At 38.5% G+C, this 53168-nt stretch overlaps 1 protein-coding gene across 1 annotated transcript; it reads left to right on the plus strand.

Annotated features, from left to right (window-relative positions):
* Window positions 1-5520: 5520 nt before the first annotated feature.
* DENND11 (DENN domain containing 11) lies at window positions 5521-52006 on the plus strand. The gene is made up of 9 exons (XM_074267721.1): window positions 5521-5860; window positions 30489-30588; window positions 36031-36189; window positions 40081-40234; window positions 42401-42539; window positions 43370-43501; window positions 45107-45257; window positions 45880-45948; window positions 47426-52006. Exons 1-9 carry the CDS (start codon window positions 5536-5538, stop codon window positions 47619-47621), a joined length of 1425 nt encoding a protein of 474 aa, XP_074123822.1. The 5' UTR covers window positions 5521-5535; the 3' UTR covers window positions 47622-52006.
* The last annotated feature ends 1162 nt before the right edge of the window (window positions 52007-53168 follow it).

Here is a 53168-nt window from a genome sequence, read left to right on the forward strand (position 1 = left end):
GGGCACTGTGCTAGTCTGGAGTAGTGGAAACATTAAGTCTCATAAAAGAGATGATTACTATTTTCAAGGACCTTATAACTTAAAATAGAAGGTAGCATGTACCAAATAAATGAGACAATAAGTAAATGATTGAATTAATTGATGTAAAGGAGAAAACTATTACTGTGGCTGCCATAGTTAATGCAATTTTCATGAAGTTATAGCTTATTTGAAGACTCTGAGAACCCACTACCATTTTTGTTCTCTCTACAAGCCCTCTTGTCAGGCTGTTGCCATGATATCAACTGTTATGACCGTTGGAATAAAGGATTTTCAGTTTTGACTCCTGGTTTTGGTGAATGTGAAACTTTTAAAGAAAAATTCATGACATGTTTTTATAATAATTTTGAAAATGATTTGTGCAGAAATAAATCAAAAGAATAGAATGTAAAATTGAGAAGCAACTAGTGGCTCAAGAATCACTGAAAAATCTGGGATTTAAAGACTGATTAGATAAAAATTTACAACAGAATTAAATTGTAATGAAGGGAATGGAATTTCTTATTTTTTCTTAAAGTTTTTTTTTAATTTTCAAAACATATTCATGGATAATTTTTCAACATTAACTCTTGCAAAACCTTGTGTTCCAATTGTCTCCCCTTTTCCCTACTGCCTCGCCTAGATGACAAGTAATCCAATATAGGTTAAACATGGTCAAAATATATATTAAATCCAATATACGCATACATATTTATACAATTATCTTGCTGCACAAGAAAAATCAGAAAAGATGAGAAAGTAAATAAAATGCAAGCAAATAACAACAAAAAGAATTTAAATGCTATGTTGTGATCCACATTCAGTTCTCACAGTCCTCTCTCTGGGTGTAGATGAGAGGACTCTCATAACATTCATAACAAGATCATTGGAACTGGCATCAATCATTTCATTGTTGAGAAGAGCCATGCCCATCAGAATTGACCATTGTATAATCTTGTTGTCATGTACAATGATCTCCTGGTTCTGCTCATTTCACTCAGCATCAGTTCATGTAAGTCTCTCCAGGACTTTCTGAAATCATCCTGTTGGTGTTTTCTTACAGAACAATAATATTCCATAACATAATATACCACAATTTTAAACATTTTGCACATGTGGCTCCTTTTTCCTCCTTTAAGATCTCTCTGGGATATAAGCCCAATAGCAGCAATGTTGGATCAAAGCCTATGCACATTTTGATAACTTTTTGGGCATAATTCCAGATTGCTCTCCAGAATGGTTGGATCAGTTCATAACTCCACCAACAATGTATTAGTGTCCTAGTTTTCCCTCATCCCTTCCAACATTTATCATTATCTTTTCCTGTCATTTTAGCCAATCTGAGAGGTGTGTAGTGATATCTTGCAGTTGTCTTAAACTCAATTTCTTATTATTATAGGAATTATTTGCTATAGGATTTCTTATAGGAATTCTCTGTAATTGAATGGAAAAATAAAATAAGATACAATGTGGTTTGTATATAATATCTGTACAACATACATCTTTTCCTTAAATTGTTTCTATTTGTAAAAGATTTATATTTGACCCTAATTAATTTTAAATGCTATTTAAGGGGGGGGAGGCAGCTAGTTGGTACAGTGAATAGAGAACCAGCCTTTAAGTCAGGAGGACCTGAGTTCAAATGTGACCTCAGACACTTAATACTACCTAGCTATGTGACCCTGAGCAAGTCACTTAACAACCTCAATTGGCTCAGGAAAAATAAAAAAAGAAAGAAAAAATGCTACTTAAGAAAGATACATTATTTTAAGTTTTTTCTTTTTTCAAAATTCACCTTTAAGCAAATGGGAAAGAAATCAAAATGGTGCTACTATACATTGTTAATTTCCATTTATGGATGTAGGGTCTGATCTTGTTCAGATTCAAAATTAGGAAAAATGTTTACATTTATAAAGCAATTTTTTTTTTATAAATCAAACTTATCATTTGGTAAATTATCTCTATTTTTTAAGAGACTGTCCTAGAAAATGGGGGTCTTTTGCTGTGTGTGATTTGAAATATTTTCATTTGTAAATAGATGCCTTTTATGTTCTGTAAACACTGATTAATTTTTAATATAATATTCTATTTTTTTTCAGAGTTGAATTTGACTGCCCACAAAATTTTCTTTTATTTGTGCAGATATTATCAAAAAATAAATTGTTTGTCATAGGCCAAAGGAAACAAAACACCTCTGGGCGTCCTTTTTCCAACTTCCATTCTAACTGATGAATCAGATTCCTTAGAACAAGACTTAGTATAGCTCTCCTCCAGGTTCTAGGGAGGGAGTATCCATAGAAAGTTGGGGGTATCTTCCTATTGGTAATCCCTTATAATATATAGCCAATCCAAACAAATTTCCATTTAGCCTATTCCAAAAAGGCAAGTTTTATTCTATATTTTGAACCTGTCACCTCTCTGTCAAGAGGTAGGCAGCTTAAATCACCATAAATTCTCTGGAGGTCATTTAGATCAGTGATCTTGTCCAAGACAATATAAATAATAGAAAAGTTGCCTACCTCCATCAGTAGATGAAGTTTTTTTCATCCTGAATCATATGTCTGGTTAAAAAAAAATTAGTGTTTGACAGATACTCATCTCACTAAGTATATATTATCTCCACTTTATGGATTAAGAAATCGAGGCTCACTGATCAAGTGGCTTTTCCAAGGCCATATAGCTAATAAGTAGTACAGTGTTCCTGTCGCTATTTCACAGAGCTTTTCAGTTTGGAAATCTTCATAGAAGTGATAGTTGAAGTCAGAAGAGTAAATAAGGTAAAAGTGTAGAATAGAAAGCAGCTCAGAAGACTGAGCCTGGGGCAGTTTCCAGTTGGGGTATAGGAAGACTATGGAAGCAGAGAATAATACAGAAAAGGGATGACCAAAGAGAAGATTGGGTTGTGGAATCTGATTAAGAAAAAAAAAAAAGATTGAATTTTAAGATAGGGGCTACAGCAAAAGAGACAAATGTTGCTGCCCCTTCAAGGAGAATGAGGCTGAGATTACACAGGATGTTTATGGGTATTTTTGAAGGGGACCACATCTGTGAGGGCAAAAGCATGAATGTGTGAGCTCTGTTTGGAGAGTTGCTGCTTTAAGCCCTACTCTGAGCTACTCTGAAATTTGAGAGAATGCCTAGAGGGAGAGATTTTAATGTGGATGATGGATCTTTCTGAGCACTTTTTCAAACAGCCAAAAATGCCCCTCAAACTGAGGTGCAGCTGGAAGCTAAGTGCTAGTGCCAGAGAAATGGGGATGGTAATTAAGAGAATCAATGAGCAACTAAATGCCCTGTTCTCTGCTGGGTTCCGTCGCTGGGGATTCAGAGACAAAAGTTAAAGGCTCCCTGACCTTAGGGAGATAAGATTCGTATCTGGGAGAAACCCTGCTATGAATCAGTCAAAAAATGTCTTAATCTTTATGTGTTGTGGATTCAAAAAGTGTAGATAAACTCACTTTCAAGAGATTTAATGGAAGAAACAACGAATACATATGTAAATATAAACAGAGTAAATACAAATAAATACAGGGCAATTAGGGGGTGGGCCCTAGCCCTTGGTGGCTAGAGGAAAGACTCCAAATAGAGATATAGTTACAAAAATAGATACATATTGATGGGGAGCTTGGAGAGCATTAGCTGCTGGAGGGATTAAGAAATATCCCATTTAGAAGGTGGTCCATCAGCTGAACGTAGAAGGAAACTAGGGAGTTCACTAAAGGGTGAAGTGGGATGTAAATGCATTACAAGCATTGGTTTCCTGCCAGTGCAAAGATGTGAAGAGCTGGTACAGAAAAACTGTGAGAAGGCCCCCTCAATTGCAGCTGGAGAGGGGACAGTAGCTAAACTTTCATGGGAGGAATCTCTGGGGTATAAGGACGGCTTGCTCAGACACACACTTCAGCTCCAGTTTCAGACAATTCTCAGCTCCATCCTCGTTTAGTTTTCCTTAAAGTTAGGGGATAGTTTGATCTTCCAAGATCTCTTCCAGGGCAAAATTTTATGGCACTATAACAAAACTGTTTCTTATATAGCATTTTCTTCTAAAGAGTGCCATCCTGCTTGTTTTTCAGTGGTTTTTCTCTGTTGCTCTCCCCCTCCTCAAGTCTCGGTTTATGAAAAGGGAATTCACAAGTAGGTGTTTACTGCCTGTTGACCTTGCACTGGACACAACCTTTGTAGCCTCAGTTTCCTAATCTGTAAAAGAGGGGCTTGGGATAGATATCCTCTAAAATATTTTCCAGCTCTAGATCCATGATTCTGGAATTGAATTAAATTAAATGAGTCAAAGTAATTTAAGGCTATAAAGTTTCAGGATCAGGATCAGGAGATCTTTGATGTCCAGTCTGTTGCTGTTCTTTCCAGGAAACCGCATATACCTACCTACACATAAGCATTGAATCTAAGAGTTGAATTTCCCTTATTTTGAGACATTGTCTCAACCCCACACTCCCCGCCCCTTGTTCTCCCTCCCGTGGCTAACAATGCTTTGACAGTATCTTATAATATGCAGGGTACAGATACATATATGCTGGATCAGCAGGGGTTCTCACACTCAGCCAGGCCGGCTGAGGACATTTACGCGGCCTGCCAGTTATGGCAAATGGCTGAGGGCGGAGACAGAGTGTGAGGCACTCCAAGAGTCTGAGGGACAGTGAACCGGCCCCCTATGTAAAAAGTTTGCGGACCCCTGAGTCACAAAGGACTGCTGTAGAGAGACAGTACGGCGCAGTGGATAGCACTGCCTCAAGGTCGGGAAGATCAACCTGCGACACCGGGCCGCTAAATCACTTTGGTGTCCCAGGACTGTGCTAGGACAGTTATTGGTCTTTGGTAGGACTTTCCTCACTCGGGGTTTTCTACACTTTCTAAACAACGAAAGTGAGATATTTCTATAGCTGCATAACTACCTATGTATAAATATGTATAAACACCATAAAAGCATATGCCATATAAGTACACACAGTGTAAACAGATATCTAACACAATATGCATACGGTATTATGTAAAGTATTCGGGTTTAAATGTATTTTATACTCAAATGTAATGCTAGATCCCGGACATGTGTGTTTTATATACTGCATCTATGATCCAATATGTGTATCACGTACACACTCGTGGTGTGTCACTGTGGGTATACTGCTCACCTACGGGGTGCGCGCACGATGCCCCCATCAGCATGTCAGTGATCCAGGCCCCACACGTGTGTGTATTTGGGTACACATGCACCAGCATCCCCAATCAGAGAAGCCAACGGGGAAATGCCCGAGCGCTTCCCTCCGGGGCTCCCTGGGAACGCGGCACCTGGCCCGAGGAGGGAAGCTGGCCAGTTGGGTGGGGAGCGCCAACTCAGGTGAGCACGGGCGGCTGGCTGGGGCGGAGGAGGAAGAAGGGGTGGAGGAGAGCGGAGGGCCAGAGCCCGAGGCCAGAGAGGGTCCCTCCCGCCGGGCCGGGCATCCCCGCTAGCCCGCCCCTGCCCCCGCCCCCTCCCCGCCCGCGGCTCCTCCTCGCTTCGCCATGGTGGAGCAGGGAGACGAGGCGCCGCTGCTGCGCTGGGCCGAGGGCCCGGCCGTATCCCCGCCGCAGGCCCCCGAGCTCCAGGCCGGCGGCCGGGGCTGGGGCGCAGGGGGCGGCGGCGGGGGGCTGGGAAGCGGGCCTGCATCCGGGGCCCGGCGAGCTGCGGAGCCCGGGAAGAAGAAGGAGGAGGAGGAAGAGGAGGAAGAAGAGGAGGCGGAGTTCGGTCCGGGGGAACTGCTGCGGCGGCAGTCCGGGCGCCTGCCTCTGGAGGAGGAGGAGGACCAAGTGGTGGCCGTGTTCGTGGTCACTTTCGATCCCCGCACGGGTAAGATCCCTGCCAGTGCCCACCTGGGCTGTCGGCCTGGCAGCTGCTCCCTACTGAATGGGGGGGGGGGCAGACTTCGCTGCGCGCGCAGCGCTCCTGCACACCTGCACCCCAGTCTGGTCGGGCCCCAGTGAGGGGCGGAGGGACCGAGCTCTGGTCACTGTCCCGGCTTTGGGGCCCTGCGGGCTGCGGAGTCTGCCCCCGCCTTTTCAGTTCTGAGTCCGGGCCAGGCAGCGGGCTCTTCCCGTTACCTGAAAAGGGAGCACGCCCACCTCCGGCGGGGCTGAGGGGGTGGGGAGGAAGCGGGGGTGCGGCTAGTTATCTCTTCAGGTGACTTCGCCCAGCTGGGGGTGGCCGGACCCGTTAGAAAGGCTGCTCCAGGCTCCTTCCCATTGACTTTACAAATTCCCATCCCCTGGATTCCTAGCAGGTCCTCAGTCCCGGTTCTGCCCACAGCCCTTCGGCACCTAGCGCGGTCATCTGCCTCCTTCACCTGGAGATGAGCGTAAACCGCAGGTTTTCTTCCCAGGCTAGAGGATCCCACCCTCCCCCACCTTTGAGAATTCCCCTAGCCACCTTCTTTTGAAAGGTGCTTTTAGGTAGCGCGGGTCCCTGTCCCAGTGGATGTGTTCAGTCTTCCCTTTGATCTCAGGATCTTGAAGCTAGAAGCGAAGCGGGGAAATTAAGCCAGAACCCTTTGTAAAGCCTCTTCTAGGCTATTGGAAGGGGAGGAGGGAAGAAAGAAGGGAGGAAGTTTTTTTTAAATGACTGTTTCTTTATGTATTTCACGGGAGTATTGATAGAGTGATTTCTCTAGGGCATTTCTAACATAACAAATCAAACAACTCTTATTCCTCCACCAACCCTCCCCACGTGCTCTCTAAATTGCGCTTATTTTTCTTGTGCACTACCACCCTTCCAGTTAGTCAGTAAACATTTGCTAAGAACCTACCGTGTGCCAGGCAGTTTGCGAAGCACCGGGGATACAAGAAGATGCGAAGACAGTCTTGCCCTCAAGGAGCTCACAGTTTAATGGGGGAGAGCACAAACTGTTTGCAGGGAAAAGAGGAAATAATTGAAGAGAGCCCTGGAATTGAGCCCTTGTGAAAGACTTCTTTGTAGAAGGTGGCATTTTAGTTGGAACTTAAAGGATGCCAGAGGTAATGGCATTTAATAGGGACTGGGAGATAAGGAGGAAGAGCATTCAAGAAGTGAAAGGGCCAGTCAGCCAGAGAAAATGTCTCGAGGCCAGAGATCGGATGTCTTGTTCATGAAATCGAAATGAGGCCAGTGTTATTGTTCCTACCGGAAAGGTAGGAAGGGACCAGGTGATAAAGGACACTGAAAGCCAAAGAAAATATGGTGTGATTCTGAAGGTAATAGTGAGCCCCTGCAGTTTGAGGAGGGGTGACACGGGGAGTCTGAGCTTTAGGGAAATCACTTTAGTGGCTAAATAGAAGATAGACTGAATGGTGGAGAGACTTGGAGCAGACAGACCTGCCAGCAGGCTGATAAGTCACAGGGAAGTGAGGAAGGTGTGCATCAGACTGATGGCAGAGTCAGAGCAGAGAAGGGCACGTTTGAGAAATGGTGCAAAGGTGAAATGGAGCATCCTTAGCCATCTGAGAGGAGAGAGAGAGTGAAGAGGTAGGGATGACACAGGGAGGATGATAGTGTTGCCCTTATAGTAACAGGGAAGTTAGGGAGAGAATGGCTTAGGGGAAGGATAATGAGTTCCTTTTGGGATGAGGGAGTTTAAGGTGGATACTGCACAGTCAGTTTAAGATATCTGAAAGGCTTTTGGAGATTAGAGGTCTTAGGTCTACAGAGAGTTTAGAGCAGATTTGAGGATCATCAGCATATGGTTATTAAATCAATTCATGGGAGCTTATGAGATCACTTATAGAAAAGAGAAGCACCCTCAGGACAGAAGCCTCTGGGATATTAGAGGCTATCCCAATTACAATCATTTACACAAGTTTGCTGTGTTGCCTTTTTTCTCCTTTCTCAGTCATTGCAGCATATCCATTCAGGTGACAAATTTTGTCATTTGTTTCAGTCTCTGCTATAGCACCATCTCCTTCCCCTCCACCCCCTATTCACATAGCTCCTACTTTTTGCTTCACCACTTTTCACTTCGAGTCTTCTTTGTTCAATTCTTCCTCCACAAGGCTACCAAAGTGACTTCAATAAAGTGTCTCCCTGTTATTTCAAGGAGCAAATATAAGCAATTTAGGGATTTAAAATCCTCCAGAATAGAAATTCCTCTAGTAATACGGTGCCCCATTAGGTCAAATTAGTTTAACTGTTATTCAAATGTGATAAACTTGTAGCTTTCCATTGGTTTTCTCGCATGCTGGAATGCCCTTCTTCCTCAACTCTGCCTATTAAAATCCTTCATTTCCCTTGAGGGTCAATTCAAACATTAATTTAAACTTGAAGTCTTTACTTGATGGCTCTCTTGGGACTGGACCAATCATGTATGGATGTGTGTTTTAGGGACCAAAGGGATCTGAGATTTCATGCAAAAAAAGTTCTCAAATGAAAAAAAAAACTTTTTCCAATTTAGGTTTTCTGCGATTTTTAGTCTTTAGTTATCTAGGCACTAAAAGATTGTCAGATCCCTCTCAGTTTCTAAAATACATGTCCATGTTATCTCTTCTAGCCAGATGACAATCTTTTTTTAAAAAGAATAGTCCTCTTCGATTTCAATAAACTTGGGATGGAAAGTGCCATCCACATCTAGAGAGAGAACTATGTGGATCAAAGCATAATTTCTCTCTCTTTTTTTTTTTTGTTATTGTTGTTTACTTAAAAAATTTTTTTTTCCTTTTGTTCTGATTTTTTTTCCCCATGTGTAGCAGGATGAATATGGAAGTATGTTTAGAAGAATTTCACGTTTAATCTATATCAGGTTGCTTGCCATCTTGGGGGTGTGGAGAGGAAGGAAAATTGGAACACAATAAAAACACAAGTTTCTGCAAAGGTGAATGTTGAAAACTATCTTTGCATGTATTTGAAAAAATAAAATGCTATTAAAGTTTTTAAAAATTTAAAAAGAAAAAAAATAGTCCTATTCACTGTTGTCCTTAATATATAGTATGGTACTTGATTGATGGGAGTATTTCCATAGGGTGAAACTGAAATTGTATGTTCTTATTCTGAAGACCTCAAACACTCAACTTCTATTCTCAAATTCTACCACTAGTAGAAAGGATTGGAAGTCTGGAGTTCAGATTCTTACAAAACTCTTTATTTGCTGTGTAAACCTTGAGCAAGTAACCTCTATTTTTTTCTTAGTAGAGATACAACTAACTTAAACTTGCTATTGGTGATTGTGAGGATCAAATGACATCATTCATGTACAGTGATTATCCTGGTGGATTATGTGTACTATTATGTGCAGGGACAGGATAAGCATATCTATTAGCCTTTGGGAAAGGAGGTAAAAGGTGAGATTTTTGTCTATCAGCCCTATCTAATCGGGGAGTGAACATTATGGATCTCCTGAGAGGATGGTACTCATGGTGGAGGAAGAACATTTCATTTAAGGACTAAGAGCTGGGAGTGGAGAGAGAGACTAGCAGGTGAATTCTTTAGAAATAAGTGTACCATCAATTGCAGATTAAAATGGATACATTTTTATTTTTTAAAAATTTATTATTATTATTATTTTTGCTGAGGCAACTGGAGTTGTGACTTGCCCAGAGTCACACAGCTAAGAAGTGTTAAGGGTCTGAGGCCATATTGAACTCAGGTCCTTCTGACTTCAGGGCTGGTGCTCTACTCACTGCACCACCTAGCTGCCCCAATACTTTTCAAAACAATAATATTGCTCATTTCCTCCACAAATAGCACTAAACTGTGAGCCCTAAATGAGCCCCCAAATCAGCTGTGTTTGATTAGAGTCTATGAGGAACTGGGAAGAAAAAGGGTGACCAACAGTGGTAAGAGAAAGGGTAAGAAACCTGTGGAATATTAAAGGTTTCCCCAAGAGGATTCCCCTCCAGAATTTCTTTTGGAAGGGGTACATTTGAATTTATTAAAGGTATATGAGTGGGTGAATTTATACAATAACTGTAGTATTTCATTTGTAGTGCTAAACACATTTTACAACCACTATGTATGTGTTTAGAGCACCTTTGATTTGTGGTGTAAGTGAAAATCACCCTGAACCAGTAACCCTTGGTGAACATAAAAGACCAGGAAGAATGTGGAGCCCATGCCCATGTATAATAGTTAATAAAAGTTGGGCTTGAGAGGACAGTGTTGGGGGGAGGTGGGGGAGTGAAAGTGTACTTGTGTATACAGAAAAGCTTCTAAGAGATTGGCACCTGTAATGATGAAATGATAATGTTCAATGATAGTGGGTATCAGGAATAAGAATAGAATGGTGGTATAGCAAATTTAATTTAAGTCCTCCCCTCTTTTTTTTTTTTTTAAATCAAAGCTGTTTTCTCTTATGGGCTAATATGGGAGGAAGGTGGTAGGTAAAAAAATTATCTGTATTTTGTTTGTTTGATTTTTTTTTTTCCTGAGGCTGGGGTTAAGTGACTTGCCCAAGGTCACACAGCTAGGAAGTGTTAAGTGTCTGAGACCAGATTTGAACTTGGGTCCTCCTGAATTTAGAGCTGGTGCTCTATCCACTGCTGCCCCATGTTTGTTTGATTTGATAGGAAATAGCTCTTCTATTCCTCCAGACTCTAATTATTATGGGCCATAGGGTTGTGTCCCCAATCCTTTAGACCAGAAATAAAAATGTGGGACTTGATGGAATAAATGTCTCTAAGAGATGATCATTTTTTTTTTACACTTTTAGTGATTCATCTTTTGAGAACACTTTTAATTAATAGTATTTTTTTCCAATCACATGTCAAGATAGCTTTCAACATTCTTTGTAAAATTTTGAGCTCCAAATTTTTCTCCCTCCCTCCTTTACCTCCCCTCTCTCCAAGTCAGCAAGTAATCTGATATAGATTAAACATAAACATTCATGTTAAATGTATTTCATTAGTCATGCTATGAAGGAAGACTCAACAAAAGGGAAAAAACCACACAAAAGAAGGAAAAAAAGTGAAAAAAGTGTGCTTTGCTCTTTGTTTGGATTCCATAGTTCTTTTTATGTGGATGGCATTTTCCATCATGAGTCCCTTGGAATTATCTTGGATTGCTGAGTCTGTCATAAGTGATCCTTGTACAGTTGCTGTTACTGTGTACAGTGTCTGAGAAAACATTTTCATGATGTTCCTTAGACCTAGGTTGACATTTCAACATTTTGATTTAAGCGGTCTACAGTCAGTGGGCACACCTGTATGTAGAATTTGCCTCAGGTGATACCACTGGCACAAAAATAAAAATGGATGTGGACAGCTGAGGTGTTCCTACCTCTCTTTGATAACTGAGATTCCTTTTTCATTTGAACAAACATCAGTTCACTATGAGGGAAAACCATATGGTCTGGGTCCTCAGGGAGAGGATACTCTGGGAGGCTGGAGAGAACATATGTACATAGCTAAGTGTGATGCAAATTAGAATAGAGATCGAGTTTAGTGGGGATAATCACAAAGGGATTCTTGGAAGTGGCTGTTGAGCCTAAAAGGAAGGAAAAGATGGTAGGAGGCAGAGAGATTATTCCAAGCCAAGAGATTGCTATATGCAAAGTCACAGGGGCAGAAGTAAGGGAAGTCTGGAGTATAGAGAGGAAAGGAATGCTGTGAAATAAGTGTAGAAAATTAGGAGGAAGCCAGAGTATAAAAGACTGGCTTGACTGCCTCAAAAAGTTATTTCATTCAACAGACATTTGAAAACCATGAAAGGTTTTTGATCTGAGGATACTTTTGAGTGATCTTGCCAGTGCATTTGAAAGATTGTTTTTAGCAATGTCAAAGAAGGAATATAGAGGAGGAGAAAGATGAGTCAATAGGAATAATGATAATTCACATTTACATAGGGTTTTTCTGGTGGTTGTTATTTTTTGTCATGTCTGCTTCTTTGTGACCCTAGTCTATGTTAAAATATATGTTAAACAATATGTTTCCACTCTCACAGCTGATCCCTTACCTAGTTGCTGAGAATCACATCCAGAATTGACTGTCCCCCTTGTTTTTGCTCTTATTTTTTAAAATTTTATTTGAAAAAAAAATTAAAGCTTTTTATTTTCAAAACATACACAGATAGTTTCCAATAGCCACTCTTGAAAAACCTTGCATTCCAAATTTTTTTCTCCCTCCCTTCCCCTCACATCCTCCCCTAGATGGAAAGTAATCCAGTATATGTTAAACATGTCTTGCTCCACCTTTTCAAACATGAAATCAACATTAATAGAGATAATGGAAATTGCCATCATATTTTGCCATGCTTCCATGCAAGGCTTATAATTTCTTTCTCAGACTTCTTGTTTCCTCTACCTAGGCAGGTGGTCTGGACCTTTGAAGACAATATTACTTTGGTTTCTGTCCCCATTTAGCTTCGCCCAAGTGCAAGAATGCACTTCATCATTCTGCTTACTTGGGTTTTTTTGGATATGAGTAACATACTACTCTCCTACTACCACTTACCCCTGAGTAAGGTACACATACCTCTAGAAACCTTCCATTGACGGGTCTTACTCCACAAGGTTTCAATGGGACCCAGGAAAGTCAGACTTTTCTTTTTTCCCCTATACAAGTATTAGAATTTTGATTACTTAAAAAATATTATCTATATTTGTGTATAGAGACATTTGAGATGATGGATTTTAATGAACCCAAAGACTCCAACTTCTGGGATAAGAACTCACTATTTGACAAAACCTCTTGAGAAATCTGGAAAATAGTATGGCAGAAACTAGGTGTAAACCAACTAGGTGTAGACTTTATTGAGATAAGGTCAAAATGAGTATGTGATTTAGGGGGAAAAAAAAGGATGATACCATAAGCAAATTAGGAATATTGGGTTCATACTCGAATGAGATCTACTGAATGAAAAAATCCTGTTCTCTTTCCTATATTATAGTTATGGTATTTAGCTTGGTATTGAGTCCATTCTCTCTCACTGCCTCCCTTTTTTAATGTCTGCTAGACCAGGTAAATATATTCCTACTAATTTCTAAGGGACATTTCATCCTTCCCCAGGAAAAATTCTGGTTTTTCAGTGTAGACCCATGTCCCAGAAATGCTATTCCCATTTTCAGACACCATTTTCTTAACCAGCAACTCTCTTTCTAGATTTAATTTTTTCTTTTGAATCCCTTACCTTTGATGAGCATAAGGATGAAAATACCATCCATGTCCTGAAGGTATTCAGGTCCTTGCCAAAAGCTTCATAATCTTTGGCAGTGCTTCCTCGGTGCTTTCTGATTTTGTAATTTGTGGCCCTGTGATCACCAGAATTGATCCAGTTTGACAAGTTTTGGTAGGTTCCTCGTCATGCCTTGGATACATGTCCCAGGAAGAAAGGCCTTTTTTGTTAGCCATCTCCAGTCATTCTGATCTATATCTGGCCACTGGACCCAGATGCTCTGGAAGAGGAAGTTAAGGCTGGTGGTTTTTCACAGACCTTCCTCACTTAAATGGAATTAATTTTCAAGTCATAGCATTCCCTCCCTGATGTCCTGGTGCTCTTTGAGAGTGAAGGACAGACACTCTCTAAATAACATGCCCTGTAGCAGGCAGTCAGCCATCATCATTATTTGTCTCTTCTTCTGATCCTTATGGGATCATCTTTCACTTGACAGCATCTCTGAATCTATAACATCATTCTTGGAGGTCAATAGTTGCTAGTATCAGAGCTAAAAGTTGAACTCAAGTCTGTCTCAGAGTTCAGCATTGTTTCTACTATACATATTCAGAGGCCCATGTGGTAGATAGAACTTTTGGCAAAGAGTAAAACCTCATTTGCTAAGATGAAAAGGAAGGAAGAAGAAGTGGGAGAAGAAAATTTTCAAGTGAGAGAGAAAAGTTGGATGTCTTCATTCTTCTGATTTTTGTGGTAGAAAACCAGATTTTCAGCTGATAAAGGCTGAGATACAATTAAAAGCTTGAGGAAAGAAGGACATTGTTAGGTTTTTTTCCCCCCTTTAAAAAATTCTGCACTTAACAGACATCATATAATATCATTTTCATCACAAGAATTAGAATTACATACAAATTACTTTTCTTTTCATATAATAATTTTATGTAATAAGTTCAGTAATTCTGCTTGCCTATGATTCCTTCTGTCAATCGGAAGAAAAGGAAGTTTTGTGTATACTTTGTCTACATAAAAGGATATAAGAATTCACTTGCCTAATCAGTCATTAAGGCTTTCTACAGGAGCTATTTCTAAGAAAGCTGCTTGAAATAAGGAAAATGATAGGTTCCTGGCCAGGGATGAAATGTACTCAACAAGGGTAGGGGACTACTTAATTGTCTGCCTACAGATTTAGAGGGGTTTTAAACTGAAAAGGAAGGGAGAAGTAAAGAGTTATATGTTTCTTCTAAGCTAGACATAATACAGAGTAGAAACTCTTAGGAAGAAGACCAATACTTCTGGCCCCAGAGGACTATACACTAAACATGTGGTGTGGTTAATAAGCAAGGTATACTAGAGATACTAACAGAACAAAAATATTAAGGACACCTGGTGAGCCAGGGTCATTGACTGTAATGTGACTTCAGAAGAGTATACCTTATTCAAAACTAACTGGTTAAGTAAAGGAGCAGAAAATAAGTGTACAACAGATTAACACTATAAATAAATATAGTTATTTGATAGCATAGGTTAATTTATATTATTAAAATGATATTTGTTATAAACGTAATATAACATATGTTATATGCCATATTAATAATATATACTAATATAAATAATATAAATTTAGCAACCAGAGAGGAAGCATAATGGGGGATATTTGGGTGAATATTAGTAACATCTGAAACAATAAATTTTGTCATCAGATTATGTTGCAAAAAGGGACATTATGCAGTAGAAAAGCACTTGATTTGGAGTCAGACATTCTGCCTTTAAATCTTGGTTCAGATACCTACAACTTGTGATGTTGTTGTTGAGCCACATCTGACTCTTCATGGCCCCACCTGGGGTATTCTTAGCAAAGGGACTGGAGTGCTTTGCCATTTCCTTTTCCAACTCATTTTACAGATGAGGAACTGAGGCAAAGAGGGTTGAATGACTTTCCCAGGTTCACACAGTTAGGAAGTGTCTCAGACCAGATTTGATCTCAGAAAGATGATAAGTATTCTATCTATTGTGCCATTTAGCCACCCAGATCTTACTGATTCAGTGCTTTGTCCACTCTAGAATCTAGAGCAAGATAAAAGTGACTGATGAGCTGAACTGCCACACATACATAAACAAGGAATACTTACTTGAAGTAGTAAGAGACCACTAGCTGTTCTTGAGAAGTTGATGAAAACAGTCCCAGTACTGAAAGTACTGGCAAATATCATTGCTGAACCACTGCCAGTGACCTGTGAGGCACAGGTGAGATGCTGCAGGATTAAATGGGAATAAATTTAAAATTAAAAAAAAAATAGAAGGTGTTAGAATCAACAAATTAAAGGCCAGAGAGCTTGACTGATTCCTGACAAAATTCTTGAATATTTTTAAAGGAATGATAAGTTGAACATTTAGAAAGTTAGGTTGTGTTCCCCAAAAGCCATAAACACTAAACTAATTTAATTTCCTTTGTTGACAGGGTTACTAGATACTAGGAAAGGAAACTATATATAGTTTGTCACTGATTTTAGTAGAGTATTTGATAAACTCATGTTCCTGACATTTTTGGGCAATATAGGGAGGTATAGTCTATGTCTGTTAGTTACAAAGAGATGCAAGTGCACATTGGGACACATTCTATGCATAACCAATACAAACATTTTGGTCTCAGGGTTCCTTTACATTCTTAATAACTATTGAAGCCCTCTGGGCAGGGAGAAGCAAACATTGTCCCTGGAGTCAAGAGGACCTGAGTTCAAATGTGGCCTCAGACACTTAGTAGCTGTGTGACTCTGGAAAACTCATTTAACCCCGGTTCCCTCAGTTTCCTCATCTGTAAAGTGTTCTGGAGAAGGAAATGGCAAATCCCTCCAGTATCTTTGCCAAGGAAACCCCAAATGGGATCACAGTTGGATGCGACTGAACAACAACTAGCAACAATATACTGATGTTTATCCTATTAGAAATTAAAACTGATGAATTTTAAAAATACTTATTTATTAATTGATTTCAAAAAGAACAGTAACAAGCCTGTCAACATAAATATCATATTTTAATGAAAAATAATTGTTTTTTAAAAACAAAACATTGTGAGAAGAGTGGCATTGATTTATATATTTTTGCAAATCTTTCATGTCTGACTTACCAGATAACAGCTAGATTCTCATCTCTGCTTTTACTTTCAATCTGTTATAGTATTTGGTTGAAGTATATGGGTTGTTTTGTTGTTTTTTGTTTTGTTTTGTTTTGTTTTTTGTTTTTATTCTTTTTCTCCCCCTGAGGCTGGGGTTAAGTGACTTGTCCAGGGTCACACAGCTAGGAAGTGTTAAGTGTCTGAGACCAGATTTGAACTCGGGTCCTCCTGAATTCAAGGCTGGTGCTCTATCCACTGCGCCACCTAGCTGTCCCAGTTGAAGTATATGAAGAAAATCTAGCCTATTTAGTTGGAGAAGTAACTTTAACAGAAAAATAACATCTTAGCCTTGGACTCTTGGAGCCTTCTGGGGGTCCTGACTTTGTACTGTGAGGACCCCTGTTTATCATTATCCAGAAGGGTCTGGGCTGGGTGGGAAGGCAGCTGGCTTTTCTCTACTGAAGGTCTTCCCTCAGGGGCTGTGTTGGAGGGAGTTGTTGGGGCAGGAGGTACAGTATCCCTTCCACATCAGGGGAGGGGAGATGTACGTGGGGTGGAGGTAGGAGTTTTTGGCCCTCCCCTTGTACCAGAGAAGATATGAATTTTTTCTTTTTTTATGGGGTGCTTACCTTGTAAAATTGGAGTTATGTATTTGGTCATAGTCTCTATCATCCACTGGCCTTTCTGTGTCATCTGCAGCTTATGAAGAACTCCCAATTTCCATCAGTTTCTTATCATGATCTGTTGAAAGCATGCTGGGGAAAGTCACTGTGTGGAAGGGATAACAGTCTGGTTTTCAGGATTAGAGGAGAGGGCCCAGTGAAAAGGCAGAAACTAGAAGGGGTTGGGAGAAAGTACATGGAATGAGCTGAGGCTGAGAAAGATTGCCTCACTTGGCCAAGGTTACCATTATTATAGTATTATATTGATAATTATCAATTATATTATATATTATATTAGTAGCTAGCATTTGGACAGTGCTTTAAAATTGACATGGCATTTACATGGAGTATCTCTTTTGATCCTTTACAACCCTGTGGGACACGTGTAGCTATGAGGGCAGATACCCATTGGATAGAACTCAGGACTTGGAGTCAAAAGACCTGAGTTTGAATCTTGTCTCAGATACTCAAGCTGTGTGACACTGTGCAAGCCTGTGAAATGGGTATATTAATAATAGTGCCTCTTTCCCAGGGTTGTTGTGAAGGTTACATGAGTTAATATTTATAAAGCCCTTTGTAGACTTTAAAGCTCTATATGATGCCAGCTGTTATCACTTTTATTGTTTGTTTAGTCATTTTCAATTGTGTCCAATCCTTCATGACCCTTTTGGGAGTTTTCTTGACAAGGATAAGAGATTTGCCATTTCCTTCTCCGGCTTGTTTTACTGATGAGGAAACTGAGGCAGACAGAGTGAAGTGGCTCGCGCAGGATCCCACATCTAGTATGTCTGAGGTCATGTTAGAACTCAGGTCTCCTGACTCAATCCCCTGAATTCCCAGCTATTATTATCACCTTCATTCTGTAGAAGAGGAAACTACGGAGAGATGAAGGAACTGAAACTTGAATCCTGTTCACATACCATACAACCCAGTGACTGACCTGTGGCACTCCGCCCTGTGACTCTGGGCATTTTCATGAGCTTACGATCCTCTTCCTCCTTTCAGCCTCTTTGCTTCCCGACCTCCCTGGATCTGAGCTAAAATTCTACCTTTTTAAGGAGCCTTTCCCAATCCTCAGTGGTAGTTCTACCTGCAAGTTGTCCTGTATACACAACCAGATCTGTTATAATTGTTTTAAAAACACTAATTTATTCCAACTGGATTGATATATTAGGGAATAATGTGAGTACAATGTAAAAATCAGGTTTACTTAGTTGATCCACTTATCCTGAAACAGAAAAGCACATCTAGCCGAACTGAGCACAAAATGCACACCCCTCAAACACCAACTACTCCTGGGGTTTACCATCTTATCCAGGGCTGGATAATATTTTAATTCACAAGCTGCAACCCATCCTAAGCCCACTTCTCCAACAAAACTTAAGATCTTTTTCAAGATGAATAACATATTTGTATTGTGTTTTTGAGTGTAATTGGAACAGTGGGTGGAGGAAGGTTGATCTGAACCCCAGAGTTTGAGGTCAAAGCTACTTATTTATGTATTAACTATTTAATAGCTATAAAATTGTTACTTTTTTTTTTTTTTTTGCTGAGGCAGTTGGGGTTAAGTGCCTTGCCCAGGATTACATAACTAGGAAGGGTTAAGTGTCTGAGGCTAATTTGAACTCAGGTCCTCCTGACTTCAGAGATGGTGCTCTGTCCACTGTGCCCCTAGCTACCCCTGAAATTACTTTTTAAATTTCCTCTACTTTTTATGTCACTGATGAGATTTTTCAGTGTTGGCTTCAATGCTGTATGAAGATGTATTCTGATGGAAGTGGAAATCTTCAACATAAAGAAGATCCAACTCACTTCCAGTTGATCAGTGATGGACAGAAATAACTACACCCAGAGAAGGAACACTGGGAAGTGAATGTAAACTGTTTGCACTACTGTCTGTCTACCCAGGTTACTTATACCTTCGGAAGCTAATACTTAATGTGCAACAAGAAAATGGTATTTACACACATATATTGTATCTAGGTTATATTGTAACACATGTAAAATGTATGGGATTGCCTGTCATTGGGGGGAGGGAATGGAGGGAGGGAGGGGATAATTTGGAAAAATGAATACAAGGGATAATGTTATTAAAAAAAATTACTCATGCATATATACTGTCAAAAAATTATAAATAAATAAAATTAAAAAAAAAAGAGAGAGATTTTTCAGTGTTGAGCCCCAGCCCCATTTTCCCCATAAGTCCTATGGTTTTTATTGCATAGTTTGGTAATTTTTAAGAGTACATATGTTTAGTTATACCAGAATTGTATCTTATGTGCATATAGTCATTTCCATGTTCTCGATTATATTATGATTTTCTTGAAAACCAATTCTGTTATTTTGCCTTTCCTTGGATGTCCTGGTACAGTCCTTAGCCCATAGTAAACTCTCAACAAATGCTTGTTTACTTGACCACGTCTCACAGCCAGTTATGTGTCAGGAAAACTCAGATTCTCTTGATTCCAACTTCAGCATTCAAGTCATTTCAGCAGGCTGGCTTTGCCTACAGTTGAGTGTACTTTCTCTCCTTACTACTTTCTGGAGCTGAAGGGGCTTGACAATAGAAGGAAGATCCATCTTTGGGGATAAATTGATATAAATATGTGTGTATTGATTAGGGGATTCTTCTACACTGGGTGAGAATCTCGTGCCTTGAGTAGAAAATTAGAACACTGGAGAAATAAAATCTAGATAGAAGCCCTTTAAGGTAGACTGAGAAATAGCATAGTGAAGCAAATAGAGCATTGAAGTTGGAAGGTGAAGGAACGGGGAACAAGCATTTAACTATTTTAACTCCTGCTACAGGCCAGAAACTGTGCTAAGCAGTTCACAAACATTATCTCAGTTGATTCTTAAAATCACACTGAAGTAGATGCTGTTATTCCCAATTTACAGTTGAGGAAACTGAGGCAAAGAGTTAAGTGGCTTTTCCAGGGTCACATAGCTAGTGTATAGTCTGAGGTAAAGTCTTTGTTCTCAGCTCTTCCTGACTCCGGGCCCAGTGTTCTGTCCGCTGTATCTCCTGGCTGGAGTCTGAAGGCCCAGATTCTAAAACATTTGAACAGATTCCCTCCTTGTCAGACCTAACTAATCTGTAAAGTGAATGGTTGGCCTTAATTTTAAGGTTCATTCTAAATGTAGGATCCCATGCTAAGTTTTACTACACAACCTGAAGTGCACAAATGACACTTAAGATTTTGATAATTTAGTAAGGTATTTCTCATTTATCTTTTTGAAAGATTATATGAAATCCATACACATTATAACTACTGTAGCATCATCTTTGTGGCCCTAAGGCATTTTATAAACAATAATTATCAATCCTTGGAGCATCTTCGCACAGTTAATGAAGTACATGCTTTTGCTCCTTTAAGTTGTTTGCTTCTCTAAACAAAAGAGATCCTGGGGCGTAGAGATCAAGAAATGGGGCTGTTATCTTTCTGTTGATCTGTGACATATCTTGGAACCGAGCCCAAGTCATCTGATTCATGGCAAAGAATAAATTCCAACCCCTGGTTGAAACATGATGAAGGCGAGTAAGACTGGAAGGCTCTTTGGGGTAATATTTATATTTTGGTATCTCCAGACTACCCTCTGGACTTCTACCAAGCCCCACTTTTCCATCCTGGACCTCACTCCCCTGGAATTCTGTCCCTGTGGTTTCCCCCTCTGATAGGAAGGTTCCTTCCAGGACTTTCATTTAAGGAGGAGGGTACTCAGACCTCTCATTCCTCTTCAGGCTGCACTCAGAATTCTCTCTCTCCCCCCAACTTTCTTCCCCACTTGTCTTTCAGTTTCTTTTTGCCTGGTTCCCCCATTTGAATGTAAGCTCCTTGAGAACAGCGTGTTTTGTTATTTCTGTTTGTTTTCCTAGCACTTAATACCTAAGAATATCTTCATAAATGCTTGTTGACCGACTACAGATACATATATACATGCATATACATACATATATGTATATGTATATATATATATATATATTTTTTTTTTTTTTTTTTTTTTTTTTTTTACTTAAGAACTGGGCAAACTTATGAGGGAGACAAGGAGAAAATTCCTTCTATCTAAAAAGGAATCGCTTCTGAGAGATTGTTTTTAACCTTGTCTTCTTTCTTCCTCTTTCCCCCCCTCCCATTGAGTTTGGCAGGGAAACTTCATTGTGGCCACTTTTCATTTTCCTATTAATCTCACATTGACCACATCTTTCCCAGGTTGCTGATGATTCACCTGCAGAACTTGTGGTTTCCTGGGGAAGTCAGTTTGTGGTCATTTGAACATGATTTCTATTTTAACCTTTAGGAACTCTGGAGAATTAAGTAAAATAACTGAGAATGAAATGATATTCCCACCTCCTTGAGAGCACTTAATCTGGTTGGATTTTGAACACTGGAAAAAGCTGGCAAAACCTTGCTTTCGTTAACACTTCCTTTGCCTTGTGTTGTACAGTTCATATTTTATGTTGTATTCTTTCAGTTTTAAAATCTTTCTCTGTGAATGGTATCTGGGGCAGAGGCCAACAAGAGCTTTCTCTCTTTCTCTCTTTCTTCCTTTCACAATCGGGATTAAGTGACTTGCCCAGGGTCACACAGGTAGAAAGTGTTAAGTATCTGAGACTGTATTTGAACTCAGGTCCCCCTGACTTCAAGGCTGGTGCTCTATCCACTGCACTAAGTAGCTGCCCCTAATCCATTCTCAATTGAACCACAAAAGTGATTGCCTAAAGCACAGATCTGATCTTATCATCCCCCTCCTTAAAACTTCTGAGAGCAAATGCAAAATGCTGTATTTAGCATTTAAAGCCCTTTACACACAGCGCCCCCCCTCCCTTTACCTTCCAGTCTTTTTTGTCTTATTCCCCAATAGGTATTCTCTGTACTCCACGAATTTTCTCTGGCAGTCTCTTATGCCTGGAAAGCTTAAGTCCCAACTAAAACCTTATCTTCTCTAGGAAGCCTTCTCCATCCCCTCTGTTGATTATTTCCTACTTATCCTAGTTCTATATAATTTGTTTGCATGTTGTCTCTCCCATTAGATCACAAGGTCCTCCAGGGCAGGGCTTTTTTCTTTGATTTTTTTTTTTTTTTTTTTTTTTTGTATCCCCAGTGCCTGGCAGATATTTAATAAATGTTGGTTGATTGATTTATTGATTCTCAATCTCCATTCATTCAGTAAATATTTATTAAGATAACTTTATTAGGTGCTGAAGAAACAGAACTAAAAGTGAAATAGGAGCTGACTTTCCTTTGGAGGGAGGGAAAGGACAACATGTACCCAGAAAAATAAATAAAATATATCTAAAATCTTAGTGCCATTCTAAGCTTGAGAGGGCACTAGAAATTTTGGGACACCCTGTCCGAAGTAGATACAAAGACATTTTTGAGGATGAGGGAAGTAATAATATTTGATAAGGGGGGAGGGATCAGGGCAGACTTCCAGCAGGATGTGGTTCTTGAGCTGAGCTTTGATGGAAGCTTGAGATTCAGTGAGGCAGAGGTGAATTGGCAGTGCTTCCATACTTGGAATAACAAGCATAGGGAACAGGCTCCTCTCTAGACTGAGTACCTCTTTACTTATTAACTATCTTTTTTTGGCCATCTGTAATGTCATTATTCCTGTGATAAAGTCCTTTGTGAGTGGTGCTTCAGCCAGTCCTCAGAACTGAACAGAGAAAATAAAAGCCAGACGATGTTAGGGAACTCAGACAGACATTTAAAATAGGGCCTTGTGGAATTAATCTAGGTTCGGAATTCGCAATAAACAGGTACAGACTCAAAGAGCTGAATAACAGAAGTTTGTTACTGCCCAGGACTTTGATTTAAATAAGATATAAGAAAAAGAGGAAACAGCATAAAAACAGTGTGCAAGTAACAGACATGATGTGCCAAGACAATACAAGAAACAGACAGTAGGCAACCTCCAACATATGTCTTCACTACTTCGAGGAACCTCTGGATTCCAACAGCTGGGAGAACCCCAGTCACAGCGATCCAGTCTCCAGTGGGAAATGGTGTTAGGCAGGTGGTACCAACTCCTAACTGAACCCTCAAAGTCCCTTTCCACTGAGGGGTTTTTATAGGCGGAGAACAAAGAAGGCATGTGCTGAATATTCCCGTTTGATATGTGACCTTGAGATAGAACACTTCCCCACAGACCAGGGATGTTCTCTCGCAAGAGGTCCATTAAGAGAATATTTGTTTTTATTCCTTTAGGAGTTCTGTCTTTACTCTAGGAACCGTCCAGATTCTCGGGGTAAACACAGGCGGACCATGAATGAATTCATTATCCAGCGCCAGGTAGATGGCCATTCCTCCCAATGCCCCCTGAGATTTATTAGATGGCAAGGGGTGCATTCCAAAGTTCTTAGCAAATAAATGTACCCAGAGGCACGCCGGAGACTTACTGGGATTCTCTACAGGCTTCAGCTTCACTGCCTTAAAGGTGAGGTTGGTGGGAGGCTCTGTGATCCAGACCCCCAGTGCTCCCCATCTTTGGAGCTTCCATGAGCCAGGAAAACATAACTTGGTTCTAATCTTCAAGGAACAAAGATACTGACTATGAAAAGACCACAGCCCCAAACATCACTTCAGGGGGAGAAAGAGCTTATGCAGCTCAAATGTGAGAGGCAGCTTTAGAATCTAAGAACTGGAAAGAAAAAGGGACTGAGGGAAGGGAAAGAAGCTTATTGCTTTTAAATTAACTCAGGTGTCAGTGTGAGAAATTGCCTATTCTGGCTTTGGCCCTTTTAATGGAATACAAAGGTGCAGAGCAACAGTCTCCTTGTCCCAGCTCCCGGTCCTTCATTTTTAGAGCCAGTTCAGGTCAGGAAAGACCAGTTAGTCATTTAGAAAACTGAAGAGCCAAGAATACGAGCAAGTGAGGTTTCTCTGCTTGTTCAGTCATTTAAATTTCAGTCATGCCTGATTTTCCATGACATGATTTGGGATTTTCTTGACAAAGATACTGGAGTGGTCTGCTACTTCCTTCTCCAGTGTGTGGAAGATGACTTCAGACCAGGTACTGTATCCATTTTATCACTTATCTGCCCATGGGTTTCCCTGGTATTGGGTACCAATATGTAATGAAGGTCATCTCTTCATCTTTAAAACAGGGATTTTAATACCTGAACTACATGTCCCCTGTGATTATAAGGAAATGTGTGGGCAGTTGTTATTCAAGAATCTGAATGTTCCAGAAATGAAAATGGGTTGTAGGACTTAAAGATGGCCATCTTCGACACTGCTTCATTTTATAGCAGTTGAAGATATAAATATCACTTTTCTGGGCCCCCACCTTTTTATACATTTTATACACGAGAAGGTGGAGGCCCAGAAAAGTGATATTTAAAGCGACTAGAATAATATGTAGCAAAACTGGGATTGGAACCCTAATTTATAAGCTGATACTGTGCCCTGTATTGGTTTCTGAATGGAGAACTCAGCTTATTCTCCTTTACCAGCTTCAACAAGTTTATTATTAAATAATAAATAAATAAATATAATTAAATAATACAATTAACAATGAATAAATAATTATTGTAGAGGTCATTGGGATTAAGTGACTTGCTCAGAGTCACACAGCTGGTGTCTGGGGCCTTGAGACTCCAGAGCGGACCCTCTATCTGCTGTGTCTCTCAGTTCATTACTGAGTTCTTTCTCTCTGACTTGGAGCAAGATCTCTCCTCGGAGTGTATCACTTTGTCATTATCTAATTGGGGTGTGTTACAGCCCTTCTGTCCCTTGAGCATAAGGGGGAGGACATTCCTCTGATCCATTTGGATCCTTACCTCAGTAAGGGGAAAGGCTCCCGACAGGAGCCCCTTGATGAGTGAAGCTTGGCTCCATACCCCTCGCTTTGCTTCTCCGCCACCTCCATCTCTGTGCCATTCAGAATGGGAACCGCTACCCAGTCTGGGGTCTGCCTCTGGAGATGGAGTTCCCTTGGTTTCTGCTGATAACGAGACGGGGGATATGAAAATAAATATGTTGACTCTAGTCACTTTTTGATTTGATCTTACACAGAACTATAAATCATTTTATTTAATCATTTTCAATCATGTCTGATTGTGGCTCCACTTTAAATGTTCTGGCAGAGATACTGGAGAGCTTTGCCATTTCTTTTTTCCAGCTCATTTTACAGATGAGAAAACTGAGGCAAATAGGGTGAAGTGACTTCATCTGTAAGTGTCTGGGGCCAAGATGAGTGAATCTACCTAACTCCAGGCCAGACATTTTATCCACTGTTCCATCTAGCCACCCTGACCATAAGTCTACCCTTAGTCTTTCCCGAGCTTCATTCCCACATCAATCAATAAACATTTATTAAGTACCTACTGTGTGCCAGCACTGGGGAAATAAAAAGAGGCAAAAGACAGTCTCTGCCCTCAAGAAACTTGCAATTTAAAAAGCTATGCATTTTTAATTTATGTACTAAAACAAGCATTTTCATAGCATAACATAATTTTTTTAAAAAGATGCTTGTATATGAAACTGCAACTCTGTTATGTGTAACTTGCTTCCTTTTAAATAAATAACATTTATCATGTGAATTGCTTTTTTTGTTTTTTTCCTTCCCTCCCCTCCCAATCTATAAATGGCTACCATTAGACACAAACGTGTATGTATATTAAACTATTCTTTACATAATTTATTTATCAGTTCTTTCTCTGCATAGGATAGTGTCTTCCTTTATATATCCATTATAGTTATTTTGAGTATTTGCAGTCAGAAAATTATTTACTCAAAGTTGTTCTTAAGCAATATTGCTATATATGATGCTCTCTTTATGTATCAAAGGAATTAATGAAAAAAATGTAAAGGAAGGAAGTTTAGCAGTACCCTATCTTATAAGGCAATAATTGTCAAAACTATCTGGCACTGACTAAGAAAACAGAAAAAGTAGATCAATGGAACAGAGTAGACATGCAATTTACAGCAGCAACTAAATATAGTTTGTATTTGACAAGTGTAATGATTTAAAATTTGGGGATAAGAATCATTATTTGGTTGGGAAAATTGAAGCAGTATGGCAGAAACTGAGCATAGACCATTAATATATTTTTAATTAAAATGTTTAACTTTTAATTTTAATAATTTAAATTTAATAATAATAAATGTTTAATTTTTAGTTATTTTAAACCTTAATTTATTTTTATTTAATTTTTAAATTGAAGCTTTTTATTTACAGAGCATGTGCATGGGTAATTTTTTCAACATTGATCCTGGCAAACCTTTTGTTCCAAATTTTCCCTCTTCCCCCCACCTCCTTCCCCAGCTGGCAGGTAGTCCAATACATGTTAGATATATTAAAATACATGTTAAATTCAATATATGTATATATATTTATACAGTTATCTTGCTGCACAAGAAAAATTAGATCAAGAAGGAAGAAAAAAACTGAGAAAGAAAACAAAATGCAAACAAACAACAACAGAGAGAGTGATATATACCTTTGACCCAACAGTGTTTCTACTGGGCTTATATCCCAAAGAGATCTTAAAGGAGGGAAAGGGACCCACATGTGCAATAATGTTTGTGGCAGTCTTCTTTGTGGTGGCCAGAAACTGGAAACTGAGTGGATGCTCATCAATTGGAGAATGGCTGAATAAATTGTGGTATATGAAGGTTATGTTCTGTAAGAAACAACCAGCAGGATGATTTCAGAAAGGCCTGGAGAGACTTACATGAACTGATGCTGAGTGAAATGAGCAGAACCAAGAGATCATTGTACACGGCAACAGCAAGATTATATGTAGGTCTGGTTTTTTCATCAAAAATAGATGGAATTCATTTATTTCGTTAAATGTCCATCTTCTTCCCTGGAAAACGATGCTCATTCTTGCTGGGTAAGTTATTCTTGGAAGATTATATGAAGATCAATTATGATGGACGTGACTTTCTTCAATATTGAGATGATTCAAACCAGTTCCACTTGTTCAGTGATGAAGAGAGTCATCTACACCCAGAGAGAAAACTGGGAACTGAGTGTGGATCACAACGTAGCATTCTCATTCTCTATTTTTATTTTAAATAAAATTTGTAATTTGTAATTTTTATTTTTAATAATTTTTTAAATTACACATTGCTTTATGAATCATGTTGGGAGAGTAAAATCAGAAAAAAAAAGGAAAAAAGAAGAGAACATAGCATGTGCTGATTTACATTCAGTCTCTTTAGTTCTCTTTCTGGATGCAGATGGCATTTTCTGTCCAGAGACTGTTGGGATTGCTTTGGATCACTGAACCACTGAGAAGAACCAAGTGTTTCCATCACATATTCTTGCTGTTATTGTGTACAGTATATTCCTGGTTTTTGCTTGTTTCTCTCAACATCAGTTCATGTAAATTTTCTAGACCTTTCTAAAATCAGCTTATCAGTATATTTTAAAAATAACTTACCCTCAGTATATCAGTATATCTAAAACTGAATGAATTATAGACGCTTTCCCTGTTGAGGTATCATTCTTATTCCACAATGTCTCAGATTCATATTCGTGGCAGTATCTGGGACTCCTTATGGAACATTTTATCTTTTTTTCATTTATCTAGCTATCTCTCTCCTCCTCTACTCTGTCCTTGCTCACTCCACCTGCACTGGCTCTGCCCCGACACCTTCTCTCCACACCTTCTTATCAAGGTTCTGTTCTTTTAGGATGCAGCATCATTCTGTGCATAGAGTCTTTCCTGATCATCTCTATTCCCACCCCTGTCTAGCTACTTTGTATTCCACCATTTTATATAACTTTTATTTTCTCTCCCATCAGAATGTAAGTTCTTTTTCTCTCCTCTGTGGAGGATCCACAGTGCCCAGCACTGTACCTGGAGTGTAGTAGCCCCTTATATTTACTGACTGGCTGCATCTGTGATCTTATGATTATGATATTTTAAAGCTCATGAGAAAATCACTCAAGTAAGAAATTTGCTCTCTGTAAAGAATTAAATTGTGCTGTTTATCTGATGCTTAGAGGATTGTGTCTGCACCAGCATTTTATTATTATGGTATTTTCCTTGTGAAATTGAAATTTTGACTATATGACAAATAATTGGACGTAAACTACTGTGATCCGCCTCATCCATTTTCCAAGGAAATGCTATCATTATTACACAGACTCTGCAAATTAAGTGACTTATGGGGTACCTTAAAGTATAACTTTATAAAGACTCTTGAGGCACTATCAAATTTACAGCTCTGTTGTGTAAATAGTCACTGAGTAAATATGTCAACATTTAGAATAAAGCTTTTTACTTCAGCAAAGATCTTCTGTCTTTAGAGAGATTGTTTTCTGTTTCTATTAGTGTACAGAGAAATAATCACGAACATTATACAGATAACTGTTAAATCTAATTAATAATTGAGTTATTAAGACACAAAGACATAGCCAGATGGCTCAGTGGATGGAGTGCTAGCCCTGGATTTCAGGAAAATCTGAGTTCTTATATAGTCTCAGGCACTTCTTAGCTGTGTAACCCTATACAAGTCACTTTACCCTGTTTGCCTCAGTTTCCTCAGCTGTAAAATGAACTGGAGAAGGCAATGGCAAACCACTCTAATATCTCTGCCAAGAAAACCCCAATGGGGTCATGAAGATTGAACAACAAGAATATAAGGCATTATACTGTAGTGGGGATTCCAAATTGAGACCATCTGTTTTAAAGAGAAGAGCACTGGGCTAGGAGAGAGGATAACCTAGTTTATAGCTTTGGCTCTGTCACTAATTAAAAAACATTGTAAAAGTCACTTTGGGCTTGAGGTTGTAAATCTGGAAAATGAGGAGATCAGATCAAATAATCTGTATGAGCCTCTTCATTCTGAAGTTATATGATAATGTAGGTATGAAATGATAGGGGCTCAGAACCAGGTTGATGATGGAGGAATAGAAAGTATGTTCCACAGAGTCAATGACAGGGAAAAAGTCCCATATGCAGTAGGATATACAAAATAGCATTCTTTGTTAAAGTGGGTAGAGTTCTGGCCCTTTAGTCCAAAAGACCTTAATTCAAATCCATTCTCAGACACATATTAGCAGTGTGACTCTGAGAAAGTCACTTAATATCTGTCTGCCTCATTTTTCTCGTGAAGATAAAATGAAATAAAACTTATAAAGCACTTTGCAAACTTTAAAGTACTATATAAATACTAGCTCTCATTGTTGCTGTTGTTAGCAGAAAAACTAGAAATGAAGGGATGAGGTGCCCATCAAGTACGGGTTAGCTGAACAAGTTGTAATATATGAAAATCATGGAATATTTTTATTACAAAAGAAATTACAACATGTGGAATTCAGAAAAACATGAGGAAGCAAGCTGATCCAAGAGAATAGTATCTACTAACTTACACTATAAGGAGCCAACTGAACTTTCTTGGTTACTTCAGTGACATCTTTGTTCAGGAGAACAGAGCATCCTGGCTCTCCGTAGAGAAGTGGGAAGCTATGGATGTGGAATGCTATATATACTGTTTGACACAATTATTGGTTAGCCTTTTTTTTTTCCTTTAAGAAAAAAGATAAGGAGGGGGAGGGATGAGTATAAGTGAAAATTACTATAATGTTAAAAATCCACAGACGATGTATGACAAAAGAAATTAAATTATCACAGAATCTTAGACCTCATCCTGGAAGGTGCCTAAGAAGCCTGGTACCCCAACTAGATATTTGAAAGCTAACTTTCCTAAAAGTGGCTTGCCTAAAGTTGCAAGTCTAGTAAGTGGCAAAAGTGAGATTTGAATCCTGCTCCTCTGACTCTAGAGTTTTCCATTGAGCTAGACCAGATACAAAAGCTACTTTGAAGGAAGAATTGGTAAGATTTAATGGACTACATAAGATGATAGAGTGAAGAAGATACTCCTAGGGTTCAGTGTTCCTTGACTGAGAAATTGGTATGCCAGTGACGGAAAGAGGGAAGTTGTTTAGTGTGGGAAGACTGATTTTTGATGTTGTTGGGCAGGATGAGTCCATGAATATGCTGATTTTAAGTTGATGGGGTTGTATATTTCCACCTCAATATAAAACCCCATCAACTTATAGTCTATAAAGGACTGTAGGAAATGCAGATTTTGGGCTTGGGAGAAGGATTAAGGGCTAGAAATTGAGATTTGGGATATCAGCTGGATCTAAGTGATGGGATAAGAGAAAGATAAGCAGAGAATTGAGAGCTGAATCTCTGGGATGTGTGAAAGAGCCAATTAAGTAAGCATAATATACTATGGAAATTAAGGGAGTAGAGAGTTTGATGAAGATGAGTTCAATGTCAATATTGGTAAGAAGAATGAGAATAGAAAATGGGTTGTTGGATTTGGTAAGGTCATCAAAGTCCTCAGAAAAGTTGATTTTAAGCTAGAATGGTATGGGCAGCAGAAAAGTCTTAAGCCTGCTGAAATGAGGGCAGGGGTACAGATCTCATGTGAAAAGTTTAGGAGTGAAAAGAAAAGGTTGGTCGGTAGAGTCAGATGGAGTGGCGCATTCAAGAGAAAGTACTTACGGGACATAGAGGATGCTTTTGCTGCACATGTAAAACTGAGGAATACTTCTTTTTTCATAATGTCTATTTCCACATCCTCCAGGAAATGTTTGGTTCTTTAAGTAGCAAGGTAAATCAGTTTTGGAGCAGTTTATTCCATACTGACCTGTAACCTTTGTTCTACAGGCAACATGCTGGAATGGTGTCTGCCCCAAGATATTGATCTGGAAGGAGTTGAATTCAAATCCATGGCCAGTGGATCCCATAAAATTCAGTCTGACTTCATGTAAGTATGGTGAGCTTATATCCTCCTTCTTCCTTTTCTTTCTCCTTGCCTCTCTCCCCATCAAAAAGTTCTTTGTCTAATAGGAAATTATGAAACTTTACTTCACCTCCTCCCCCCAACATAGTGATTTGAAACTTTCATCAGAAATGAAGTTTTCTTTGGATGCAAATTAATATTTTATCTTTTGGTATCAGATGCCTGGTTTTATTGTGAGATCAGACTTATTGTTACTGTTTAAATAAGGCGTGAACCCTATTCTTCTGTTGTGGTCTTTTTTTTTCAATTGTATAATGCCAGATTAAAAAAAAAATCTATATTTTCAAGGAAGAATTGTGAAGCTGTTCTAAGATAGGGTGAACAAAAGACTTGTAGTAAGAAGCAGGTTGAAGTGAAAGGAGAAGCTTCTCTTGAATCCATAGACTGTAACCGTGACTCATAGCAGGCAATGAAGGAGGGAAGGAAATAGCACCATCTGATTGACCACAAGATCTACTGCACTGAGAGAGGAAATAAGGAGAGAAAACAGCTTCTGTAAGGCAAGGACCCCATCTATGGCACCAGCAAAAAGGTTGAGTGGCTGCTACTTCATGCTGCTAATTTCTGGTCTACAATAAGTCACTTAGAGTTGTAGAATCTGAGGGTTTGGAGCTGAAAGGGACTTTAGCTTTCACTTAGTTTGCTCTCTTCATTTTAGACGAGGAAATTGAGGTTCTGATACTTTAATATTTTTTAGGTTGCAGAGGTATGGCAGAATTAGAATTCAGGTCTTTTCAATGCCATGTTAATTGAGAGGCAGTAGTGAAAGGGAGCTGGATAAGGGAGATGGCTTGATTCCCACTTCATACACTTAACTATGTTTGTGACCAGAGGCAAGGCCCATGACATCCCTGAGCCTGTTTTCTCATCTGTAAAATGGGGATAATATCTCTAGTGTTATTAACATTAACCCTAAATACCCTCACAGGGTTGTTATAAAAAATAAGATCATTTATATAAAGTATATTTTTTAAAAAGTCCCAAACAAATGTCAGTGATTATTGAGAATTATTGTTAAATGACAGGGATATTGGGATAGAGGAGGGCAGAGGGATTTATCCTTGATTGCTTTGATCTCTTGAGCCATATTGTATCTTATGGAGTTTTAAAATGTGAGCAGTCATCCCTATTATTGACCAAGTCCTCCAGTTGTAGGTGGATGGAGAAAATAAGGGAAAAGATGCCATCTACAGTGGGGGTTTTTCCCATTCATTCTGATTCCAGATCATCAAAGATAGGGGCTGATTTTTTTAATCTACAGCATCTTCAGGCAGTAAGGTTTGGGAAGGATGGGAAGACATTGAACTTGCCAGGAGACTGTTTACAAGAGATGATGATGATGTTCCCAAGACACACCTAGGTCCATGGACCTTGTGACTACATAACTTGTCTCTATTAGTAGCTTGTGGTGGGGGAGAATACCACCTTCCCTTTCCCTACTCACACTCTTGGATCATGGCTTTTGTAACCTCTGACCTCACAGCCAAAGACTGCATGTGGAAGGAAAAAAAGCATGGGGATGTAGGATTTAGGAGCTGATGTGTTATTGCTGTATCACCTTAGGCAAGTTATTTAACCTTTCCATTGATTTCCATCTTGTAAAAAATAAAAGTAATATATATATACATATATATATATATATATAGACTCCAGGCATTGAGAAGTAATGTAGATACTATTTACCCCTTGAAGAGTATTGTGAGAAAAAGCTTTGCAAGTAGAACTGATTATTTTTAATAAGATTTATAAAACAAATTTTTAAAGAAAATAAGAGTATAATTTCTGTGGGGATATCTTGCATTTGGTAGGCACTTAACTGTGTACTTTGAAAATACAAATACAAACAGAAAAGCTCTTCCTGCCTCTGCAGAGAGTTTATGTTATAAAAGAGGATAATGAAAAACTAGGGGATGGGAATTTAGAGAAAGTACTTCTAAGGGCTATGGTAGGGAATGGCACAGAGAGTCAGTTATAGGCAATGAGCTTTCTTACTCCCTTAATTAGTGTGGTTTTCCAAAGAGTGAGTTCTATTTGCTATCATTCCTATCATAGTTCTGTAAATGTTAGCTTCTTTTTGCTATCAGATGGTGGGCTTCTGACTCATGAAGCTTTTTGAAAAAGAACAACTCTCTCTAAATCTGGGTAGTTATTCTGGACAATAAATTACTACAAAGTGAGTTCACTACACCATTCTTTGTCTTTTCTCCATTCTTTCCCCAAGAACAAACATGTTTGCCGTGGGGATAAGACAGAATCGACTTATTTGTATTTCCTATTTTGTGGATGAGACTGAGGGCATAAATGACTTCAGAAAATCACTTGTCATTTCTAAAATAGAGAATTCAGTGTATCTACAAGTTGGTTAATGGAAATATTTGAAGATAACTCAGCTGATTAAAGACCTTTAAATGTCGTTTTGAATTCATCTAGAAAGTGAACATCAGTTCCCCTAATTTTGGTCACAAGGACTGAAATAGCATCATTTCCTTTTTGTGCAACCTAAATCTAGAATGATTTATTTACTGAAAAGAGTGAAAAAAGAAAACAAAGTTCAGTCAACTTTGTATTTAAGTGCTGACCTTAAAGGCTTAGAGAAATTCTTAAGAGTTTTTTTTTTTTTTTTAAGCTGAAAAAAGGAAGTGGTTCTGGAGAGTTTTGTAACCATTTGATAAGCTACCCTTTGCATAAAAGATGGAAGAGAAAAGAGGAAAAGAAATCTCAAATTCTCAATAACTAGCTAACTGAAGCTCTTATTACATAGTTAATATTTGTCAGGTGCTGTGAATAAATGAAGACTATTTCTTTTGTAGGTGACATTTCAAAGGGGCTTCTCTATTTCCAACCAGTTCATCTGGAGGCTTAGTCACTGACAATCAGTATGTTTTTTTTATAATTTAAGATTTTCTTTTTATTGTGAACTTAGTTATTAGTTCAAAATATTCAAGAAACAAAAATTAAGATTGTATTATCATAAAAAATAGCATTTGCAAATCAGCATACATAATCCTTTATAGCTGCTATCTTATTTAATTCTCACAACAGCACTGTCAGGAGGTGCTGTTATTAGCTTAGTACATGTTATTAATATAAAGAACTTTGTTCAGCTCTTATGTATACCTTGTTTCTTAAAAAGATATGTGAATGTTTATTCAGTTAATCAACAAACAAGTATTAAGGTGAGCTATCTACAGAGGAGACAAGGTAATCCTAGTGGAAGATACTAGCAGAGGGAGGATTTGAGCTGAATCCTGAAGGAAGTCAGGGAAACTACAGAAGTCAAATTGAAGAGGGAGTGTTTTTTAGGCATAGGGACAGCCAAGGGAAAGGTTGGGGAACAATATGATGACGGAGGGACAACAATATGACCTTGGACTAGAAAAGTATAAAAGCACCATGTGGTGAGGGGTTTTAAAGGCCACACAAAGGTGTATTACCTGCAGGTAATTTAAGTGGGTAAGGAAAATCATATTAGTGGGTAAGTGGAGGATGGCTTGGAGTAGGGATGATGGTGAGCTCCCTGAGGACAGGAGCCATCTTTTCTCTCTTTGTGTCTCTCCAGAACTTAGAACAGCATTTGACACATGGCAGATGCTTAATGTTTATTGATTAATTGAGAGATTTGGGACAGAGCGACCAATTATAAGACTCCTGAAGTGGTCTGGGAGACCGGATAGTTTGGTCTTAAAGCGGTGGCTGTGTGAGTATAGAGGAAGGAATGTCTATGGTGATGTATTAGGATAGAAACAAGACTTGCCAGTGGTATTGGTGAGGGATTGAGAATGCCTTCAAAATTGTGAATTCAGAGATAGGGCGGGTAAGCCAGCTGGGCGGTGCAGTGAAATCAGGGAGAGTTGTGTTTAAATTTTGCATCAGGTCCTTAGGAGCTGTGAGACTCTGGGCAGGTTTCCATCTCTGTCAGCTTAAGTTTTCCCGTCTGTAACATGAAGGTGGTAATAGCATCTACTTAACTCCCAGGATTGTTGCAAAGATAAATTGACTTAATACTTATAAAGGAATGCTGTCATTACTATATACTATTGATAATAATAAAAATAAGAAATTTAACAAGATGGTAATAAAATTTTTTGTTCCCTTTTGCTTTTTTGTTTTCTTCTTTGCATTAAGAGAATACAAGTTTTACTGATGAGCTTTTAAAAAAATAATTTTTATTTTCCAAGTTCTTTCCTTCCCTCTATCCCTCCATTATCCATTGATAAAATAAGAAATATAGTACCCATTATACATATGAAGTCATGCAGAACACATTTCCATATTAGCCACGGGGGGGGGGGGAAGTCTGGATTCCGAGAACATCAATTTTCTATCTGGAACATCACGAATTCTTTATATTTATGGTTGAACACTCAGAGTAGTTAAGTTTTTCACAGTTGATCATTGTTACAGTATTGCTATTAATCCTCTCTTCTAAAATATATCTTTGTACAGTGATGTAGTGTCGTTTAACCATCTGGAAATCACTGGTGGAATATTTGTTTTCTATGTTTATTTAATATACATTTATTTTTTATATAAAAAACTTTAATGTCAGTTCAAATTAGAATTGCACAAATCTTATTTCCTGCTTTCATTGATCATGTTTTTTGTTTGGTGATTGTTTTTGTTTTATTTTGTTTTTTTTAACTATAGAGTTAAGATGTTGGATACTGTAATCTTTATGTTTTTTGTTTGGGGATTATTTTTGTTTTATTGAATTTTTTTAACTTTAGAGTAAGATGTTGGATATTGTAATATTGTAATCTTATTTTAGCAGGTAGTGAATTATGCTATATATATATCAATAAGTATATTGTTTGTATTTTTAAGCTATTTGATTTATGCTTGTTTTATTTCAATACTGCAAATGTCTGTTCATGCAAAGCAGGCTACTCCAAAATAGTGTTGAAATTTGCAAATTTTGTGGTATCAAGAACTTAAATATTATGCATTTAATGGAGTTCTATCTTTACATAAGGTTTCTACTATAATTTTATTTCCAGTTTGATAATGTTCACCATAGTTAAAGTTGCTTTGCTTTACATAACATTTCACATGCCTGCCTGAGTGCTATCTGGAACTGTTGTGCTACCCAAAGTAATGTTACTTAATCATTTTCCAAACTTAATCCATTACTCATATTAATGTTTGTATGCACTGTTATTATCTTATGAAGGGACATCTACTTTGATACCATTGAAATGTTCAAAATGATCTGATATGATGGTGGTATCAATGACTTATCAAACAGATGAAGAAACTGCTTTCATCAAGTCTTTCCCTCACTAATCCCCTTCCCCCCTCACTAAAAAAAAACAAAAACAAAAACAAAAAAACAGTCATTCCATTTCACTTTGTTTCTGAGTATTCTTTTTTTTTTTTTTTTTTTTGGACTATTTTGGTTTTCCTTAGCTATTTCCGAAAAGGACATTTCTTTGGTCTTGCCTGCTTCGCTAATATGCCTGTGGAGAGTGAACTGGAGCGTGGAGCACGTATGAAATCTGTGGGCATTCTCTCTCCTTCTTACACCCTCCTTTACAGATACATGCACTTTTTAGAGAATCAAGTCCGGTAAGTTGTATGTTTTATATGAGCGTGTCCACATTTATAAATCCTAGCTGTCTAAAAGCTCTTACCCACCAGTCTAGTTTTATTATAACAATACAATTGCAAAAAACATTTTTTTTCTAACAAAAAGATTTTAAATCTATTTTTTAAAATCGGTCTACTTCCAAACAATATAACAATCTACCTTGGAATGGGATTTTTCTTTCATATCCTATCATTTGTACCTTTAAGTATTGGGTTGCTTGACCTTTGTTTACTCTAACCAAAACAATCCCTCCCTTGCCTTAGGAGTGCAAAAAGAACTGCATTTTTTTGGATTGTCCTTTATATTAACTTGAGGAGGGCAGCCTATTCCATATCTGTTCTTCATAGTTTGGAAGTGTGAAGTAAGCTAGGAAATTGGAAGAATCTTTACACATTTATGGTGTGCTTGTGTTCTTTGAAGTAAATTCTCAGAGCTCACACACTGCATTCTGAGATGGATTCCAGAATGCCTTTTAAAAGTCGAACTGACAGCACAAAAATAAATTTTCTTGCAAAGCTTTTACTTTGAGACTAGAGGGGCTTTTCTTGGGGAGAGTGGAGGTGGTAATATTTGCACATTTGGCACTTAAGGGAATTCTCCCTTCTTAATTTTCATGACTGCTTTAATATCCTGCCACCAAGAGGCAAGAGAAAAAAATGTGATCTTAGAACTGGGAAAGCCCTTAAGGCCATGAGATCATTTAAATCTAAACTCTGACCTTTTATAAATGAGGAAATTAGATCCAAAGAGATTCTATGACTTTTTTGTTTTGTGTAGCTGTTAGTCAGCGTCTGAGTTGACTAGGTTCCTCCATCCCTGGACAGTTTTTAGCAAGTGGTCTCAGGAAACCTGTGCTTCCCCAAGGGGGTCTTTGGCTATTTTTGTATCCCCAGCTCTGAGTACAGCACAATTGTTGTGGTCCTTGTACTGTTCAGTCACGCCTGCCTCTTCTGTGATCCCTTTTGGGGTTTTCCTGGCAAACACATGGGAGGGGTTTACCATTTTCTTCTTCAGCTCATTTTACAGATGAGGAAACTGAGGCAAAAGGGTTAAGTGATTTGTCCAGGATCACACAGCTATTGTGTCTGAGGCCAGAATTGAACTCATAAAAAAGTTCCTGATGCCAAATCTCCATCTTGCACAGAGTAGGCCCTTTATAAATGCTTAACATTAAGGATGCTGACTTGTTGCTCAAGACTTTTTTCACAGATTTGTAACCAAGAGTCAGAAAATTATAGCTATAGAGCTGGAAGGAAACTTAGAGACTATCTAGTTTGACCTCCTCATTTTACAGATGAGGAAACAGCCCCAGGTATGTTAGGTTATTTTTCTAGGGTCACACAGGTGATGGGCATGAGAGGTAGGATTTGAACTCAAGATTTCCTATGCCAGGGGAAGAACTCTTCACTATATCACTCTGTCCCCTGATCTTTATATTTTTCTATAGAAAAACTAACATTTTAATAAATAGCTAGAATGAAAGCATAAGGAGAATTTACAATAATTTATTTGCAAAGAAGGTAGTAACTTGCATTGGCAGAGAGTATCCTCATCTGGGAGTTTCCTATAGCAGAGGTCTAAACTATTCCTTAGGTTTGTACAGTGATTTTTTTCTTCAAAGTCCACTCATATTTTTAATTTAGTTTTTAATTTAATTTTTTGTTCTCTTTTTATTAGTAACTTGACAAATAAAAATGAACATTTCAGTTATTGCATTATACAAAAACAGAGGATTGCATATGAAATTAAAGACTGTTATACTGTAATTTTTGTATTACTCCAAATGGCTGGCATCATGCTGTGCTATAAGCAGGTATCTGATGAATGTTGACTGAAATAATAACTAAGAAAGTATCTTAGTAAATTTTTGAAATATTTTTTTAAAGCAAGTAAAAATCATATAGAAATGGGTGTTTTGTAGTGAACTAATTCTTAACATTTTAATTTCCTTTTACATATCCTGAATTTTAATTCAGAACCTAAAATTTGTCAAGCATCTTATCAGTTCTTGACTATATCATGATCTCCTGTAGGCATTTGGGGAAAGACTTTTTTTTTTTTTTTTTAAGTTGTTACTTCTCAGCTGGAATAGCTATATATTTTCTTTCCTTTCCTCTCCCCCACTCCACATCCCCAACTTACCCTTTTATTCTTCCCAAAGGATCTCCATCCTCTTTCGTGTCAAAAGCCTATAAGGCAAACTGAAAACATTCTTCCTCCCTCTCTCCTTTCCTGTCCTTTCCCCATTTTTTCTATTTCTTCTTCTTTATATTCCATATTTAAATCAGTCAGGTGACATCTGAGACTACCATCAATGGCTTGAAAAAGCTAAATCTTCTTTAAACATTTGATGAAAGAAAAAACAAATTGGGCAAAAATGAATGATTAAATAAAATTGGTTTCATTGCACCATTATGTGTTACCTGTTTTGCAGAACCCTAGAATAATCAGTAGTTGATCTTAAGAATTTGGATTTTTTCCTCAGAAGTGTTCTTTATAGTGGAGTTTTTCCTTATATTAAGATTTATGAGAACATATCTTGACTTAATCATTGTAGAAAGTTTCAGATTTCAGTTGAGCTTTCTATATGTGGACACATAGATGTGTGATGCATCCCATTCTCAGAAAAGTTAAATATCTCTTATAGAAGAACTTTTATACTATTTCTCCCTTGAATTTTTTGGTTTCGGGAGAACTGAGAAATGGTAATTAAAAAGCTGTAAACCAGTTCTTTATTACTCATTATGTGGCCACCTCTGTGTGCAAGGGGGAAAAATCCATAGCATGCCCTGAAATCAGAGCTCAAGCTGTCCTCCAGAGAGCTGTTTCTCTCCCTCCCATCAGCCCTCACCTACTGAGTAGCCAGTGTTTGAATGCAGGCTCCATTGATTTTCTCTGGGGGTAAAACAAAAAAAAGTTGACTTTGTCTGAAGATCATTTCAAGAACTTGTTCCAAATCTTCTGTTCACATATATGTAGATAGCTATAGAGTATCTAGTTTTTCACATTTTTAGTAACTCAAGGATTAATGAGGCAGGAAAAAAGGTAAATTCTACCACTTAAATAAGGGTTCTTATCTGGTGACCAAAGACTCTGAGAAGGGTTTTGGATGGGGGGAAAATTCACCTCTAAGTAGAATTTAGAAGGAAGGCAGGTGGATGGTGCAGTGGATAGAGCACTGGGCCAGAAGTCAGGAAGACTTTAGTTTAATCACATCGAAGATAATTACTAGCTAGGTGACCATGGGTAAGTCTCTTAATGTGTGACTCTATTTCTTCCTGGGATAATACAACTAACTTCACAGAGTTTGATCAAAAAAGCTAATATTTGAATAGTACAGTGCCTGGCCTAAAGAGGCTTAAAAAGTGCGTGTTCCTTCCTTTATTGCATATTATAGTTGTTTCATATATTTCCAAATAGAATTTGTGCTCATGACTACTTTAAAATTATTATTGTTCTTAGATCTGTTACTAAATATTGTAAGAAATTTTAAAAAACATTTCAATATAAATGCAATCCTAATTATTTTATGCATTTAAAAGTATTATCTTGAGAAGGAACCCATCAGTGTCACCAGACTAGGGGTGGAGGTTAAGGACCTCTGTGCTATGTTGGAAAGGGTGAAAAATCAGTTCTGTAATAGAGCAGCAATGGGACATTAGCAGGTGTTTGGTCATTAAGAACCCGTTTCCCTCTGAGGGGGCTACATAGAGCTGCTGATAAACACTCAGATTGTGAAACTATAAAAGTTGGCTCATTTTCACTTGAAAGTGGCAAATTTTAACTACCCTAAAGGTTAGCTGGTGTCCTGTTAATAAGAATCAGGGCGGGACCGGTCAGTGTTCTCACTGTATATGTGTGATGTGCAGACACCAGCTGGAGATGCCGGGACATTATTCCCATCTGGCTGCCTTCTATGAGGACAAAAAAGGTGTGCTTCATGCTGGGCAGGGAAAACCCAACTCTGTGCACCCTGTTCACTGGCTGCCCTCCATCCATCGATACATGTATCCAGAGATGAAGGTAAGACCCAGTAACATTCTCAGAAATCTTTGTAGGATAGGATAAGTGCCCTGGCGACAGCGCTTGCTTTTTCCATTGTGGCTGTACTGAATATTGTAAATATGATTGGGTTTTGTGTCCCAGTGAACAGATTCATATAGCTAGATCTGATAGGGTTCCCAGACCATTAGGGTTAGATCTTCATTTTACAGATGAGGGTATTGAGGACCAAATAAGTGACTTGCCCAAATTCATTATAGGTAGTTTGTATAAGAAATGAGATTTGAAGTCCTTACTATATTCGAAAGGGAAAACAAATCCCCAAACATGAGTTTCCATGGGAATTAACCCCAATCTGTGCTATAGGAAAGCATGTCTTGATTTATTCTTGAGTAGAAGTGAGAAAAGTATCCTAATTACTCTATATTTTTATTATATAGATATTAAAAATACTATTGAACATGTTTTCATGCTTAACAAGCAATGACATATATATTTTTTGTTTATATTAAGTATGAAAGCTCAGAATGGGCAGTTTCCTCTTAGGGAACTTAGTGATGCTTTATGAACTCATGTTTCTGTTGATCAAATTTCTCATAAAGGGTGATTGAGATACAAATATGCATCTTCTCTTAATATTAAACACAAAGAAACTTATTAAAACAGTGATGGATTCATATTAAATAAGAAGTAAACCATCCTAAAGAATAAGTTTTAAAACAAAATGCCTAAGTACAGTCTGGTCCTTTTCTTGTTTAACTTTCATAATTATAGCTTCCTTTAACCTTGGTTCTATATAGGCTTAAGGAGAACTTTTCTTATAATATTCTATGGATCTTTGTAAAATGCAGAAGGCATTCCCTGGAGGCATTTCTGGTTTTTTGCTTTAGGATTTCAGGCCCTTTATTTTACTCTTTAGTGAAAAACAAAAATACCCCACTACTACTAATCAAAGGAAAAGCAATATTCCTGTTGCCCCAAGAATAATCTTCTGTCTAGGTCCCTGCTTCTCCTTCCATATCTCCTGAAAAGTTATTCATTAATGGATGCTGTTGTTTTCTATGAAATCCTGTTTTTAGTGACACAGTTTCTCAGTGGTTTCAATAACTTTAACTTCCTCTTTATTCAGAGTTTAATGATCAATACCTTAGCTGATTGTGTCAAATGAAACATTTCCTTCTTACCAACTTTCACACAAAGTATTAGTTGCTCTGGGTGTATGGCTTTGAGCCACAACAGATCTTCACTCATGCAAAAAACTTTTTAATGAAAGAATCCCAAACAATTTAAAAGTAACATTTAAGAAAATATTGATAAAGTAAAAAAAAAAAAAAAAAGTGTGTTTATACATCCATTCTCTCCCAATCAAAATAGAATCAAATAGTCAATCTGCAACTATATGGAAGAAGTAAAGAGCTTTGGTAGTAAATTATTGTTACTTGGGATGGAAAAAAAGAGTTTGCTTTCCAGCTTATGTTTAGGTTGTGGACCTTTTTGTCAGGCGCTCTCTCTCTTTCTCTCTCTTTCTTTCTTTTCTCTCTCTTTCTCCATGGGTCCATAGACAGATTTCAAGGGTCTGAGAATTTGTATTGGGAAAATATTTTGATAGATATGTTTCTGTATAATTATTTTCTTCAATCATATGTATTTCATTTAAAACAGTTTTTTGAGAAATCCATAAGCTTTACCAGATGGTCACAGGGTCTCATGACATAAAGGTTAAGGATCCCTGATGTAAGCAGAAATATCTAACAAATGTGGCTCTGCAGAAATGTGGAGATACAGTGTTAGGAGTCATCCAGAAATGAGTGAGAGTTGAAATGGGAATGCAGAAGATAAATGAACAAAGGGTGAACCTAGGGAGGGCAGGCGCCAAGATAACCCCTCTGTAACTAGTCTAAAAATTTCTGGTTCCTTCACCAGTTTTAGTCCCCCTACCTTGTAGTATTGGTTAGGTTACTCTGGATGGGCTTGACCTTGTTGATGCCCTGACTTAAATATGGCACCCAGAAGAAATTACAGTACTCTAGATGTGCTTTGATTGGAGCTGGGTACAGCCAACTCTTAGCATCTTAATTCTGGAATCTGGTAGGGGTACTGCTTTGTTTCTTGGACTTAGACGCACTCGTGTCGAGTTCTCTCCTTGTGGCATTTCCCCCAAGCTGTTCGTATTTTTATTCTTTGCAGATCACACACCCAGCTGGCTGTATGTCCCAGTTTATTAAATTCTTCGGGGAGCAGATCCTCATCCTTTGGAAATTTGCTTTGCTTCGAAAACGTATTTTGATATTCTCTCCTCCCCCTGTGGGAGTTGTGTGCTACAGAGGTAAGTGACCGCCAAAGGAAGGGACAGGTATCAGGTTCTGAGAGTGTTTTTGTTAGACTAAGCGTTGATACTTGAGGGTCATTCCTAGACAGGACCAGATGAAGGGGGGATGATAGGGAAACAGGGAGGAGTGCATGGCAACGTTTTGGTGTTGCATCTTAGAAGGGGAATGGTGGGTTTACTTTTGGTGAGATATTAGTGATTATGACAGCCATAGGTAGAATACAGAGCTGAGTTCTAAGACGATTCCTAATATGTAAGAGTTGGGACATTAAAGCGCAATAAGACCAATCTCATTTTCTTCACGAGGAAAGTGAGTTTCAGAGAAATTGGCTTACCTAGGAGTCACAAAGCTACTATCTGAGGCATATAGTTAATTCCATATTGATGGAATTAACATGCGGAACTTGAGACATACATTTTAAAAATATATGTATTATTTGAATTTATTTCACTAGACTGAATGTTTTGAGGGTTTTCTTTTCAATTTTTTAATGGAGGAAGCATGTGAGAAATGATTGTAATTGGGCAGAATTTGAAATCAGATATAATAATCCACAGTCTCAACAAATCTCAAAGTGTGGATAATATTTATTAAGGTTTTAGTCATACCAATTGGAAACAGAGGAGGAGGAGAGAACTTTTATAGTTAGGACTTTTTTTTTTAAGGTAGGACTACTTATAATTGAAAAAGATAAGACCCTCATTTTGCATGAGACCTTTTCTGGGAGCTTTAGAGAACATGGTTAAAGGATGCTTTAGTTTGGTCCCCAGGGGAGAGGATAAATGACAGTGACTTCTAAAATGCATCTCTCTCTTCTTGTCCATAGTATACTGCTGCTGCTGCCTGGCCAATGTTTCTCTGCCGGGCTTAGGAGGAACAATTCCTGAATCCAAACCCTTTTTTTATGTGAACGTGGCAGATATTGAGAGCCTAGAGATAGAAGTGTCTTACGTGGCATGTGAGTACGACACCACTTACTCTTCACCCTGATAAGCATTTCTCTTTCCTTTATGCTTGGAGGACAGATTTTGGAAGGGCTGTTCAGCCCATGTGTCTCCCAAGGAAAAGGTGCTTGGACCACTTGCACCTTTGCCTCCCACTGCCAACCCAACATCCCAACTAGGATATGGAGAGCCTCTTGTGCAAAGGTGACCAATCTTCAGAGTCCATTATAAATTCACTTGGGTCCTTAGTGCTGCTGAGCAATCCTACTCTATGTCCCTTTTCAGCTCACTCTCTGCACATCTTCCAAATCTTTTCTTCTCCCCACTCTTGCCGAGAGCTTCCATCCCCCTCCTGCCTTCTACTTTCTTCTCCTGACCAAGTGTAACTCTACTATCTCATTCCATTCCATCTCCTCCAATAGGTTGTTCCCCTCTCATCATTTCCCTTCTTTAACTTTTCAGTCTCTTCCCATCTACTGGCTCATTTTCTATTGCCTATATAAACATATTCATCTCTGCCCTGTTCTAAAAATCCTCACGTTTCCATCTCCACTGTTGTCCTCTTCTGTCCTTCATAGTTAATTTCCTCAAAAAGGCTGTGAGAACGGGCACCTCCACCTTCTCCCTTATCATCCCACCCGAATTGTTCTCTTTAAAGTTGCCGATTCCCTGGTTCTTCTCTGTATCTGAGCATCCCTTCTGTCTCCTTTGCTGCCTCCTCCTCCAGATCACACCCCATCTGTGTAGGTCTCCTGCAGTTTTGAGCTGGCCCTCTTCTTTCCCTCTTTACTATTACACTTGGTGATCTCTCGGCTTCAAGAGATTGCCAACCTTTTCAGATCTACCTATTCTGCTCCTTTCTCTGCAGCCCTTCAGTCTCATAACTCTCACGGCCATTTCAAACTGGCTGTCCAGTAGTAAACTTTTTATTCATAAACAGAAATATTCCCTGACACAGCAGAAGGAACACCTCAGAGTTCTAGATCTTCAGGTCTAAAACATAGGATCATGACGAGTCCCTCACTGTCCCCTCCGTCCCCCAATCCAAGTTGTTGCTGATTTCTTGCCAACTTCTCATGATTATGACTCCTGCTCTTGTGGCCCTCATCACCTTATAGTCTGATTACTTTTACAGCCTACTGGTGGGTCTGCTCGCCTAAGTCTTTCCCCACTTTAGTCCCTCTTCTATTCAGTCTCTACAGTTATTTTCCTAAAGTGCAGGTCTGAGATTCTACAGCATCAAACACAAGATGCTCTATTTGACATTCAAAGACAAACCATTTCTTGGCCTACATTTTCCTTCCGCCCTTCTGTTCTCCTACAACTGTTTCTCCCTGGCTTCCTTTAAATTCGAGCTAAAATCCCTCCTTCTATAAGAAGCCTGGCTCTTTTTGTATCCCCTGTGCTTGGCACACAGACTTTAAAAAACGTTTATTGACTGACTCCTCAATTCTTTTTCTGGAGCCTATCTTCCTGGGTGGGAGGGAAGAACAAACATTTAAGTACCGACTCCATACTGTTTTCACTTATTCTTGGATGACTTGGAAACTGTTACAGAATTCCCTGATGAAACTATGAAACCACAGCCGGGTTTCCTGATTCTTGACCTTGGTCTACAGGTACAACAGAGAAGATTTTTGAAGAGAAGCACGACTTGTATGATGTTTATGTGGACAACCAAAATGTGAAGACACACCATGAACACCTGCAGCCGCTGCTTAAGCTCAACAGTGCTGATAAAGAAAAATACCGGAGGCTTAACGAGCAGAGGTAGTGGGCAGCCTGTTTGGGGAGCCACAAGGGACATAGGTGGTCCACTGCCCTGCTGTTCAGTCCAGGACTCCTCACAATGTTTCTACTCCAGAAGCCTTAAACAGTGCTCCTTGTATCTCTGGACACTGGAGACAAAAACGGAAGTGGAGTGGAAAAGATTGAACAGTAAAGGCCCAGGAGTATAGAGGTAGGGGCATAGTCTAGAGAGTTAGGAAGCAGATCAGGAGGCTCCAAGAGAACTTCACTAGGGGGAAAAAGGGAACACTCTTCTGCCCTATCTGCTCTGGGAATGCCCATTCAGAACTAGCTCTGTAATACTTGAATGAAGGGAAGTAAAGGAAGAACCTTCCCCCAGAGGCAGGCAGGCAGGCAGGCTCCTTCTGTGAAGCTGTCCCCTCGTTACCCAGGATGTCCTTTTCCATGGGTCCACAGCCGGAGTGCTCTCCCTCATTAGCATAAGTAGGAGGGTGCATTACCGGGGCCTCCCTGCAAACCCAAACTGACAAGAGTAGGAATCAGTCTGGTTCTGCCTAGTTTGGGCAGGGAGCCTGGGATGACAGGCCCGAGTTTCTAGGAAGTCTGCCTTGCAAATCCTTGACTACATTCTTCTCTAAAACAGGCAGATGTTGCTGTACTCTCAGGAGGTGGGTGAGGACTGCAACCCATGTGAAGAAGACCTCTTTGTTCTGTGAGTTGGGGGTGTTCCTTTTATAGCCTTGGGTTAATGGTGTTAATGGGTCTCCTCAGACTGTTGTCTTTTTGTTATGGTACAATAGCATTCCACTATATTCATGCTTCAATTCGTGCAGCCATTTCCTGACTGATGCCACCTTCTTGAGTTCAGTTTTTTGCCATTCTGAAAAAGTTATATTTTTCAAATGGTAGCACTGGGTTAAAATATAGGCAGTTTAGTGATTCAGTGGGTAGGGTTCTACTTAAAACATTAGCGATTCCATCTGTAAGTTAAGCTATTAGTGGCTACTCTTATTAAGCATTCTTTCGAATATAGATTGTTTATTGAGACCTTTCACGATCTTCATTGATTCTGTACACATTTTTGTTAAACACATAACATATGCAATCACCCTGCCATAGTGGTTAGGGCTGGAACCAGGTCTGGCCTTCGGCATGTATGATTGTATGGTACTGGGCAGCTCTTCTAACCTCTCAATGTTCCAGCCAGTTTTCTTGAGACAGTTTAAATCTGCATTGGATTGAAATCCAAGTTTCCTTACCTGAGACTTCACGTATGAAAAAAAATCACAGGTCTATCTCTGTGTCTAAGGCATCATGCTATTTACTTTTCTAGTACAAGTCCTTCCTTTTGAAGGGCTTACATTGTAAGCCAGGGTTTGGGTTTTTTGTTTTTGTTTTTTTTGTTGTTGTTGTTGTTGATGCAATTGGAGTTGTGACCTGCCAGGGACACACAGCCAGGAAGTGTTAAATGTCTAAGGCCAGATTTGAATTCAAGTCCTCCCGACTTCAGGGCTTGTGCCCTATCCATTGTACTACTTAGCTGCCCCTAGGCCAGGGTTTTTAACCTGGAATCCTTGAACCCCCAAAGGATGCATGCATGGGGGAGGCATTTATAAATAATATTCAGCATTTTCTTCAGTTATGAAGATAGGGCCAAGAAGTTCATAGGCTTCATCTCATTGAGAGTACTCAGCACAAAAAAGAGTTAGAAACTCCTGTATTAGGGGCATCTAATATACAGAAAAATAAGTAAATATAAGGTTAACATAGGTAGGAGAGGGCATTAACAATTAAGGGGATTAGTGAGAGTTTCAAAAAGATATCTTTAAAGGCAATTTTTGAAGAAAGCTAAGGATTTTAATTCCTTATTTCCCTCCTTTCCACTCTTCCTTGAAAGATTGCTACTTTTTTTGGACACTGTTTCCAATGAGTTCTTGGACCATTCCATCACTGTTCATTTTATGTAACATATCTGTTAACCTTCTTCAAATTTGGCCTTGCTCAAGTGAAGTTTTCTTCCCTTCTCTTTTACTTTCAATTTAAAGCTCTCTCTCCAGGACAAAGTAACGTATGTCCCTTTTGCCTTTTAAAAAGTAAATGCTTTAAAATACTTTGAAAACAGAAGTACTCAATGGTTTTCTCATATTTAGGTTTTCTAATGATGGATCTGGGTAAACTTTTGTTTGCAGGTTTTTTCTGGAGCAGAACAATAGGATATTCCAGACTTTGCTGGAGGTTTCCGCAAGCCAGGACAAGACCCTGACAGCAGAGCATGCCCGGGGTATGGGCCTAGACCCCCAAGGGGACCGAAGCTTTCTTATGGACCTGTTGGAAGCATATGGCATTGATGTGATGCTAGTCATTGATAATCCCTGCTGCCCATAGAGAGGGTATGATTCCCTCATGTGAAGAGAAGCATCCCTGGAGTTCACCCCACTGGTTCCCAAAGGATTCCATTTTTATTTAACAAGTTTATAAGAAAGGATATTATTTATACTTTCCAACAAATGTAACTTTTACATTTTTCTTTTTTCCCCTTTCTCTATTCCCCAAATTGAATGACCTTGGTTTTGTATTCTGGCTCTGATAGAACTTTCACCCCAAAGCTGCCCGGGTTTTGGGCTTGGTCTGATCTTGGGAAGTGAGAGAGAAAGGTGATTTCTTAAGATCTTCTAGAGTAACTCAGGGATGAGATCAGTTACCAGGACCGATTATAGGAGGTCTGCTTTTCTAAAACATTGGAACAGACTTTGGGAAGGTCAAGAATTTCTTTTAACTGGGTGTGTTCAAGCAAAGACAACCATCTGTCCAGGCACCCAAAGGCAAGGGACCAGATACCCTCTCTAAGTCTCTAGATGCATTTTAGGATTTTGATCCTCTAATCTCATCATGATTTCCTTTTTGGAAGTGACACAAGCATGCTTCTCAATCTAAGTACTACTGTAAACTGGTATGAACGTCATAGGAAACTTGCAAGACTTGAATGAAGCCCTGAAACCTTTCTAGGGCTGCTATAAGACCATTCATTCCCCTTTCTCTCCGTTCTTTATTCTATATAGCTCAGGCTGTAGAGTTTGAATGGGGGCAAGACTTGACTACCATGCCCACTGCCAAAAATGTTCTTACCATTTAATTTCCATTCAGGGCTATATATAACTGGGTTTAAAAAGCAAGTTTTATAAGTGTGTAACTAAGTGGTGTATAACTAAGAAGGATAATCTCTTCAGAAGATTATAGCAGACCTGTGACAGAATCTAGTGAATATTTGGGCTTGATTAGCTCAGTTGGTCAGAGTATTACATTAAACAAAGCTAAGGAAATGGATGTGATCTCTTTTAAAAGATCTTTTAACAGTCCTCTTTATTTTTAACATGAAGGGCCATTTATGGCATTCTTGATTATTGTAATTGAAGCTGGGGACAGAGAAGTTTAATTTATTCCCTTCCTAGATAGGAAGGAATCTCAACAGTGCCTTCTCTCAGGGTGTAGTGGTCAAGAAACCACTGAACATGAGTTACAGAAGCATCCAAGTTCTCACAAAACTTTTTGTCTGGATGTTTTTCATAGCCATGTTCTAAGTAGCGAGTGACTGCCCTCCTGTTAACTTAGAGAAGGGAGGGAATTGTTAAGTTAGCTGCAGTTAGCAGACTGCTCCTGTGAGGACAATGAGACCTTTCACTATGTAGGCCCATTGGAGTGGTGGTGTAGAAACTATTCTTTCTGTTGGGTCTCAGTTTGTCTCATCATCCGGGTTCTTACTGGAAAGTGATTTCTCCCTTTCCTTTCTCTCATTTTGCTATTTTAAAACACATACATGTGCCCGTGATTACCAGGTGAATTGCCATAGTTGGGAAGAACAACGAGGAAATAATGAATTGTATTTTTTACCATCATGGTTGACAAAAGCTTCTGTTTTCTTTAGAAGTGTTTGCTCAGCCTGGCTTTTAGGATGTGAAATAAGTAAATACTGTGAAATGTAGCTATACTTGATGGTAATACAAACACATTCTCCATTTTTAGGGTATAATTTTTTTTTAGTAGACAAATAAGTATGGACTTCAAGTATTGATAGTAGACTTAATCAATTTCTTTTTTGTTGGGGGCAGTAGCCAACATTCCAGTGATAAAAATATTTATAAAGAAAAGAATTGAATTTCCTCTTTGGAACATCTTGGGCCTTCTTTTTTGCCACTATTACTCCACTGTGTCTAAAATGCCCTTGTACTTATGGGATCTAAGGCTTAAAAAGACCTTTGAGAATATATATTCAACCTGAGGGGCAATCTAGTCCCTTCTGTCATTATTCACTAAATTTTTCTTATACCAGCAGGTAAAGCTTTTCCCCTCTAATCCCTTCAGAGTTAAACTACCCAGGCCTAATCATCATCATCAATTCCCTTAGAACAGACTGAAAATCAAGGGCCTCATGGTGGAAAGGTCCTCACTTAGGTACACAGGATGTCAGAACTACTTAAGAGGCATTAGCCAGCACAAGCCATGCTATGGACTCTTTGTTTTAAAGTCTAAGCTTATGTTTCAAAGAGTATTAGAGTATTAGGTAGTGCTACATGGAAAGAAGATAGGATTAAAATCTGACATGAGCTTTCTGATCTTGTTACACCTGAAGCATTCTTTCTCCCTAGTGGGTGATTCTTGTTTTGCAATATTGGACCAGGGGCTTTGTACCCTACTGAGCCATAGTAAACAGTCACTGACTTGAAACAGAAAATATTTTGCTCTCATAGGGCATCAGCCATCAAAGCATCATAGATGTTTTTCATTCCCATTTTGGGATAAGGGAAGAGGGTAAGCAGGTTAGAGAGTAAAAGGAATGAGGAATTTACCTAGTAGAATCTGTGGTACTTATTTGCATACGTAATTTACCATTCTTCCCTTTGTTAAAGTAAAGCAAAATTTGGGACCAAAACATATTAAAAAAAAAAAAAATTATCTAGTGTGAAATTCCCATACCAAAACATCTATTGATCCACTACATTTTAACCTGAGCAGTGGAAGGTTGAAGAGAAATTTAAAACTTTACCGCTGCCTTGTTCTTAGTAGAATAAACTTAATAGAAGCTGTAGGAATTGAAGATGTTAATATTTTGAACAAACTAGAAAAATCCTTTAAAAAAAGAACCATGAGATTGCCTTTAAAATAATCTTTTGGAAGAACCTCCTGTGAAGGGCAACAACTAAATTGACCCTTTTAATGCAGTGATGCTCTAAGGTAAGGTTAAAAACTTACACTGTAGTAGGCACAAGTTACAGATGTCAGCAGTCTTTTCCAATTCCAATAGATAAATAGCTCATGCCTATACAAACTTAGGGGCACGAAGAATCAATGTTCTTCTAAGGTCTGATGCTTGATAGCAGCAAAAGCAAAAAAACAAACAAACAAAAAGAAAAAAACTGGGTAAACCCAAGGATGTAGGTCATTAGTATCTTAACACTAAGATCTATCTTTGCACTTGACTGATGAGATCAAGAATCCCTTGATTTGGGTGGCAAAAGCTACAGCTTCCATCCCCTACCCTGAAATATAATTGCAGAGAGTAGTCCCCTTACTTTTGTAGTCCCTATTCATCTTTTATGATGACCTGTAGGACTTTTTCCTATTAAAAATGGATACTACTCCAGTTTGACTTGACTGACAGAAAGTTGAAAGGGAATGGAGTCCATGTTTTTTAGCATGTCCTTAAAAGCTGTGATTAGAAATCTTATCTTGATTACTAATTGGTCTATGCTCTAAAGAGCCATAGATTACTGAACACTGTTAGAAAATCCTGCAAATTGATTTTTTTCCCTTTATTTTATAAGGAAAAGTTATTTAGTTGCTTACTGATAGAAAAATATTTCAAAACTACAATGCAATGCTGGAAAAAGACAATTTACATTATATTAAGGAAACCTATCCTAAAAAGCCACATAAGTATGGTTTAGACGTCTTAGCAAAGGGATGGGAGTTGTTGTTAAATATAAATATTGTCTTCTCAGGAAATAAGGTTTAGTTATTCTGAAGGAGACACGTTACACCAAATGCAAAAAAATCTATTTTCTTAGAAAGTAGTAAAGCTACATATTTCTGATCAATCAGCTCCTATTAATAAACCACTCCCTAGGGAAGATACAATATTGAAAAAATGGTATCATACCTTTGCACTGACGAAAGGAAAGGAGAGGAGCAGGAGAGGGAGAACCAAAAACCCCCCACCAAGATTAGGTTTATTCTCTTCATTTAGGTTAATCTTTGGTCATCCTAGAAATGTTAAATTTGAAAAAAAAAATAAAATAAAACTGGTATAGCTGAATATAATCAGATTCTTCTTGCCATATGAGTGCAGCCTCCTGAAAACCTTCAAGGTGGAAAGCACATCGAATTATTAATGTCACAGTTCTTTAACCTGTGCTAGCAATAACAAAAACCTTAAGTCTTCTCCCTCCCTCCCCTTCTTCAAAATCCCTTTTCCCTGAAAAGGATCCTTACCTACTGCATATGAAACCACGAAATCAGTAGGGTGAATACTACTCCAGTGACAGTGCTTGCAAACCTACTAATCCCTTAGCTGTTGTAATTCCAAAGGCCCAAGGAAGGCTGGGATTAACCCTAACAAGACAAAAATGGCACTTGAATTTGTTATGTTGTACAAATAGTTGCTGTATAGTTTTTATCATACCTGTATAGATCTGAGTCAAATGGGTTATAGAGGTTGATATGACCATAGTTACGGAAAATAGTTTTTACAATTAAAGTTCACATTTTAACATGAACACATGGGTTGTAATCACTCTGTGGCTGTTACATTCCACTCCCTTTGACTGTGCAGAGCCTTTTGGCTGGTGCTGAGGGGCTTGCCTCTGCCTGGGCCCATGTCGGGTTGTGGAGCTCATCTGAACTACAGCGCCATGTTTGTACCCAGGTGATGTCTGAAAGATTGCTGCTCCTAGAGGTGCACCATTCTCTTGGAACAACAACCATCCTTGAGAATTCAAGAAGAGAGAATAAATTTACAAATTCATTCTGAAGAGAAAAATTCACTATCCCACTTCGTTGAATGTTCTATCTCCATGAATAAGGGATGCAATTAAGACTAAACACCTATTCCATGAGCAGGTATGGAAACTGACTTTGTTGGTATAAGAAACTTCCTTTGCCAATGCCTATCCAGATCTCTATCTTATTTTATGGATTCTTAATCTGAGGTTTATAAATCATATTTCAGAGGGTAGTGAACTTAGATGGGATAAAAAACCCAATATCCTTATTTTCGCTATAATTGAAATTGAGTCTTTTCAATTATGAATACAGGCAAGTAACCACAGTATTACTTCACTAGAATACCAAAGGGATGCATTACATAAAAAGAGTGAAGAATCCCTGTCTTGATGTTTACCTGCAGCAGCATCAAATATCAAATATGCTGCACCAGATAAAAATGTAACTTGGGAAACAGTTAAAGAAATAAATAAAAATACAATAGAATACATGATGTTAATATGTAGTTTTAAAAGTCTATATGCAGCTTACAGAGATCCTCATGTATAACGTAGTGATCAAGTTACTATTTGAGTTTGACAACACTGGCATCCAGTACTGAAAAATTAAGTCATTCATCCAGGGTCACAGAGCCTGTCATTTGTTAAAAAATTTATTCTAATGTAATAATCCATTTTCTAAAATTGGTAAATGATAAAAGGTTAGATTTTATTTCATGCTAATTTTTTTTTTCTTTTTTTGGATAGGGGACAGTGTTGTGCCCTGAGACCATTTGCTATTATAAACAACTTTGAAATAAATAAAAAAGCCATTCTGTTCCTTTTTCCCCATCTTGTCAAAACTAACCACCATCAACATATTTGCAGAAACATGCTATTGTAAGAACAATTTTGATACCAGACTTCTTGCTATCCAGTGCTATCCCTATAGTTGTAT

Source organism: Sminthopsis crassicaudata, chromosome 5, assembly GCF_048593235.1.
Source record: "Sminthopsis crassicaudata isolate SCR6 chromosome 5, ASM4859323v1, whole genome shotgun sequence".
Taxonomy (NCBI): Eukaryota; Metazoa; Chordata; class Mammalia; order Dasyuromorphia; family Dasyuridae; genus Sminthopsis; species Sminthopsis crassicaudata.

What these genes read in the sequence shown, in the direction of transcription:
- DENND11 (XM_074267721.1), top strand. Translation starts at nt 5,536, where the DNA reads ATGGTGGAGCAGGGAGACGAGGCGCCGCTGCTGCGCTGGGCCGAGGGC. An exon ending in TTTTTAGAGAATCAAGTCCG is followed by an intron (nt 36,190 to 40,080) that starts GTAAGTTGTATG and finishes TGTGATGTGCAG; the next exon opens with ACACCAGCTGGAGATGCCGG. An exon ending in ACATGTATCCAGAGATGAAG is followed by an intron (nt 40,235 to 42,400) that starts GTAAGACCCAGT and finishes TATTCTTTGCAG; the next exon opens with ATCACACACCCAGCTGGCTG.